General features: G+C 40.7%; 4 protein-coding genes and 1 long non-coding RNA gene across 5 annotated transcripts; all 5 read right to left on the bottom strand.

The window, feature by feature from the left end:
* Positions 1-3,644: 3,644 nt before the first annotated feature.
* On the bottom strand, positions 3,645-13,777 carry LOC308304856 (uncharacterized protein; the record flags this gene model as incomplete). Its single annotated transcript, XM_080749484.1, has 6 exons — positions 13,696-13,777; positions 12,000-12,281; positions 11,367-11,600; positions 10,347-10,589; positions 7,664-8,040; positions 3,645-3,761 (listed from the first exon to the last, which is right to left on the bottom strand). The coding sequence occupies exons 2-6, from the start codon at positions 12,268-12,270 to the stop codon at positions 3,645-3,647; spliced, it is 1,242 nt and encodes a 413-aa protein (XP_080605610.1). The 5' UTR covers positions 12,271-12,281; positions 13,696-13,777.
* A 2,906-nt stretch (positions 13,778-16,683) lies between these two features.
* On the bottom strand, positions 16,684-22,435 carry LOC308304446 (uncharacterized protein). The gene is made up of 4 exons (XM_080749045.1): positions 22,373-22,435; positions 21,185-21,466; positions 20,209-20,472; positions 16,684-17,456 (listed from the first exon to the last, which is right to left on the bottom strand). The coding sequence occupies exons 2-4, from the start codon at positions 21,453-21,455 to the stop codon at positions 16,696-16,698; spliced, it is 1,296 nt and encodes a 431-aa protein (XP_080605171.1). The 5' UTR covers positions 21,456-21,466; positions 22,373-22,435; the 3' UTR covers positions 16,684-16,695.
* A 12,077-nt stretch (positions 22,436-34,512) lies between these two features.
* On the bottom strand, positions 34,513-40,745 carry LOC308305037. The gene is made up of 3 exons (XR_013963080.1): positions 40,610-40,745; positions 37,653-37,749; positions 34,513-35,819 (listed from the first exon to the last, which is right to left on the bottom strand). It is a non-coding gene; the product is annotated as an uncharacterized lncRNA (long non-coding RNA).
* A 2,180-nt stretch (positions 40,746-42,925) lies between these two features.
* Positions 42,926-47,934, bottom strand: LOC308305038 (uncharacterized protein). Its single transcript, XM_080749677.1, has 4 exons — positions 47,846-47,934; positions 46,969-47,256; positions 45,339-45,605; positions 42,926-43,683 (listed from the first exon to the last, which is right to left on the bottom strand). The coding sequence occupies exons 2-4, from the start codon at positions 47,243-47,245 to the stop codon at positions 43,187-43,189; spliced, it is 1,041 nt and encodes a 346-aa protein (XP_080605803.1). The 5' UTR covers positions 47,246-47,256; positions 47,846-47,934; the 3' UTR covers positions 42,926-43,186.
* A 1,942-nt stretch (positions 47,935-49,876) lies between these two features.
* Positions 49,877-57,094, bottom strand: LOC308304855 (uncharacterized protein; the record flags this gene model as incomplete). Its single annotated transcript, XM_080749483.1, has 4 exons — positions 56,955-57,094; positions 54,332-54,619; positions 51,789-52,052; positions 49,877-50,712 (listed from the first exon to the last, which is right to left on the bottom strand). The coding sequence occupies exons 2-4, from the start codon at positions 54,606-54,608 to the stop codon at positions 49,877-49,879; spliced, it is 1,377 nt and encodes a 458-aa protein (XP_080605609.1). The 5' UTR covers positions 54,609-54,619; positions 56,955-57,094.
* Between the last annotated feature and the right edge of the window lie 14,995 nt (positions 57,095-72,089).

Raw genomic sequence — 72,089 nt, 5'->3', positions numbered from 1 at the left:
GTGCAGGATGTCTAGGAGCAGAACAATAACATAATAACACTGGAATCCTAAAATGTTAATACGTTTGTTCTACAATGTTCCATGTACAAAATAAGCTATCACCTAAGATTGACTAAACAGTTACAGTACAGTACAACACATTACAGTACAGTACTATCTACAGGTTATTATTAGTGTTGCCCGATCCCGATCACGTGATCGGATCGGCCGCCGATATGGCCGTTTTTATAAGATCGGAGATCGGGAAAAAAATATCGAAAAAAAAAAAAGTTTTTTTTTTTTTTTTTTTTTTTTTTTCAAAAAAATATTTTCGGGGAGTACTGAAAGTTACAGGTAAGGTGAATGCGATATGAAATGTAAGCTTACCATAATCACAGTAATCCTTAATCATTTTCAATCATATTCAAGGGCTTTTGGAGAAATGAGACAGACAGAGCACTGCAGAGGGAAGGTGATTGTGTCAGACTCTGTGTCCAGCTGGCAGCTGATGCCATTAAGTAGTAATTGGCCCCTTGTTAATGGATCAAAGGAAGGCAATTATGTCTCTCTGTACTGTCAACTAGCTGCTACAGATGCATACTTTTCAAGCAGACTGGTTAATTGGTTCTTAACTTATTTTGTTTCAACTTTAAAAATGGCCAATGTTTTACCAGTTTTATATAGTTTGTTGATTATTTTTGATGCTGTAATGGTCTATTTTATTTTATTTTTTGAGATATTAAACAGGTTTTAAAAGTCCTTAAATCGTGACTTCACTGCCAAATTTCAAAGGCCACACCAAAGGTCCGCTGCACAATGATTGAGAAACACTGCACTAGTAGGCCTATATCACTATACACTACTCATAAGCTTTGTTTTTAATTTGTTGATTCAGTGCTGCACTAAGTGATAGAATGAATAGATTTTTTTTTCTTAATGCCTTGCCAAAAGATCGGATCGGGAAAGATCGGGATCGAATCGGAAGCAATAATATTTGATCGGTATCGGATCGGGAGCAAAAAAACCCTGATCGGGGCATCCCTAGTTATTATAGGTGTTTCTGGAAGTCTTGAAAAATCAGGCTTCAAAGTTTTACCAAGATATTAGCAAAATACTTTACGCAACAAATGAAATGAGCATCAAATATTTGAATGATGCAATTATGAAACAATATTGAAACGGGCGCCCGCTGGCCTACTGGTGCAGGCGCATACCACTTAGGCATTGCCACATAGGCATGGATGGCTATCAGTGTCGCCGGTTTGATTCCCGATCCGGAGGACCTTTGCCTCGTGTCACTCCCCATCTCTCCACCAAGTTCCTGTCAGTCTACTGTTCTATCAATAAAGGCACATCTTAAAAAAAAGAAAACAAATCCGGTCGGGAGGGGAAACCACTTTACCTCATGTTCAAGTCCTCAAAGGACTACAATTGGGCCGGAAAGATCAAACCAGATTCAGTTTTAACCCCGAAGAATTCCCCTGCGCATAAGGACCCCTAACCCTAAACCTAACCCTACCTAATAAACCCCTTGATGCGTTGTAGTGTTGCTTTTGGAAAATTGGTTTGGTATAGTCCAACTTATACCGACTGGCAAGACTACAATAGGCTACTCAAGCATTTTAATAGGGGTTGGGGAAACAAACGGGGGGAAACCAAAACAAAGCAACGCCGCTTCTTCTGCTTGTGGTTTCCGCCTAGACCGGATCAAACGGCCCGTTGTAAACGAATATTAGGCTTTTCTCAGGAAAGACTGGTGACTTGAGGTTAGGGAACAAGACTGTCATAGATCCATCTGTGTTATCTCACACAGATCCCACTCACAGACCCATTTTAGATGTCTCACCTACTAAGGAGCCACGCCATAAAAAACTAAAAGTCAATATTGTGACGGACAAATATGAACAAAAGGTAGAGCATATGTAACTTACTGAGGTGTGGGTCTTCAGGTTCCTCCTGTTTAATAGAAATGTCCCTGGCTGAGTCTGGAGAGTTCATCTTCACCTGCAATCTGGACTCCACACTGGTCTGAAATGAAGAAATTGAATAAGGTCTTTTATATACATATCTTTTTTAATTAAGTGCAAAATTTATATTTTTATGTGGACAGGGCACATCCACCAGTTCAAGTATACCAATTCCAATGCATTTTAATGAAAATGTTAATGTAAATGGTGAAATAAACTTGAAACTTGAAACCTCATTGGCACCTTAGCAATTAGCACCACCCACCTGACCCAGTCCCTCCCTACGCCTCCTCCTACAAGACCACCCACTTATCCTATGCCCAGATGTCTCCACCCCTAAGTGCCCACGCGTTCAGGTGCCCAGATTTCCAGAGGTCCAGTCATTCCAAACATATGGTGGACAGAATTCCTAGTGCCCACCTGACTTGTATTCCCAGGGGGTCCCCCCAGTGTATCAGTGTAACCAGTTTAAACATATACTGTACTTGTACAGTATATATATAGGTGATGTGAAAATAGCAGCACATTTTACAACTTTTACATTGAACTGAAAGATAATGGGATGAACCAGTACAACATGGGTTATTGAAGTATTATCCTTCAGGTTGTTGAGTACAATATTTCTGGTTAATGTAAACAAACAGTTAATGCCAACATTGTCTGTTTTCTTGTGCACGATATTATCTTTATTGTACAAAACAATTTCACCCATTCATGTAATGCTGCAGTAAAACATTGAATTTATTGATTGCTTGAAGAATTTATTAGAAGTTTGTACAGTTTCATGACAGTACAAATCACTGGTACAAGGTAATCTAAAAGGAGATCCTAGAAAGCCGAGGCTTATTTCCACAGGAACCACACTTTAAGTATCTCATATAACATTGAAAGACAGACGGATAGAACATAGTACTTTATCTAAGATAATATCAATTTCAAAAGCAGAAAAAGCACAACATCAAAATACAACAGTCTGGCCACGTGAGACTACAACGGGGGAAAACACGGGTAAACACAGAGCCGGCTGGTCTTTCGAGCGATATAAAGTCTTCATTTCACCCCAGTGCTTCGAGGTTGTTCCACGCTTAAAAGGTAAAACGATTATACTTTCACATAGGCTGGTTACTTTTTGGATAGAGTGTTCAACAAAGGTAAGAAGTGATGGCTAACGGCAGATCGTGGATCCAACAACAGGATTTCGGCAGCCGACCAGTTAGGCCATGGGCTAGTGGGGTTGATAGCAATAGATTCTGGTGGCAAATTCTAATGATGATTTTTATGTTCCCACATGCCCATGGTATCATTTAAGCCCTGGTAGCATTACCAACCTCGTAGCTTTCTACCTGTTACCACCACTTTTATATGAGAAATAACCGAAATTCTCGTTTTTTATTAATTTCCATATAGTATCCTAATAATGCAACTGAATATGTCAAATCATGCCTGAAATTGATTGGTACTGAATTATAAAACATTGTAATGCAGAAGAATATTATTTGCAACATGCAAAAAGGTAGTATACAGAGGAAAAATTCAAAAGAATAGGTCAAATTTGATTAATTTTCGTTTTTTTGAAGGTCACAAAATGTGCTATATTTTCTTAAATATTTAACATAGAGACTTGCATTTGGTTCAGGATGCTGCTGTCTCTGTTCATGGGGACGCTGCTGCCTCTGAGGCCTGACCTGCTTTCACACTTCACAGTCTCAGGGGACCCTGTGGCACCCGGGCTCCGATCGCCTCCAGCTCCAGCTGAGAGGCGCAGGTGGTCAGATCTAGTTCCAGAGCCCCTTCTACTATTGTGCCGTACAGGGACTGTTCCACACATGGTGCGAGATCCACAGTGCTGATCCGGAACACTGTGATGTTCAGACTGTGATGCACTTTCTGCAGTCACTGCTGGATAAGGGCTGGGCGGCTAACACACTGAAGGTGTATGTTGCTGCTATCTCTGCATGCCATTCTGGTGGAGCTGAGGTACAGCTGGGTAAGACCCCGTTGCTGTCACGCGTTATGAAAGGAGTAAGGTGCCTCCAACCAGACTCTTCAGGGTCTCATTTGAGACCTTGGCTTGGTGTTCTCACTTCTCAGCACTCGGGAGCTCCATGCGCTCTCAGTGAGAGAGGAGTGTCAGATGGGACACGACAAGTCGAGTGTCACCTTGCAAACCATTTCCTCATTTCTGCCAAAAGGTTCTCTCCGTAGGACATGTGAACTGGCCTCTGTATCCGTCAGCTTATGTCCCTTCCATGAGTGTTGACTGCTCGGGTGATGCTCTGCACGTCCTCTGCCCGGTGAGAGCTTTGGACACTTACAGTACGTCATATGGACAAAGGCTGACTGATCAGCTCGTTGTATGCTATGGTGATAGAGTCCTGGGCTGAAGGATTTCAAAACAGAGACTCTCACATTGGCTTGTTGGTACCATTGCTTGTGCGTATCGCTTGGCCGGACAGACTCTGCCATCCGCTGTAGTGGCACATTCCATTCAGGGTATGGCCACCTCTTGGGAATATAGTTCAGGGGGGTTCCCCTTTTTGACATCTGTGCATCGGCCAGCTGGACATCGCCTAGTACCTGTACCAGGTTCTACTGTGTCAACGTGGTCCCTGAGAATCGGGTGGAACAAGCTGTTCTGCATGGGGGTTGCTTCTGCTCCTTCGGAGACAGTGGGCTTGTCTCTGTGAGCTGGAGCTGTCCGTTTACCAAAGGGAGGACTTGTAGTTCTTATTGATAGATCACCGACTGATCTGGTAGTGTACTATCATATATTGGAGCGATCCAATATAGCGATATGTTTGTAACCACGGTTATGTGAGCGATTGGATCACTCCAATCTAGTCACAGAGATCTACTGAAACCATGCTAAATCTGCGCTTGCATTGTAAATGGACTGAAGTGCACCCAAATGTGTTGGTTAAAGGACTGACAGAATGTCCATGATGATTGATGATTTTTGGCTACAGTACCCCCTTACACTGATTTCCGAAGCCAAGTACCCCCTTTCCCTGACTACAGCAAAATGTACAACACAAGTCCAGTTCCAATACCTTTACATTCAAAATAAAATAGCATAATGGCAAATAAACATTGCTTTCTATTCAATAACAGTCACCACTAGTCAAGTAATTGATGTAATTTGGTTTAGAAATGTACAGATGAGCAGCTTCACACCATCTCTGTCAATGTTTTATCATTAACCATAAAATACATATTCTCATTTTCTAGTTTTTCCTCACGTACCCCCTGCAGTACCCCCGCATACCACTAGGGTTACACGTACCCCCTTTTGAGAACCACTGATCTAGGTGACTGAACACATAGATTCACTTGCAAGTGATGATGATAACTTTGATTAATTATCTCTGAATATGGCACATGAAAATGAATCATTTTCAGAAAGGTAATAATGATAGTAATGTAACGAGGCATGGTCTTTCGATGTCATAATTACCTAAGCTCAAACTCTTCTGTTTAATAGTTATATTTCACAACATCACAGAGTCTTATGTGCACATTTTAATGCTAAATGCAAGTCTCTATGTTAAATATTTGGGAAAATATAGCACATTTTGTGACCTTCAAAAAACGAAAATGTATCAAATTTGACCCTTTTTTAAAATAATTTCTCTGTATACTAACTTTTTGCATTTCTAAGTAATATTCTTCTGCATTACAATGTTTTATAATTCAGTCACAATCAATTCCAGGCATGATTTGACATATTCAATTGCATTATAAGGATACTATATGGAAGTTAATAAAAAACGAGAATTTCGGTTATTTCTCATATAAAAGTGGTGGTAACATGTAGAAAGCTACGAGGTTGGTGATGCTACCAGGGCTTAAATGATACCATGGGCATGTGGGAACATAAAAATCATCATTAGAATTTGCCACCAGAATCTATTGCTTTTCATGAAATTCTGGCCTCTGTCCCATGAACTAGGAACCCCATCTCGGAGCTGCGTAGCAGTGGAGTGAGGGGTTCCGAAAGGAGCTAGTCTATTTACAAGCCACGCGTAGCAGCCGCCTGAAGGTGACTTTTCATACCGATTTTGAAGGAGGCTAGGGATTTGCTCTCCTTTTAGGCTTGTGGAAGGGCACTAGATTTATTTTAATTTGCGGCTAGCCTGCTATGGAGCTATTGTTTGTGTTAACGATCACTTTATAACAAGCTAGCAGTTAAGAGTAATTCGATTTATGTTCCAACTCAAATGATGACTTAATTAAAACAAAAACACTAAACAAGACATTAATCTTCAATGATAAAATAGATGAAACAAGTAAACAACGTGAATTAGTTCATCTTTACCAGCTGTGTTTCAGTGGTTGAACGTCCTCCTGCTGCTTAACGACGACACTGTTTTGAAACGACACGTTTTAGTTTTCTTTCTATTTAACTTTTATTAGTTTTCATATAAATCTATGGTTCTTTAAAATGTCAACAACAGTGAGCCACCATGTTGTTTTCACAACTGCATTGTGGGTAATGCATTGTGTGTTCTATTTGCCTGTCATTCAATGTTATATGAGATACTTCAAAGGTTTCCAGTGGAAATAAGCTTAGTCTTTTCATGGGTCTCCTTTTAGTAGACCTTGTACCAGTGAACTGTACCATCATGAAACTGTACCTTTTCCTATGCAAACTTCTAATAAAGTCTTCAATCAATCAATCAAAACCAGTTTGTCTAGACGCCAGTTGGTGTCTTGCTGCCCCCTGCTGTCGGATAGTAACACTACTATATACAGCGTTTACAACCCCTTTCATATCAAGGTCCATTATTTATTCAGCATTTGAGCCACGGACCACCAGTCATAATTTGATGAGATTTAACTCTCAGGGTTAGGTATTTCAACTATGTGCTAATAAATAAATACAAATAATACCAACTCTCCAGACCACCGTTTGAAAACCGCTGCTATAATGTGATGTTCCAGTAACCTGGAATCCATACTGATTTGCTACATTGTTGTCTTATTCTCACTTTGACTGCTATGAAGTCCGCCTGGATCCCAGGCTAATCTCCCAGACCTGTAGAGAAGACAACATCCATCTTGTAGTGCAACAGTTAATCCAACAAACCAGCTACTTTCACTAGTGATTAGTCTTGCGTGACACTATTGGGCATCAAAGTATGAAATACATTATATATTTCAGACTGTGGCAGAGTGAGAACATCACAAGTTATTTTGTAGAAGAAATGTTGTTTATACGAGTCATTGTAAGGAGAAGAGAATGATGGCATACATGTTCCAAACAGTTTGGTTATTGTACCAGAATGTTCTGGGAAACAGGAAAACAGTTCTTACATCATATAATAGCTCATGTTTAATATAACCTCCCTGACAATAAACCTTTAGACTCATAATCTCATAATCAAACAGTGAAATACTGTGTGCGTATGTGTATAATGTAATAATTAGGGTTAGTGTCATAATTCACACCTGTCGACCTCCGGCTACATCACTGATGGTACGTCCCAGTTGCATCCCCGTGATATTTTTTTTCATTAACATTCTAGGAAAGAAAATGTAACCTCCCAGTAAGCTCATTTGTAGTGAACATTTTTTATTTCTTTATCTATTTCACTTGGTGTGAAACTTTTCTTATTGTGGACATGCTGGTGTTTATTCAGGTTGGATGCCTGACTGAAACTCTTGTCGCAATGTTTACATTGGAAAGGTTTTTCTCCAGTGTGGACACGCTGGTGTGCCTTCAGGTAACATAACCGATTAAAACCCATGTCACAATGTTCACAGTTGTAAAGTTTTTCTCCAGTGTGGACACGCAGGTGTGCCTTCAGGGCGGCTGGATGATTGAAACTCTTGTCACAATGTTCACAGCGGTGGGTGTGGACACTCTGGTGTCTCTTCAGGTCAGATAACTGAAAGAAACTCTTGTCACAATGTTCACAGCGGTGAGGTTTTTCTCCAGTGTGGATACTCTGGTGTCTTTTCAGTTGGTAAGACAATTTGAAACTCTTGTCACAATGTTCACAGTTGTAAGGTCTTTCTCCAGCATGGATGTTGTGGCTCCTCTCTACGTGTTTATGGAGGAAGGCCTGAACCTGGGAAGACTGGGAAATCACTCCTGAGAGAGAGAGAAAGATATGAGAGAGAGAGAGAGAGAGAGAGAGAGAGAGAGAGAGAGAGAGAGAGAGAGAGAGAGAGAGAGAGAGAGAGCAATTATGATGAACAGAGGAACATAAGACTGGCTGAAAAAAGACAGTCATCATCACATCAAGAAGAATGTAACATCTTTCCATCAAACAGGGAGAGAACTGAGAACCACCGTTTTTAAAGCCTGCAACAACCCAAGGCATCTTGCAGAGCTGCATTAATACTGACCCACACTCCATATTCTGTTCAATAAGCCAATCCAGAGAATCCACAGATCTTTGGGGTCTTAGGAGCTAAACAGATTAAACAGTGATGCAGTAGACCTAGCTACCAGAAAACATCACATTTCACAATACAATACTGAACATCCTATTCTCAAAATAACCTCACTGTATAATCGGGGGATATCTTTAGAAATAGTGTCAAATCCTGGAATAAATTCCTTACCAAAAAAAATCTTCACCAATGTGTTTGTAAAGGTGTCTAGTAACACATCTCACAAAGACTGAAATTCAGTTTCCCTAGGAAAATCTTTGACAGCTAGGGTAATTCTGGGTCTCATTCACTCACACTATAGGGGAAAAAAAATCACTCCCAAAAAATATGCTTTAAGTGGGATGTGAGTTGTCTAACTAGGTGTTTTTAATTATTCTGAATCCATTACAAGCATTTGTTTTGCACCAAAAACATTCCTTGGGCTAGAAATGGACCCCCATACTACTGTGAAAAGTGATGACTCATCACTAAACCATCATTTTATGGTCTGTTTTTAGCCCAATGAATGTTTTTTTGTGCAAAACAAATGCTTGTAATGGATTCAGAATAATTAAAAATACCTAGTTAGACGCCTCACATCCCACTTAAAGCATATTTTTTGGGAGTGATTTTTCCCCCTATAGTATAGTGTATAGTGAGTGAATGAGACCCATAATTACCCTAGCTGTCAAAGATTTTCCTAGGGAAACTGAATTTCAGTCTTTGTGAGATGTGTTACTAGACACCTTTACAAACACATTGGTGAAGAAATGTTTTGGTAAGGAATTTATTCCAGGACTTTTTAAGATATCCCCCGATTAGTAGCTGTCCCAGCAAAGGGGGGGCTAGGCCATTATTATTTTATTGTTGGTTTTGATGTAAATTATCTGTATTTCTGTTCTGGTGACATGGTGTCTTTGTATGTGATTTGGCACCCTCTAAGGTTCAGGTAGCATAATGTATGCCACAGGTAGGTGTCGTCACCTGATGCCAATCAGTTAAATAGAGGCCACTTCTGAGCTGCAGCAGAAGATGAGAACAGAGGCACACTGGGTGCTGCAGAGAAGAGTTCTCTGTGTCTCAACAAAAAGTAAAAGACAGAGTCAAAAGGTGGTCTCTACAAGAAGAACATAACTCTCCTAAATGTTTTGGGTACAGAAGGCGCACACGGTATGTCAGTTTTATTGGTTATTGTTTTGTCTTATTGTTGGTTTTCTGTTATAGTATAGGTTTATAGTACTCATTGCATTGCCTTTTATTGTTTGTTGCATTGTTTGTTGGAATTATCTTGAATATTGTGTAATTTGTGTAATTCATTATGGCTAAAAATATGTATATTTGTCTTTGCAGTTTTTCACAGTGTTTTCACCTGGTACAAAATAAAAAAAGTCCTTGTTACGCTACGCTCCAACAGCAGTTGGAGCGTCTGTTCTGTACCTGAAGAAGACGGTTTGGGGAAGTTACACTCACTCACCTCTTGAATTAATAGGAGGGAGCTCCAAATATGATCAGTAGTATATCAGTCAGACAATATCAATATCACAGACAAATTGTTGAAGGAAGAGAAAAAAGGCGGCACCTGTTAACCATGGTAACAGTTAACTCGTCTCTGGACGAGATAACGGGCCGTGGCAAAGCACACCCCTAACCCCTTATCATGTTCCTGGACAAGATTGGCTTAGGAAGTGTTAATAGCAAGCGATTGTTTAGCATAGTCTAGCAACAGCACCATTAGGTGTCCAAACGCCTGATGGAAACATGCCCCTCAAATGCACACTATTTTGGATGCAGCTTTTTTTATTTATTTGATCTGCTTTCCAAATTCAATTCAATTAAAATCATTAATTGAATAAATCAGATAATTTGGATTGGCCATCGATCGCTAGGAGCATCCCTAGCAGAAGTATTAATGAATAAATATCTGACAGTCGATGTGTCAATATGTTTTGTAAAATGTTCTGTTTTTCCACCTTTTAGTCATTATGCCAAATCCCATTTTTCACATCCATAACACTGACTGACCTCCACTGGTCTCCTCCTGTTGTGTCCAATCCGTGTCTCCTAGCTTCTGGCTGGTTACAGAGTTGGTGATTTGCAGCAGAGAGGCTGCTGAGGTGATCTGTCCATTCCTCATCATTTGGTGGAATAGTTCAGCGTGACTGAACTTGATGTGAACATGGAGGAGGTCATAAGAAGTGAGGCTGAACATACAATCAGGATGGGGACAGCGAAAGGACTGACTCAGGGAAGACTGGGACCTCACTCCTGAGAGAGAAAGACAAAGAAAACAGACAGACAGACAAAGATGGTGGGTGAGAGAGGGCAAAAGTTTTTTAGTTTTTTTTTTAGTTTTTCTTTTCTTGTTATAGCGCCGCCAGGAGGCAGATTTGCAAAACTATACATTACTCCAACAGATTTTGTCCAAACATCACGCATATCAGTATTAGGGCTGTCAAGGTTAACAGAGTTGGGTTAAGAGAGTTGAGGCATTACATTTTGTATAACACGGTTCTATTGTGAAAACGTTGTGAGCATGTAGATTTGCTATTTTGACAATTTCTGCCTTCCCGACCCACAGGTTGAGAACCACTGGTCTGGGGAACGAGGAAGCCACTGATGTCAATGCCTAAATGAACAAACCTCAGTGATCAGTAAAACGCTCTCTCACTCACTTGCACACAGACTCTCAATCCCTCACACACTCCCTCCCTCCTCCAAGTCCCCATTATGTGCAAATTATTTCACACAGACCCTCATCCTCCACAATGTTACCCCATTTGGAGACCTCGGTTGAAAGTTTGCAGCTTGTTGAGTTGTCGTGATGTCAAACTACTCGACAAACTATCCAGCATGGCTTGCATTTAGCGAGGAGGGGGCTTTCACAGTTTGTAGGAGTGGCCCAGGTTCCTAAAATAAGCTAACTGGCCTGGTGGAGACCTGTGCTCAGAGTAGTACATTCTTCTAGTTCAATTTAGTCGTTATGACAACTCCCCATTTTCCCAACACATGTACGTCCTGTCCCTGTGTTTAACACTGACTGACCTTCACTGGTCTCCTCCAAATCATCACCGTCTTCAGTTACTTCAGTGTCAGATTCAAGCTCAACTTCAGAGTAGTGTGAAGAGATGTCTTCATCACCATCTTCACTTTCCACGGGCTCCTCTGGTCTTTGAAGTAGCTCCTCTTTAAGCTCTTCTTGTTCCTCTTTAATGTGTGGAGGCTCTGGTTCCTCCTGGAGCAGATCCTCCTCTTTACACACAACCATGTTCAGGATGGCTAGGAGCAGACAAATCACACGGTGGTCAACACTGCATTGCAAAAAATGTCAATGTCATTTTGTTCTACCATGTTTAACTCGCCTGAGAAACCTTATGTTTAATTTTAAATGTAAAGTTGATGGGTCTCATGATGAGGTGATTGTGTTGATAGATCAGTGGTATAGCTTGGTAAGATACCGATCTAACATGTGGAAACATTGGTGCAAGTGCCTTATATAGATGTTTTATTATTAGAAATGTATATTGTATTTTTTGCATCTGGCAGTCAATGTGTTATTATATAGGTACTTTTATTTTTATTTTGTTTCATTTTTTCCCCCACCTAATTTAGTCGCTATGCCAAATCCCAGTTTTTCCACATACATTGTCCCTGTCCTTGCATTTAACACTGACTGACCTCCACTGGTCTCCTCACAATCATCACTGTCTTCATTGACTTCAGGGTCAGATTCAAGTTCAACTTCAACTTCACAGCAGTGGGAAGAGATGTCTTCAGCACCATCTTCACTTTTCACTGCTGGTAATGTCAACATTGACCCATCAGGCTCCTCTGGTCTTTGAAGTTGCTCCTCCTGTTCCTCTTTAATGTGTGGAGGCTCTGGTTCCTCCTGGAGCAGACTGAAGCTCCTCTCCTGTTCAGGAGAAACCTCCTCTTTACACACAGCCATGTGCAGGATGTCTAGGAGCAGAACAATAACATAATAACACTGGATTCCTAAAATGTTAATATGTTTGTTCTACAATGTTCCATGTACAAAATGAGCTATCACCTAAGATTGACAAAACAGTTACAGTACAGTAAAACACATTACAGTACAATCTACAGGCTATTATAGGTGTTTCTGGAAGTCCTGAAAAATCAGTCCAGGCGCATACCACATAGGCATGGATGGCTGTCGGCGTCGCCGGTTTGATTCCCGATCCAAAGGACCTTTGCCTCATGTCACTCCCCATCTCTCCCCCAATTTCCTGTCAGTCTACTGTTCTATAAATAAAGGCATAAAAGCCCTCCCAAAAAAATCTTAAAAAAGATTAACCCCACATCTTTGGGTTTGATCTTGTCAGGAGCGGAAACCACTTTACGTCATGTTGTAGTCCTCAAAGGACTACAATTTGGCCGGAGTGATCAAACCAGATTCAGTTTTAACCCAAAATAATTACCTGCGCTCAAGGACACACTTTTAGGGCCTATGTAATAAACCCCTTGATGCGGTGTAGTGTTGCCTTTGGAAAATTGGTTTGGTATATGCATCTTTTAGTTCAACTCATAGCGCAAGTGCAAAATGTATATTTTTATTTTGACAGGGCACATCCACCAGTTCATTAAGTATACCTCGTTGGCACCTTAGCACCACCCACCTGACCCAGTCCCTCCCTACGCCTCCTCCTACAAGACCACCCACCTATCCTGCCGATGTCTCCACCCCTAGTGCCCCCACATTCAGGTGCCAGGATGTCCAGAGGCCCAGTCATCCCAAACATATAATTAATAAAAAAGGGGATAAAAAAAATAAAATATATATATATATATAGACTATATATATATAATGACAGCAGAAAGTTGAGTTTGAAGCTAAAGGATCAATTTGCAGCCCATGAACAAGACAGGGGAAACTATTTCCAATGCAATGCATTATCTGGACGGATCATTCTAGGCCTGACACATTAAAGCATGACAAATGTTTGGTTGGTAAAGGATTCAATGTCTGTTGTCTGGAGCATGAACACATTAACCTCGCCTCACCAGGCTACACATGGAGCTCTAACTTCACTTGACGACCACATTAACATTACAGTGGACACTGGACAGAGTGAAGATCCTATAAGTTTGCACCTCCAGTTGCTCAATATAAAAAAATATCTTACTGCCCGGCTGCTTAGCTGCAAATTGCAACACTATTTATTTAATTTTTTGCGGCTAGCTGCTGCTATTGTGGTAATGATCACTTTATAACAAGCTAGCAGTTAAGAGTAATTCGACTTATATTCCAACTTAAATGATGAGTTAATAAAGACACAGACACTAAACAAGACATTAATCTTCAGTGATAAACACAGATTAACACAACGTCAATTACGTAGTTCATCTTTACCCGCTGTGTTTCAGTGGTTGAACGTCCTCCTGCTGCTTAACGACGACACTGTTTTGAAACGACACGATTTAGTTTTCTTTTTATTTAACTTTTATTAGTTTTCATATAAATCTATGGTTCTTCAAAATGTCAACAACAGTCAGCCACCATGTTGTTTTCACAACTGCATTGTGGGTAATGTTGTTCTTCTTCTGACCAGTTTGTCTTAACCTCGCCTGCCAGGCTTTCTCGTTTGTCTAGACGCCAGTTGATGTCTTGCTGCCCCCTATTGTCGGCTAGTAACACTAACATATAGGCTACAGCGGTTTCCAACCCTTTTCATATCAAGGTCCATTATTTATTCATCATTTGAGCTGGCTCAAATGATGAATAAATAATTTGATGATATTTAACTCTCCAAAACTTGGATATGTTGTCCACAATTCCATGCTGTATTGATCTTAATTGGTACCATAACAGTATAACAGTCAAACATTTATCAAAATAACAATTCTACAACATTCTCTAATTGTGTAGACTTAATGTAAATTAAGTAATGCGGATGTTTAACAATAATTCAACCCTTGAGAGCGCAAAATGAAACCATTTTACTCTCTCAAGAGTTAAAGATCTATAAGGTCCATTTGGTTACCAACTCCACAGACCACCGTTTGAAAACCACGGATGTGATGTTCCAGTAACCTGGAATCCAAACTGTTTGTCTACGTTTTTGGTCTTTTTCTCACTTTGACTGCTACAAAGTCAGTCTGGAATTATTTCTTCCTATCGCCAAAATAAAAGTCTGGGTTTCCGAGGCTAGTCTGGAATGGATCCCAGGCTAATCTTCCAGACCTGTAGAGAAGACAACATCCATCTAGTAGTGCAACAAATCAATGTAATTCATTATAACACAAATCATTTAAAATCTACATATCTCTACATTAATCAATCAACAATCAATCCCCATCTTGAGCATGTCATTGGCAACAAAAACAAAACAAACTTCCAAACCTTAAAGAATGGTGAAAACAGCTGATCTTGTAGACCAGCTACTTTCACTAGTCACTAGTCTTGCACGACGCTATTGTGCGCCAAAGTATGAAATAGCGCTAAAGTCATTAATCAGAAAAGTAATCTATTGAATAATCATGATTCGTGAAGACAATCATGGGTAGTTGCAGCCCAACATCCATCACAGCTTTCATCAGTGAACACAATCATACATTGATGCTGCACATGTCTGATTAGGTCTCATAAAAATGCAGGATACAACGTATACCAACATACCATGTTACATGATAACAGAAACACACACACACACACACACACACACACACACACACACACACACACACACACACACACACACACACACACACACACACACACACACACACACACACACACACACACACACACACACACACACACACACACACACACACACACACGAACAACCACTAGTAATTATACATCTGTTCTTGGAACTCATCTGTTCTTGAAAGATTACTATGATGAATTCAAACTGTGAAATATAATAGACTGTGACAGAGTAAGAACATCACACGTTATTTTGTAGAATAAATGTTGTTTATATGAGTCATTGTAAGGAGAAGAGAATGATGGCATACATGTTCCAAACAGTTGAGAGTTTGGTTATTGTACCAGAATGTTCTGGGAAACAGGAAAACAGTTCGGACATTATAGTAGCCTGCTTCCAGACCATAGACCCCGCCCACTCTCAGAGTGGACTCTTTCTCTGGTCTGGAGCTGAGTACATGAATCGGCATTTATTTTCCGCCCGTCCAGTGAGCGCTGGGGGTGGGTCTAACGAATATCCAATCCGCGCAGCAGTTGAAACGATTCAAACGAAGTTCACACACACAGGCAGACTGAGGAGGGCACACACACACGCACGCTCGTGCTGATTTCACCAAGCTGTTAATGTTGATGATTACGTTTCTGGTCGCAGTTCTGTGTGGAAGCAGTCACTGGCACTGACAGAGACACACCACCTGCTTCTAATGATATCAACGCACTTAATGCGAAATATTCACGTGCTTTCAGACTCTTCAATGCAGAAAGTATCCAGGATACTTGGATATTCAGTATCCAATAACTCACCAATGCAGAGATATTAGTAGTAAAATGTCGACATCTAGTGGTCAACCTCAGAGGAGCGCAAAAATAAAACCTGAGGTGACTCCCAGCCTCGAACCAGATGCCAAGTGTGCTCTGTTCCCCAGTGTAATGCTCCACGCCACTGACCCCGACGGAGCGGCGCGGTATTGGGCGCCGATGAGCCCCGTGAGTCGCCACCGAGGCGAGCGCTAGCGAGCCGAGTTGCCGCGACGAGCGGTGCGAACGGCGCCCAATCCCACTCAGCCGCGTTACCGAGTTATGTGCCGTTATGGACAGAATAGTAAATATTCAGTCCCTCACTATCAACATCTACCCCACTATCCACGTCATAGATATCCACGTCATAGATAAATGCACAAAAAAGGAGTCACTTCATCCGTTCATTAGCTCAGTCAGTAGAGCACGGATGCAACAAACCCACGGTTTGGGTTCGATTCCCCTGAGGGGACTAATATTCAAGGCGAGAGATATCGGCGCATGCGTACTTCAAAGTATCCACGGAGGATACTCCTCCGTGGATACCCAGTGCATATTCTCTGCATTCAAACGTCTGAGAAATGGTGAAAAAGTCGGATTGAATGCGAAGAGAGCAGTCGAAGCCGGTGGACACACACACAATCACACTCCGCGAGCGTGCGTCGCGTCCACCGCGCGTCTCGATCACCGTGCGTCGCGATCAGAATAGGGCACAGTTTCAGACTACTGCGTGAGCTGAGTCTGAGATCAGGCTAATATTATAGCTCATGTTTAATATAACCTCCCTGACAATAAACCATTAGACTTAGAGTATATCATAATTAAACATCTTGCAATTGATCCTCCCAGTAAGCTCATTTGTAGTGAATGTTTTTTTCACTTGTTGTGAATACGCTGGTGTCTTTAAAAGAAACCTGAGTGACTGAAACTTTTCTCATTGTGGATATGCTGGTGTCTCTTTAGACTACCTGACTGACTGTAACTCTTGTCACAATGTTTACAGTGGAAAGGTTTTTCTCCAGTGTGGATACGCTGGTGTCTCTTCAGGTCACATGACTGATTGAAACTCTTGTTACAATTTTTACATGGGAAAGGTTTTTCTCCAGTGTGGATACGCTGGTGTGACTTCAGGTGAGCTGACTGATTGAAACTCTTGTCACAATATTCACAGTTGTAAGGTTTTTCTCCAGTGTGAATACGCTGGTGTCTTTTTATCTCAGCAGATGAATAGAAACTCTTGTCACAGTATTCACAGTTGTAAGGTGTTTCTCCACTGTGGATACGCTGGTGTCTTTTTATCTCAGCAGATGAATTGAAACTCTTGTCACAATGTTCACAGTTGAAATGTTTTATGTGGACACGCAGGTGTCTTTTTATGTCAGCAGAGTAAATGAAAGTCTCGTCACAATGTTCACAGTTGTAAGGTTTTTCTCCAGTGTGGATACGCTGGTGTACCTTCAGGGAGGCTGGATGATTGAAACTCTTGCCACAATGTTCACAGCGGTGAGAGTGAACACTCTGGTGTTTCGTCATCTCAGATGGATGATTGAAACTCTTGTCACAATGTTCACAGTTGTAAGGTCTTTCTCCAGCGTGGGTGTTGTGGCTCCTCTCTACGTGTTTATGGAGGAAGGCCTGAGCCTGGGAAGACTGGGAAATCACTCCTGAGAGAGAGAGAGAGAGAGAGAGAGAGAGAGAGAGGGTGAAAGGGAGGAGGGAGGAGAGAAAGGTTAACAATGGCGACTAGTACATATTGATCATATTCCTGGCCTTCTCCATAGCCTTTTACAGAGGGCGCCATTACGTTTTGCTGCTTCACTAAACATCTTTTCATGTCCTCCCTACTCAGTAAGTGAACACTGAATCGGTGTGTTCCAGATTTTGCCAAAGAAAGCAGCTAGGTTTATGAAAATAATTCCAAAAGAAGCAACTAGGCTCTGTTTTACTACTTTACATTGGCTATAGTAAAATAGCAGATCAGCACATCACATGTGTCACGTCACATCACGTCAAGTCATGTCATTCAATGTTATATGAGAAGGATCTCAAAGTAAACAAGCCGCTGCTTTCCTGAGCTTATCCTTTCAGTTGACCTTGTATCAGTAAACTGTACTGTCATGAAACTGTACCTTTTCCTATGCAACCTTCTAATAAATACTTCAATAAATCAATCAAACCAATTTCCTGGGTGTGGCCAGGAATATAGGTGAATATACCGTTGTAAATATTTGGGCTCTTCAATTCAACTCTAAATTCAACATTTCAAATGTAAGCCTCTATGGGGTATATCAATTATCAATTGAGATACCTCATAGACAAGGCCCAGTGTAGTGGTGAAAAAGAGCAGCTCTTGGCCTTCTCGGCGTTTGTGGAAGTATATTCTGAGATAAAGCTGTTTCTTTGCATAAGCAATGGATAGGAGCCTATAGACCAATTATTTGTTTACAAATATTGAGACTGAATGCACAGGTGACTGTATCATGTAATCAATTCCCAACAGATCCCCAAACCTGTTGCTTTGGGGTGCACTGGTTATTCAACCTCCTCTTGTGTGCTAGTGAGGTGCTCCCATGGGAGCGCCCTTATCGAGACATATATACTTCATTGCGCAACGGTGTTCCACGTCAAGAGTAGCTGATATACAAGCTCACATCGCGTCACCAATGCAACCCTTCTGAGCTTGGAGGTCTGCGGCTCTGCGCGCGACACCGTCGCAGGACGGAGCATAATTAGGCTTCATGGACTGCAGCTGGGCGAGCAGTAGACGCTCTGGTGATCCAGTGGATCGGGTGGGTGATCATGAGCGCTCCCTCTGTTCTGATGACGGTGAATAGAGGTGGGGTTTGAAGGACAACTGTTTTTAATCGCTATTATTGTTTACAATCAACAGAAACTAAGGATTATATATTTCAAGAGTGAGAATTTACAGTAAAAATCCTAAGCATTCTTCCTCCACACTGGGAGAAAAACGGCATCTGAAAGTTTGATGGAATGCATTTTTAAACACGAGTGCCATCCATTGCATCCTATGAACGGTGGGGTTCATTTGGTGCCGACCGGCGTGCGCATACTGGTTTATATCAGTGTGACGTGGACCATTAAGGCGTCTATGGAGAATAGACGCTCCATGATGCTGGCGGCCGAGTTGCATCATGGGATATGAAGTGTTTTCGATCACCAGCTGCTACCGCGGCACCTGTTAACCATTGTAACAGTTAACTCGTCTCTGGACGACATAACGGGGCCGTGGCCCGCCCCCCTCATCGTGTTAATGGCGCGCGATTGTTTAGCATAGTCTAGCAACAGCGCCATCCAGCGGCCAAACACTAAATTCTCTCATTTGCAAATCCCGCCCCATTCTGCCCTGTTACTATGGTGGTACAAATGACCCTGGGCAGATTGTTTTTATAGTGGCAGTGAATGGGGGGAGAGGGTATTTTCATTGCCTCATTATTGCAATTTAAAGTACCAAAGGAAAAACATCTAGGTGATATTAATAAAAAGGGAAGACAAAGGTACAGTAGTTACATTGCAAAACAGGGGGTTTCCCCCGAAAATATATGTTTTAATTAGTTTAATCCCAGTGGGACAGAATCACCATTGCAGATTATTTTATAGTGGAAGTGGATGGGGGAAAAAAGATTTTTCATAGCCTCATTACAGCTATATAAAGTACCAAAAAAAACACATCTACGTGATATTAATAAAAAGGGAAGAAAAAAGTACAGTAGTTACATAGCAAAACAGTAGTTTAGTAGGAGATAAATAGAAAGAGAAAGCGCAGTGCATCTTGGGTAGGAAGATGACATACAGATTATAGTTCTACTCACATAATAGGCTGGCTTTCATAATTCTGCCCATTTAAAATATATGTACCCAATCGTAACTCTTAGTTACATTGATAAGGTCCATGTGAACTAGTCTGTTGAAGCTTATTCATTATGAGCGAAATCGCTATCACCTCGCGGGGCCGTACTGCACGAACGCCGTGTCGCGCAGTGCCCACGGTGATGAAAGCCTAAAGCAACATTCTCCACTGCACAAACTCCACCCCCGATAGCAAAAAGTGAATGATTTTTTTCTTGTTGGCCAGTCAGGGAGTCTCAGGGACCAATCAGAAGGCTGACAAACGGTGGATTGAACCATGCTCCTCAAATACTTTTTTGGATGCAGCTTTTTTATTTATTTGATATGTTTTCTGAATCTGTGAATTTTCGGCGACAGCCGATCACGTCATTAATTGAATAAATCAGCTAATTTAAACCGCCCACCGATTATTCGGAGCATCCCTAGCAGAAGTATTAATTAAATATCTGACAGTCCATGTGTCAATGTTTGGTAAAATGTTCAGTTTTTTCCACCTTTTAGTCCTTATGCCAAATTCAATTTTTTTTCATAAACATAACACTGACTGACCTCCACTGGTCTCCTCCTGTTGTGTCCAATACTCCCAATCATCACTTGGGTCATCTGTGTCTCCTAGCTTCTGGCTGGTTACAGAGTTGGTGATTTGCAGAGAGGCTGCTGAGGTGATCTGTCCATTCCTCAGCATTTGGTGGAATAGTTCAGGATGTCTGAACCTGATGTGATCATGGAGGAAGTCATAAGAAGTGAAGCTGAACATACAATCAGGATGGGGACAGCGAAAGAACGGAGTCTGGGAAGACTGGGACCTCACTCCTGAGAGAGAAAGACAGAGACAAAGAAAACAGACAGATAGACAATGATGGTGGGTGAGAGAGGGTGAGTGTTTTAAATCGTCTTGTTATAGTGCCACCAAGAGGCAAAATTGCAAAACTATATATCACTCCAACAGAGTTTGTCCAAACATCACGCAGATCAGTACTAGGGCTGTCAAGGTTAACACAATAACGAATTCACGCAAAATTATTTTAGCGGCGCTATTTGTTTTGAGGGGCGATTAACACCCTGTGACTCTGCAGTCCGGGGAAGTGGTTCTCAACCTTTTCAGGCCACGACCCCAATAATAATCATATTTGAACTGGGGACTTCCCACCCTGACATTCCTAAAATGTCAATATATATATATATTTTTTTTCACCATGTTTAACTCGCCTGAGAAATCTCATGTTTAGTTTTGAATGTAGACGTGATGGGTCTCATGATGAGGTGATTAATGAGTTGATAAATCCAAGGTATAGCTTGGTAAGATACCGATCACAAACGTGGAAACATTGGTGCAAGTGCCTTTTATAGATGTTTTATTATGAGTGCATTTTAGAAATTTATATAGTATTTTTTGCATCTGGCAGTCGATGTGTTATTATATATTTTTTATTTTGTTCGTTTTTTCCACCCAATTTAGTCGTTATGCCAAATCCCAGTTTTTCCACATACATTGTCCCTGTCCTTGCGTTTAACACTGACTGACCTCCACTGGTCTCCTCACAATCATCACTGTCTTCATTGACTTCAGGGTCAGATTCAAGTTCAACTTCAACTTCACAGCAGTGTGAAGAGATGTCTTCAACACCATCTTCACTTTTCACTGCTGGTAATGTCAACATTGACCCATCAGGCTCCTCTGGTCTTTGAAGTTGCTCCTCCTGTTCCTCTTTAATGTGTGGAGGCTCTGGTTCCTCCTGGAGCAGACTGGAGCTCCTCTCCTGTTCAGGAGAAACCTTCTCTTTACACACAGCCATGTGCAGGATGTCTAGGAGCAGAACAATAACATAATAACACTGGATTCCTAAAATGTTAATACGTTTGTTCTACAATGTTCCATGTACAAAATGAGCTATCACTTAAGATTGACAAAACAGTTACAGTACAGTACAACACATTACAGTACAGTACAATCTACAGGCTATAATAGGTGTTTCTGGAAGTCCTGAAAAATCAGTCCAGGCGCATACCACTTGCATTGCCACCTAGGCATGGATGGCTGTCGGCGTTGCCGGTTCGATTCCCGATCCAAAGGACCGTTGCCTCATGTCACTCCCCATCTCTCCCCCAAATTCCTGTCTGTCTACTGTTCTATCAATAAAGGCATAAAAGCCCCCCCAAAAAAATCGTAAAAAAGATTAACCTTAACACATCTTTGGGTTTGATCTTGTCGGGAGCGGAAACCACAGTCCTCAAAGGACTACAATTTGGCCGGAGTGATCAAACCAGATTCAGTTTTAACCCAAAATAATTACCCTGCGCTCAAGGACACACTTTTAGGGCCTACCTAATAAACCCCTTGATGCGGTGTAGTGTTGCTTTTGGAAAATTGGTTTGGTATATGCATCTTTTAGTTCAACTCATAGCGACTGGCAAGACTACGATAGGCTACTCAACTCAAGCATTTTAATAGGGATTGGGGAAACAAACGGGGGGAACCAAAACAAAATGCTGCTTCTTCTGCTTGTGGTTTCCGCCTAGACTGGATCAAACGGCCCGTTGTAAACGAATACAAGACTGTCATAGATCCATCTGTGTTATTAACCTCACACAGATCCCACTCACAGACCCATTTTTGTCTCACCTACTACAGAGCCACGCCATAACAAACTGCAAGTCAAATATAATATGTGACAGAAAAATATGAACAAAAGGTAAAGCACATGAAACTTACTGAGGTGTGGGTGGTCTTCAGGTTCCTCCTGTTTAATAGAAATGTCCCTGGCAGAGTCTTCACCTGCAGTCTGGACACCACACTGGTCTGAAATGAAGAAATTGAATAAGGTATATATATATATATATTTAATTAAGTGCAAGTTCTATTTATAGTGGCTCATAGGAATAGACTATGTGACAACCAGGAATAGTTTGGTGACCACCGGAGACTCGGTTGACGGCCGGAATTTAGACGTCACCCGGGAGCAGGTTGGGTTAGCGCCCCAGCCTGTGTCTTCCGTGAGGAAGAAGCCCAACAAATCCACGGTCAGGCCTTTAGGAGGGCCATTCAACTGCAGCAGCTGAATGGAATGTTTGGATTGGGGTCTGGTGCAACGCACAGGTTCTGAACCTGGTGAGAGCAGGAGAGGACCTGGTGAGACGTAGGAGGAGCCCGGCCAGGAGTCAACCCATAGAGCCTAGTTCTTCCACGCGCCAGAATAGTACCCCCAATCCCGGCAGAGTAGTTCCGGTGCAGCACATTGAGTGACCCTGTCTTTCCCTAATAGGACTGATCGTGGATAGCTACTGGGACGTAAGTCGGGACTTGATCAACCCCGGCTGGGTCACCTGGGCGAGGGTGTATGATGTTGCGAGACCCGAAACACCCGTCGACCCCAGGCTACATCACTGATGATATGTCTCAGTTGCATCCTTGTGATGTTTTTTTTCATCAAAATGTATGTTTTTATTTGGACAGGGCACATCCACCAGTTCATTAAGTATACCTCCTTGGCACCTTCGCATCTCCATTCCGACATGTCGCCACTCCGAAATTGACTTCTTATTGTCGGAGTGGCGACACTCCCATGGGGGTTCGGTTTAAGGTTAGGGTTAGAGATAGGGTTAGTGTCGGAATGGAGACATGTCGGAGTGGAGAGATGCACCCCTTAGCACCACCCACCTGACCCAGTCCTTCCCAAGCCTCCTCCTACAAGACCACCCACCTATCCTATGCGATGTCTCCAGCCCTAAGTGCCCACACATTCAGGTGCCCAGATGTCCAGAGGCCCAGTCATCCCAAACATAATTAATTTTAAAATAAATAAATAAACAAACAAATAAAAAAATAAGAATATAAGAATAATGACAGCAGAAAGGTGAGTTTGAAGCTAAAATATCAATTTGCAGCCCATGAACAAGACAGGGGAAACTATTTACAATGCCATGCGTTATCTGGAATTCTGGATGGATCATTCTAGGCCTGACACATTAAAGCATGAGCATGACAAATGTTTAGTTGGAAAGGATTCAATGTCTGTTGTCTTGAGCATGAACAGTTTGAACACACATGGAGCTCTTAACTTCACTTGATGATCACATTAACATTACAGTGGACAGAGTAAAGATCCTATAAGTTTGCACCTCCAGTTGCTTAATATAACAAATATATTACTGCTGCTGCTTAGCTGCAAATTGCAACACTATTTATTTTATTTTTTGCGGCTAGCTGCTGCTATTGTGGTAATAATCACTTTATTTTTTAACAAGCTAGCAGTTAAGAGTAATTCGACTTATATTCCAACATAAATGATGAGTTAATAAAGACAAAGACACTAAACAAGACATTAATCGTCAGTGATAAAATAGATGAAAACACAACGTGAATTAGTTCATCTTTACCTGCTTTGTTTCAGTGGTTGAACGTGTTCTCGCTGCTTAACGACGACACTGTTTTGAAACGACACGTTTTAGTTTTCTTTGTATTTTACTTTTATTAGTTTTCATATAAATCTATGGTTCTTTAAAATGTCAACAACAGTCAGCCACCATGTTGTTTTCACAACTGCATTGTGGGTAATGTTGTTCTTTTTCTGACCTGATCTGATATCTTTATATCTGTGCCAGACGGTGTCTTGCTGCCCCCTACTGTCGGCTAGTAAGACTACTATATAGAGCGGTTTACAAACCTTTTCATATCGAGGTCCATTATTATATAATTTGATGAGATTTAACTCACAGACCCAAAATGTGGATAATGTCCACAATTCCATGCTGTATTGATCTTAATTGGTAGTCTACCATAACAGAGATAACAGTCAAACATTTATCAAAATAACAATTCTACAACATTCTCTAATTGTGTAGACTTAAGGTAAATTAAGTAATGCAGATGTTTAACAATAATTAAACTCTTGAGAGCGTAAAATGAACCCATTTTACTCTCTCACGAGTTAAAGATCTATAGGGTCCATTTGGTTACCAACTCTCCAGACCACCGTTTGAAAATCACTGCTATAATGTGATGTTCCAGTAACCTGGAATCCAAACTGATTTGCTACGTTTGTCGTCTTATTCTCACTCCGAGAAGTCGGTCTGGATCCCAGGCTAATCTTCTAGACCTGTAGAACAACATCCATCTAGTAGTGCAACAGTGAATCCAAGAAAACAATGTAATTCATTATAACACAAGTAATTTAGAATCTACATAGGCCTACTGTACATTAATCAATCAAAAATCAATCCCTATTTTGGGCATGTCATTAAACTTCCAAACCATAAAGCAGTGGTTCTCAACCTGTGGTTCTGCACATTTCTAAAGTGACATTTATGGACTTTATAATACCTCTAAAATGACAAATTAAACATTGGTCAAATTGTCAAATATTAGAGGCCTGAAAACGTTGAGAACCACTGCCTTAAAGAATAGTGAAAGTAGCGGATCTCAGCTTGTAGACTAGCTACTTTCATTAGTCTTGCACAACACTATTGTGCGTCAAAGTATAAAATAGGACTAAAGTCATGATTCGTGAAGACAGTTGCAGCCCTACATCCATCACAGCTTTCATCAGTGAACACAATCACACATTGATGCTGCACATGTCTGATCAGGTCTAATAAAAAAGCAAGATATACAACGTATAGTCGTATACCAACATACCATGTTACATGATAACATAAATAAATAAAAAGCACGCACACACACACACACACACACACACACACACACACACACACACACACACACACACACACACACACACACACACACACACACACACACACACACACACACACACACACACACACACACACAATCTGGGAACTCATCTGTTCTTGAAAGATTACTTTTTATATGATGAATTCAAACTGTATGGTATATTTCAGATTGTGACAGAGTTAGAACATCACACGTTATTTTGTAGAATAAATGTTGTTTATATGAGTCATTGTAAGGAGAAGAGAATGATGGCATACATGTTCCAAACAGTTGAGAGTTTGGTTATTGTACCAAAATGTTCTGGGAAACAGGAAAACAGTTCTTACATCATATAATAGCTCATGTTTAATATAACCTCCTTGACAATAAACCATTAGACTTTAGTATACAGTATCATAATTGTGGGCTTGCTGAAAGCGAGCACACATATCAAGTTCTCCTCAAAACTTTGGCACCTTTCTACTCCTACATACTTACACCGAAAATCGATATTCAAACATCAATGTGTTCAGCTTACTGTGGCAACGTGTGCTATTACTTTTTACAGCAATTGGCCAAAGGGTGGCGCTGTAGGAAGCCTTTGAAAGTGCAAACTTTGAACAGGTATAGCTCATGCTGTTTGACATACAGTCATGAAACCTGGACACACATATGCGTCTCCTCATGACGAACAACTTTGACACTCTGACTTTTGACAGACAATAATGTCAAAGAGAGCACTGCCTGCGATCTTGACATTTTGTACTTTTATAGACATTGTTTTTTGGCTTGAAGCGAGCCCACAATTGTTTCGAAGGAACAATATTTTCTAGTTAAACATCTTGCAATTGATCCTCCCATTAAGCTCGTTTGTAGTGAATGTTTTTTCTTTTTCTTTTTTTTCCCACTTGTTGTGAATACGCTGGTGTCTTTAAAAGAAACCTGAGTGATTGAAACTTTTCTCATTGTGGACATGCTGGTGTTTCTTCAGGTTGCTTGACTGACTGAAACTCTTGTCACAATGTTTACAGTGGAAAGGTTTTTCTCCAGTGTGGATACGTTGGTGTGCCTTCAGGTTGGCTGACTCACTGAAACTCTTGTCACAATGTTCGCAGTTGTAAGGTTTTTCTCCAGTGTGGATACGCTGGTGTCTTTTTATCTGAGCAGATGAATTGAAACTCTTGTCACAGTGTTCACAGTTGTAAGGTTTTTCTCCAGTGTGGACAAGCAGGTGTGTTTTTAGGTCAGAGGGGTAAATGAAAGTCTTGTCACAATGTTCACAGTTGTAACGTTTTTCTCCAGTGTGGATACGCTGGTGTGCCTTCAGGGAGGCTGCATGATTGAAACTCTTGCCACAATGTTCACAGTGGTGGGTGTGGATACGCTGGTGTTTCTTCAGGTTGTATGACTGAGTGAAACTCTTGTCACAATGTTCACAGTGGTATGGTTTTTCTCCAGTATGGATAAGCTGGTGTCTCTTCAGGAAGGATGGATGAATGAAACTCATGTCACAATGTTCACAGTGGTATGGTTTTTCTCCAGTATGGATAAGCTGGTGTCTCTTCAGGTCAGATGGATGATTGAAACTCTTGTCACAACGTTCACAGTTGTAAGGTCTTTCTCCAGCGTGGGTGCTGTGGCTCCTATCTACGTGTTTATGGAGGAAGGCCTGAGCCTGGGAAGACTGGGAAATCACTCCTGAGAGAGAGAGAAAGAAATGAGAGCGAGAGAGAGAGAGAGAGAGAGAGAGAGAGAGAGAGAGAGAGAGAGAGGATGAAAGGGAAGAGGGAGGAGAGGTTAACAGTGGCGACTAGTACATATTGATCATATTACTGGCCTTGTCCATTGCCTTTTAAAGAGGGAGCCATTACGTTTTTCTCTGTGTGCTGCTTCACTAAACATCTTTTCACGTCCTTTTCCTTTTCACTGAATCGGTGTGTTCCAGATTTTGCCAAAGAAAGCAGCTAGGTTTATGAAAATAATTCCAAAAGAAGCAACTAGGCTCTGTTTTACTACTTTACATTGGCTATAGTAAAATAGCATATCAGCAAGCTCACAATGTGTCACATCACATCAAGTCATGCCATTCAATGTTATATGAGAAGGATCTCAAAGTAATCAAGCCGCTGCTTTCCTGAGCTTATCCTTTTAGTTGACCTTGAATCGGTAAACTGTACTGTCATGATACTGTACCTTTTCCTATGCAACCTTCTAATAGATACTTCAATAAATCAATCAAACCTACTTCCTGGGCGTGGCCAGGAATATGGTGAATATACCGTTATTAAATATTTGGGCATATCATTATGTTTAAATGACGTTGAAACAACATCTGGTTTATGTCTAGACATTGAAAACAAATGTATTTTTAGCCCTCTCAAAGACCGTTTTTAGCCTAAAAACTGCTGAGCTTAGACCTCAAATTGCTCAGTGGGATAAGACTGGCTGAAAAAAAAAAAAAATCACACCCGTGTGAAGTGGAGCTGTGTGTGTGTGTGTGTGTGTGTGTGTGTGTGTGTGTGTGTGTGTGTGTGGATCATGTGTACCGATTTTTGTGACATTTGAAGAAAATATGTAGGAAAAGGAGCAAAAAGTGTGTTTTGGAGAAAATTCAAGATGGCGGAAAATCTATCATGGCGCAAATGGGCGTGGGGGAAAAATATTTTTAATTTTCCGACCTACGGTTCAAGAGTTACAGGCCAAAACGTAAAGTGGGGTGTTATGGCGCCACCATGCGGCCAAATGACACAATTATTTTTTATTTAATCCTTGAAAGCATTATGAACTTCCTCTCCAAGTCTTGAAACTCTAGCCCCTATGGTTTGCGAGAGACAAATAATTGAATGTGAGTTTTTGCAATTCCCATTATAAGTCAATGGGGAAAATTAATTCACTAATAAATTAATATCAATTAAACTATAGAACCTTTCTCTTAGAAAAGTAATAGCCCACGATTCCTGAGTAAGCCGGTCGATTTGACATATGGCGCGAGTGTGTGGTGGCAAAACTGTGGGACTAGTGGCGTGCCGAAGTTTAGGAAGTTCAGGCTACATACACACAGACAGACAGACAGACACACACACACACACACACACACACACACACACACACAGACCCACACGGCCACGTATAGGGAGCCTGTGTTTCACACAGCTCCAAAAACCCCAAGGCATCTTACAGAGCTGCATTAATACTGACCCACACTCCATATTCTGTTCAATAAGCCAATCCAGAGAATCCACAGATGTTTGGGGTCTTAGGAGCTAAACAGATTAAACAGTGATGCAGTAGACCTAGCTACCAGAAAACATCACATTTCACAATACAATACTGAACATCCTATTCTCAAATTAACCTCACTCACCTCTTGAATTAATAGGAGGGAGCTCCAAATATGATCAGTAGTAAATCAGTCAGACAATGTCAATATCACAGACAAATTGCTGAAGGAAGAGAGGGTTGAATACAACAGTAACTATTAACTAAACAAAACTAACTGAGGTAGTAAACAAATAAATTGGGACGTTCCATGTTATCTATGATAACGGCAGGCCTCATACGGCTACATGTTATTATATCTGAACCTCAGTCCCACTCTCAATATGAATTAAAACTTCAACCTTCATTGTATTGTATTCAAAAAATACAAATAAAATGACCTTAAAAAAATACAAAATAAAATGTCTGACTGTGATCTGAATTACATCATACATAATCATACGTCTTATGAATTCAATTCATTTCAAATGTAAGCCTCTATACCTCATAGCCAATGCCCAGTGTAGTGGTGAAAAAGAGCAGCTCTTGGCCTTCTCGGCGTTTGTGGAAGTAGATTCTGAGATAAAGCTGTTTCTTTGCATAAGCAATGGATAGGAGCCTATGGAGAATAGACGCTCCATGATGCTGGCGGCCGAGTTGCATCATGGGATATGTAGTGTTTTCGATCACCAGCCGCTACCGCGGCACCTGTTAACCATGGTAACAGTTAACTCGTCCCCATAACGGCTTAGGAAGTGTTAATGGCCAGGGATTGTTTTGCATAGTCTAGCAACAGCGCCATCCAGCGTCCAAACACTAAATTGAAACATGCCCCTCAAATATTATTTTGGATGCAGCTTTTTTATTTATTTGATCTGCTTTCTGAATCTGTGAATTTGGCGACGGCCGATCGGGTAATTCATTTAAAGGACCTACACCATGAATTTTCACTTTTTCTATTTTAAAACCTTTTTTTGGGGTCCCACTGGCACCTTCTATCCTCACAAAGTCCTATTTCTGTACATTGTGTCTTTCTCTGGTTTTGGGAAGACAGAGATGAAAAGCTTTCCACGGGTTCTCAGAACAGTGCTGTTCTGAGAGTTGACGCATATGTGACGTCACACGCGTTTCCCGTTTTTTTTTCAGTCAAAAATTTTTTTTTTTCAAAAGTAAAAAAATTATTTTTTTTTTCAAAACTTTTTTCAAAAAACTTTTTTTTTCAAAAACTTTTTTTTTCAAAAACTTTTTTTCAAAAAACTTTTTTTTCAAAAAATTTTTTTTTCAAAACTTTTTTTTTCAAATTTTATTATTTTTTTTTCAAAAACTGTCAAAAAGTTAAAAAATATATATTATTTTTTTTTCAAAACTTTTTTTCAAAAAACTTTTTTTTTCAAAAACTTTTTTTCTCAAAAATGTTTTTTTCAAAAAACTTTTTTTTTTTTCAAAAACTTTTTTTTTTCAAAAAACTTATTTTTTTCAAAAAACTTATTTTTTTTCTGGAAAAACCCCACTAGATGCGCCCCTGAGCAAACAGAGGCCGTTTTGGTATTGCAGCTGGAGAGCCTCATTATAGTTAACCTCGCCTACCAGGCTTTCTCCCGAGAGAGAGCCTGGTCTGCGTTTACTAAACAGGTCGTTTGATCCGGTCTAGACAGGAAGACCTCTTACGTTTTTCTGTAGTCCAAAACGGACTACACTTTGGCCGGAAACAACGACCGGAAACAGTTTCAACCCAGTTAGCGCATGCGCAAGTCGTTAGCCATGTAGTTAGCGCATGCGCAAGTACGGGTTAAAACTGTTTCCGGTCGTTGTTTCCGGCCAAAGTGTAGTCCGTTTTGGACTACAGAAAAACGTAGGAGATCTTCCGCTCCCGACCGGATCAAAAGCCCGAAATTGGAAGCCAGCCCAGGCTACATTATAGTAGAGCTAGAACAAACAAAAAGAATGGTCAGAGTGTTTGTTGAGGGTTAAAACCTGTCTAAGACTCAATTTTGAGCATATATTTATACAAAAAATATAGTTTTAAAAGCATGGTGTAGGCCCTTTAACAAATCAGCTAATTTAAATCGGCCACCGATTGATCGGAGCATCCCTAGCAGAAGTATTAATTAATAAATATCTGACCGTCCATGTGTCAATGTTTGGTCAAATGTTCTGTTTTTTACACCTTTTAGTCATTATGCCAAATCCAGCACTCGACATTATAAATGGCCCGCTGGCCCGTTTGTACTTTTAAAGCCGTCAGGGCCACCAGAATGCATCAACAACTTGCCCGTTGGGGCCAGTGAACATAATGCCTTGAAAATGAAATAATAATAATAAGTAAAAACGTTTATATCTAATTTCACATGAATTCCATGTGGTACTGTGTTTTGTAATTATTTCTGTAATTATCGCTAAAACATAGCGTTACGTGATCGCGATCAAAGACGCAGCCAATTTTCCTTCTGCGCGCAGCAAGCACTGTGCCCATAGTAGCAGGAGGACAGCAGCTGCAGTTCTTCACACACAACATGAGCGGAACGCTCGCTCACGTTCAGTCAGTCAGTGCTGTTGATGCTCAGGAGAAGAGCACACGTTTCTCTGTCTCACCGACCATTTCTGTCATGTCCGATCTTTTAGATTAAATAAATGTTTCTAAAACCCCCTAATCCCGACCAAACGCCAGGCAAAAAAACACAATGAAAAGAAAAAGTCACCGGAGGAGTTTTAGAGAGATTTAGAGGGAGTTTGAGAATAGAAAAGACACGTTTAGTGTCACCGCACGCCGGGTGATTTAACAAAGAGATGAGCCAATATCAATATGCATATCAATACACCATTGTCTGAACCTGTTAACGCCTGCAATGTAGGTGTTAAAACCGCGGACGCCCAAACATTGAATCACACATGCAACACTGTGTGAGTCCCTGCTCAAAGTGCTTTTCCAATGTTTCACTGCACTGCTGTATTTATTTTGACGTGGCAGCCAAAAACATATCCACAGGTTGTTGGACCGAAAATTGCGCTAGATAATTCATTTAATTGTGACAGCAACATGTGTGCACTGTGCAGCCCATGGTGGTGCAGCCAGCTAGCGTTCATGCTAACTTCCAAACAAAACAACGATGTATCTACCCAGCGTTGCCATGTTCTCTTTCTGAGAGAGAAACAAGCAACCAGGACTATGAAAATAATAAGTCCAAATTAGGCAACTGAGGCAGTTCAGTCAAACTTTATTGTCGAATATTGTCAAGAGTAGTGGTTCTCAAGCATTTTCTTGTAAAGGACCTCCAATATCTTAAAGCAACTTCAGATTTAAAAAGAACAAGCCCAAAGTAGCTTGTAATAAGCAGACATGGCAACACTCTATAGGCTTTTAAAGGGACAGTACACACATTGCCTTCTGTCAGCTTGACAAACATTTGGAAATTCTAATGCCTAATTTTATTAATTAGTTTATTAATAGCCTAAAATGTACATTTCAACACAAATCTTTGCCAAATTAGCCAACAACTACCAACAACAGAAAAGGATTTAAAGTGGGACTTGTTAAACATGGGTACAACATTTCCCCTAAATCTATCTGAGATATTGTGCCTTTTTGTTAATGATAAATTGGTCTTAAATCTGTCTTGCCTCGACCTGCATATATCCTGTTACATGTATTTTTCAGAATGGACAACATTATTATTTTTTTAAATCCAATGAGATCATATTGACATCAGTTATTTCGGCTAATAATAATCTAATAAACACTTAATGGAAAAAAAAAAAAAGACGGTGGTATCGAGGATGAACAAGGGCTCGCGATCTGCGAGTGCGCACGTGTCAGGGCCAGTGATCATCAAAATCCACTGGCCCTGAGGGCCACTAGTAAATTTCCCTTAATGTCTACCCCTGAAATCCCATTTTTTTCATATACATAACACTGACTGACCTCCACTGGTCTCCTCCTGTTGTGTCCAATCCGTGTCTCCTAGCTTCTGGCTGGTTACAGAGTTGGTGATTTGCCGCCGAGAGGCTGCTGAGGTGATCTGTCCATTCCTCAGCATTTGGTGGAATAGTTCAGCGTGTCTGAACTTGATGTGATCATGGAGGAGGTCATAAGAAGTGAGGCTGAACATACAATCAGGATGGGGACAGCGAAAGGACTGACTCAGGGAAGACTGGGACCTCACTCCTGAGAGAGAAAGACAAAGAAAACAGACAGACAGACAGACAATAATGGTGGGTGAGAGAGGGCGAGAGTTTTTTCAAATTGTCTTGTTATAGCGCCGCCAAGAGGCAGAAATGTAAAACTATATATCACTCCAACAGATTTTGTCCAAACATCACGCATATCAGTACTAGGGCTGTCAAGGTTAACACAATAACGAATTCACGCAAAATTATTTTAGCGGCGCTATTTGTTTTGAGGGGCGATTAACACCCTGTGACTCTGTAGTCCGGGGCAGTAGTTCTCAACCTTTTCAGGCCGCGACCTCCATAATAATCATATTTTAACTGGGGACCCCCCACCCTGACAAGCACTAAGAGTTGAGCCATTACATTTTGTATAACACGGTTCTATTGTGAAAACGTTGTGAGCATGTAGATCTGCTATTTTGACAATTTCTGCCTCTAATATTTGACAATTTGGACGATGTTTAATAGGTATTAAAAAGTCCTTAAATTGTCACTTTAGAAACGTGCATATACCGCCTATACACTTAAACTTTACGTTTGTTTGTTTACTGTTGAGTGAGAAAACAACGTTTCACCTTAAGTTAATCATTTGGGAACCCGGGGGTCCCGACCCACAGGTTGAGCACCACTGGTCTGGGGAACGAGGAAGCCACTGATGTCGATGCCGCAAATGAACAAACCTCAGTGACCAGTAAAACGCTCTCTCACTCGCTTGCACACAGACTCTCACTCCCTCACACATTCCCTCCCTCCAAGTCCCCTTTATGTCCAGTCGTTGAATGTGATGCAAATTATTTCACACAGACCCTCATCCTCCACAATGTTACCCCATTTGGAGACCGCGGTTGAAAGTTTACCGCTTGCAGAGTTGTCAAGATGTCTCCTCGACAAACTAGTGTGGCTTGCATTTAGGGAGGAGGGGGCTTTCACACTTTGAAGGAGTGGCCCGTTCTAAACAAAAAGCCAGGTTCCTACAATAAGCTAACTGACCTGGTGGAGACCTGTGCTCAGGGAAGTACATTCTTCTACTTCTACTTCTTCTACATGTACGCCCTGTCCCTGTAATTAACACTGACTGACCTTCACTGGTCTCCTCCCAATCATCGCCGTCTTCAGTGACTTCAGTGTCAGATTCTAGTGTTGTAGTCGAGTCCACCTAAAGCGAGTCCAAGTCAAGTCCAAGTCATATGGGGTTCGAGTCCGAGTCGAGTCCGAGTCAAGAGCCCCTGGGAGGGGGTCGAGTCCGAGTCGAGTCCGAGACCAATGGGAGGCGAGTCCGAGTCGAGTCCGAGACCAATGGTAGGCGAGACCAAGCCGAGTCCAGTTTTCTTTTTCTTTTTTTCTTTTTGATAGGTAGGCTGCAGAAAACAATATATATATTTTTTCGGACACACACACACACACACACACACACACACACACACACACACACACACACACACACACACACACACACACACACACACACACACACACACACAACAATGCAAGAACCCCCCCGTTCATGTGCATTCACCTGTCTGGTGTTTCCTACCAATACCTTTCAAATTAATGGCTTGTCTTCAAATTAAATCAATAGGTCTCCCCAAATTACCTTTGGTTGCTGTCAATGCTGTGGTTTAGGTTTGAGGGAGTTTTATGGAGAGGTAGTTTTTTTCCCATAGGCCCTACCAATATTCTGTCTAAGATCTAGACATTTGAGTTGCTACAATTACATTTTCTCCCAGGCAGAGAACAGAAGGACCCATGCACCAAAAGGCCAAGTGATAACAAAAATAATATTATTTAAAAAGAATTATGTCTACTACTGCAATCTATAACATTTTTAAACATTGCTGTTATAGTTGCATTGAAATAGAGCATGCATGATTTTAGCAAAACGTTTTTCAAACAAACTCTTATCTTAATATTTTATTTTGACTAAAAGCTAAAATAAATAAATAAGGTTTTCCCATTCAAACACATAGCAGTACGTGCCTGTCTGCATTTCATTGTTTAAGGTGAGAAATGTAGGCTACCCTATGTCATTAGTCTGATGCCTTTCAAGTAAATACAAGGCAAAACAATACCCCATGTCACTGCTTCAAGTTGTTTTGATTCGTTTTAACCTCTCTACAGGGACTTACAATGTTACACTTCTCTCTGTTGATCAGTGCACTTTAAAACTTTCAGACGAGGCTTGCTTAACGAGTAATAGACTACACCTGGAAATACAAAAAGACGTAAATTCTTAATCCAGCTGTGCAGGTGGATTAAACTACACATGATCACAAAGGCTTGTGTTTGGAAGCTGTTAGGACTTATTTATTTGGGGACACAAGGATATCCTGCAGGTAAGAGGAAAGTGAACTGTTGTGCTGTTGTCTGTTTGGCGAAAAAAATAACTTCTGGGAAGATTAGATGCTTGCTGCTGTGCTGAGCGGGGGGCTCTACGTGTGTGTGCCTGTGTGTGTGCGTGTGTGCTACTACTGTGTGCCGATCAGATGCGCGTCAGAATGCTCCGTTACTTAACAAGGCAGCTCTCTCAATGTTAACGTGAATGCGCTCCTCATATGGATATAACATTAATTCCATTGCATTGTAGTGACTTGACTCGAGTGGACTCGGTGGGGGGCGAGTCCAAGTCCAATTAGACCGAGACCGAGACGAGTCCAAGTCAAATTAAGGGCGAGACCGAGACGAGACCGAGTCAGTGAAAATTTGGACTCGAGTCCTGACTCGAGACGAGTCATTGACTCGAGTACTACAACACTATCAGATTCAAGTTCAACTTCAACTTCACAGCAGTGTGAAGAGATGTCTTCAGGACCATCTTCACTTTTCACTGCTGGTAAGGTCAACATTGATCCACCAGGCTCCTCTGGTCTTTGAAGTTGCTCCTCCTGTTCCTCTATAATGTGTGGAGGCTCTGGTTCCTCCTGTTCCTCTTTAATGTGTGGAGGCTCTGGTTCCTCCTGTTCCTCTTTAATGTGTGGAGGCTCTGGTTCCTCCTGGAGCAGACTGGGGCTCCTCTCCTGTTCAGGAGAAACCTCCTCTTTACACACAGCCATGTGCAGGATGTCTAGGAGTAGAACAATAACATAATAGTCAACACTGGATTCCTAAAATGTTAATATGTTTTTTCTACCATGTTCCATGTACAAAATGAGCTATCACCTAAGATTGACTAAACAGTTACAGTACAGTACAGTACAGTACAGTACTATCTACAGGTTATTATAGGTGTTTCTGGAAGTCCTGAAAAATCAGGCTTCAACGTTTTACCAAGAAATTAGCAAAATACTTTACGCAACAAATGAAATGAGCATCAAATATTTAATTTGAATGATGCAATTATGAAACAATATTTAAACGGGGCGCCCGCTGGCCTACTGGTCCAGGCATTGATGCCTGGCGGCGTCATGGCATCTGGTGAAATTCAGGTCAGTTTAAAATCTTTTTTAACTTATCTTTACAACGTGGCTCTGTAGGAGGCAAGATGTCTAGAGATGGGTCTGTGAAGTTTCGGAGAGACTATGGACACTGACAGGCCTTATGCCAATTATGCCAAGTATTTGTTTTTCTGATGTATTTCTTTCCCCCATATTTAGATTGTGACACAATTCATGGCATTTTATTTCCTCCAGATCTTCAGAGTGCACACAATTCATGGCATTTTATTTCCTCCAGTAATCTCCTGTCATAATTATAATGTGTGTCTGTGTCATGCACTGAAATTTGAAAATATACATTTTAACCACTTACACCCTCTATACATAGCAGTACACTAACCCTCTATATTTAGTGAAATGATACTTAGTTGACTGGGTTTGACACAGTATTTATTTCCTCCTCTACACCAAATGTCTTTACAAAATAAAACAGACTACTGTCTCTGCAAGCTCACATTGCGTCAACACACTTTGAGCTTCAAGTTGTTAAACGTCAGATCACGAAGCTAGGAACAGGTAGCCTGGGATCGCTTCACATTTGATCCGGTTCACATTTGGGTTTGATCCGGTCGGGAGTGGAAACCACGTCATGTTGTAGTCCTCAAAGGACTACAATTTGTCCGGAAAGATCAAACCAGATTCAGTTTTAACCAAAAAGAATTCCCCTGCGCTCAAGGACACACTTTTAGGGCCTACCTAATAAACCCCTTGATGCGGTGTAGTGTTATTTTTGGAAAATTGGTTTGGTATTTGCATCTTTTAGCCCAACTCATAGCGACTGGCAAGACTACAATATGCTACTCAAGCATTTTAATAGGGATTGGGGAAACAAACGGGGGGAACCAAAACAAAGCGACGCTGCTTCTTCTGCTTGTGGTTTCCACAGACATAAAAAGTAGACGCCTCTTCCGGCTCTCTGGTAGCCGTCTCGCATTGATAGGTAATTTTGATTGACAGGCTTGGAATTCTTCTGTGTGTCTAACAGACACGGAAGGTCGGTAGGCAAATCAGAGGCAGGTGGGGGTTGGTCTTTTCGTACGCAGCTCTTAAAAACGGCTGCGTCGCGCAACAGCTGGGACGCGTTGTGATTGGCCAGTAGTTTTTTTGAGTGGCAGCCTGCCCTCGACACTTCCGCTTTTCTGCCTATCAAGTTGGACGGGCCGCTCCAATCAACTGCAGCTGTGGACGAGGTATCTAGCTTTTTATATCTGTGGTGGTTTCCACCTAGACCGGATCAAACGGCCCGTTGTAAACGAATACCAGGCTTTCCCCAGGAAAGATTGGTGACGCGAGGTTAGGGAACAAGACTGTCATAGATCCATCTGTGTTATCTCACACAGATCCCACTCACAGACCCATTTTAGATGTCTCACCTACTAAGGAGCCACGCCATAAAAAACTAAAAGTCAAATATAATATGTAGCAGACAAATATGAACAAAAGGTAGAGCACATGAAACTTACTGAGGTGTGGGTCTTCAGGTGCCTCCATTTTAATAGAAATGTCCCTGGCTGAGTCTGGAGAGTACATCTTCACCTGCAGTCTGGACACCACACTGGTCTGAAATGAAGAAATTGAAAAAAAAAAAAAAAAAAAAAAAAAATATATATATATATATATATATATATATATATATATATATGTTACAGGGTAAATGGGTAACTCAGGGAGACCTCGGTAAGAGCGCTCGTTTTGTAGTTCACCACACACTAATCACCACCAGATGGCGACGTCAGCCACTGGATAAGAGAGTTACGTCACGCTTTGAACTCGCCGCAGACCGGAAGTGTTTACTCTTTATTTACTAGCCTAGCCTAGCCTAGCCTAGCCTAGCCTAGCCTAGCCTAGCCTAGCCTAGCCATTAGCTCCATTGTAGTCACTTGGACAGGGCGTTTAACGTGCGCTTGCCCAGGCCTTACGGCCTGGGCATAAATATAACGATTGCATTCACCACGGCTTCGTAACTCGCGCGGCGCTCCGCCGGCCGCGCGGCCCTGGCCCGCTCTTCGCGGCCACTCGCGCCTGCGGCGCTCGGGGGCGAAGAGCAGGACCAAGGTCCGCTGGCCTTCGCGCCGCTTGGGGCTTCGTGGACCCAGGGGGGCCTCGTAACTCGTTTGGGCTTCGTGGATACAGGGGGGCTTCGGTAGCCGCTCGCAGTGTCGTGGACAATAGAGCGGCGCACCGCCTGGAGTACGTTGTATTGGCGACCGCTTGCTCCGCCCCGTGCCGCACCACGAGTGCTCCGCGTCTCGAATGCCCTGGTTCTCTTTAAAACCGTGACATATATACATATACTTTTTTTTTTTTTTTTTTGCAAAATGTATATTTTTATGCGGACAGGGTACATCCACCAGTTCATTAAGCAGGGGTTGACACTAAGGTCTCAGAGGCACTTGCTGTCGGGCAAGTACAGGTCATATTCTACTTGCCCAAAAGTCATGACCACTTGCCCGAAATGTAAATTGTCCATTATAAAATGATTTTAATTGCCGCTCAATTTAACACTTAATTCTTTACTTTCTGGGGCTGTGCGATAGAAATGTCATACTGTACCTCAATACTTACAAATCCAAAAACCAAATGCCTACATGCTTTGATTGAATATGTCTATGGTTTCCACGTTCAGGTGTTTAGATAGATATCTCGTGTTGTGTTTATAGACGGTTGCGTCCCCTCTCAAATGAGCACTTGACCCTAACCCCGGGCAACCTGAAAGCGAACTTCACCTGCCCGAAGGTTTTATTTACCTGACGGGGGCAGGTGGGCAAGCCTTAGTGTCAATGCCTGATTAAGTATACCTCGTTGGCACCTTAGCAGTTAGCAGCACCCACCTGACCCAGTCCCTACACCTCCTCCTTCAAGACCACCCACCTATGCCCAGATGTCCAGAGGCCCAGTCATCCCAAAGTTATGGTGCCCAGATGTTCCTAGTGCCCACCTAACTTGTGTTCCTGGGGGGTCCCCCCACTGTATCAGTGTAACCAGTTTAAACATATATACTGTACTTAGGTGATGTGAAAATAGCAGCACATTTCACAACTTTTACATAACATTGGTTCATGTTATTGTAGTATTATCCTTCAGGTTGTTGACTACAGTATTTCTGGTTAAACAAAGCTAATGCCAACATTGTCTGTTTTCTTGTGCAAGATATTATCTTTGCTGTACAAAACAATGTCACCCATTCATTTAACACTGCTGTTGAACAAGAATTCATGAGGTATACGCAATATATATATATATATATATATATATATATATATATATATATATATATATATATATATATATATATATATTGCGTATACCGTATTGCGTATATATATATATATATATATATATATATATATATATATATATATATATATATATATATATATATATAGACCTATATATATATATATAATGACAGCAGAAATGTGAGTTTGAAGCTAAAAGATCAATTTGCAGCCCATGAACAAGACAGGGGAAACTATTTCCAATGCCATGCATTATCTGGATGGATCATTCTAGGCCTGACACATTAAAGCATGACAAATGCTTAGTTGGTAAAGGATTCAATGTCTGTTGTCTTGTCTGGACTCATGAGCATGAACGGTTCGACATGCTGCCATTCCGACACTAACCCTCATGCTCCCGTCCAGACAACAGAAATAGAATCCTTCCATTCCGACATGTCTCCTTTCCGACAGTAACCCTATCCCTAACTTTAAACCTAACCTCTATGGAAGTGTTGCCACAGACAATAATAAGAAGTCAATGTCGGAATGGCAGCATGTCGGTCGGAATGGAGAGTGGTGGTTAAATGTCTCCATTCCGACATGAAAGAGTTTATTAACTCATTTAAATTGGAACATAAATCGAATTACTCTTAACTGCTAGCTTGTTATAAAGTGAACGTTAACACGGTGACAAAGACACTAAACAAGACATTAATCAGACAGTACCTGAGACGAATAACAGTCTATTAGTCCGTATTTTAACATTTTGGATGAAGACGTTTTTTTAATTTACCAGACTGTAAACCACAAACTAGAAGTTTTTAATTTCTTAAAGTCTTAATGTACTCCCCCCTCATTTTGTTGAGTTAGATTTTTTTTTACTTAACTCATATATATTGGGAATTATAAGACATAATACTTATGGAAAGTGGGAAAAAAACAGTATATCTCCAGCAGTTTGTGGAACAACAGTCTAAGTCCATACAAGCATCAGCAGACAAAGGGAGCAGTTAAGAGATAACATTAAAACAGACAATTAAACAAAATGAGGGGGGATTGCATTAACAATTTAACATATTAAAAATGACTAGTTTGTGGTTTATAGTCTGGTAAATCCAAAAATATATATATTCAAAAAAATTCAAATATGGACTTACACTGTTATTCGTCTCAGGTAGCCTACATTAGTTCATCTTTACCTGCTGTGTTTCAGTGGAACGCCTCCTGCTGCTTAACGACGACACTGTTTTGAAACGACACGTTTTAGTTTTCTTTTATTTGTATTAGTTTTTTTCATATAAATCTATGGTTCTTTAAAATGTCAACAACAGTCGGCCACCATGTTGTTTTCACAACTGCATTGTGGGTAATGCTGTTCTTTTTCAGACCAGTTTGTCTCTAGACGCCAGTTGGTGTCTTGCTGCCCCCTACTGTCGGCTAGTAACACTACAATATACAGCGGTGGTCCATTATTTATTCAGCATTTGACTTGATCCACAGACTGGTGGTCCGTGGCTCAAATGATGAATTTATAATTTGATGAGATTTAACTCTCAGCAGACCCAAAACTTGGATAAGATGTCCACAATTGCATGCTGTATTGATCTTAATTGGTAGTCTACCATAACAGAGATAAGTCAAACAAGCATTTATCAAAATAACAATTCTACAACATTCTCGAATTGTGTAGACTTAAAGTAAATTAAGTAATGCAGATGTTTAACAATAATTCAACTCTTGAGAGCGTAAAATGAACCCATTTTACTCTCTCCAGAGATATAGATCTATAACGGTCCATTTGGTTTCAAGAATTAAAGATCTATAAGGGTCCATTTGGTTACCAACTCTCCAGACCACCGTTTGAAAATCACTGCTATAATGTGATGTTCCAGTAACCTGGAATCCAAACTGATTTGCTATGTTTGTAGTCTTTTTCTCACTTCGAGAAGTCTGTCTGGATCCCAGGCTAATCTTCCAGACCTGTAGAGAACAGAGAGGACAGCATCCATAGTAGTGCTGTGCAACAGGTAATCCAAGAAAACAATGTAATTCATTATAACAAAAATAAATTTAAATCTACATATCTATACATTAATCAATCAAAAATCAATCCCTATTTTGGGCATGTCATTAAACTTCCAAACCTTAAAGCAGTGGTTCTCAACCTGTGGGTCGGGACCCCCCAGGACCCCCAAATTGTTTTGGGGGTTCCCTTAGCAGCAAACAAACCAACATACAGTTTGAGTGTATAGAGGATGTCTGCACACTTCTAAAGCGGGACTTTATAATACCTCTAAAATGACAAATTAAACATTGGCCAAATTGTCAAATATTAGAGGCAGAAATACATGCTCACAACGGCTCGCAATCTGCTATTTTCACAATAGAATCGTGTTGTACTAAATGTAATGCCTCAACTCTTAGTGCTAGTCAGGGAGGGGGGGGGGGGGGGGGGGGGGGTCCCCAGTTGAAAAAAAGCAAAGTAAAATGTTATTCTTCACTGCATGACCCTGTCAACAAAAACATTGTGTAGGGTTTTTCAGCAGAAGAAAGTAGAAAATCTCATTAAAAATGTATTGCCTGAATATTTTAGGCATGCAATGCTGCCACGCAACAGAGTATAAATCAGGCTTAAAAGAGACAATGTAAACAGATGCCTTAAAAAATTGTGAAATAGCTGATCTGAGCTTGTAGACCAGCTACTTTCACTAGTAGTCACTATAGTCTTGCACAACACTATTGTGCGTCAAAGTATAAAATAGGACTAAAGTCATTAATCAGGAAAGAAATCTATTGATTAGGCTAATCATGATTCGTGAAGACAGTTGCAGCCCTACATCACAGGCACAGCTTTCATCAGTGAACACAATCACACATTGATGCTGCACATGTCTGATCAGGTCTCATAATGCAGGATACAACATATACCAACATACCATGTTACATGATAACAGAAATGAATAAAAAGCGTGCGCGCACACACACACCCGCATACACAGATACAGACAGACACACAGGAAAATCACTTATCACTTCAGGACCCCAGGAAGACTAGAGGCTCATTTGTGAGTCTCTAATGGGGATCCTTTAATAAACATAAACGTATACAATATGGGAACTCATCTGTTCTTGAAAGATTACTATTTATATGATGAATTCAAACTGTATGGTATATTTCAGATTGTGAGTGAGTGAGAACATCACAAGTTATTTTGTAGAATACATGTTGTTTATATGAGTCATTGTAAGGAGAAGAGAATGATGGCATACATGTTCCAAACAGTTGAGAGTTTGGTTATTGTACCAGAATGTTCTGGGAAACAGGAAAACAGTTCAGACATCATATAATAGCTCATGTTTAATATAACCTCCCTGACAATAAACCATTAGACTTATATCATAACTAAACAGCTTGCACAGCCCTGTGGAATACTGTGTGTGTGTGTGTGTGTGTGTGTGTGTGTGTGTGTGTGTGTGTAAAATGCAATTTTGCTTATTAGTGAAATAGCCATTACCATGAATGTAATAATTAGGGTTAGTGTCGTGAAAATTCATGAAAATAAACATGCTTCCCATTGGACATGTACTGTAATAGAGAACAGAAAGATTACATGATTAAAACATAACATAACGATAACATTCTAGAAAATTGATCCTCCCAGTAAGCTCATTTTTAGTGAATGTTTTTCTTTTTGTTTATTTTTTATTTAAAAGAAACCTGAGTGACTGAAACTTTTCAGGTCACCTTCAGGTGATTTGACTGATTGAAACTCTTGTCACAATGTTTCAAGAGGGAAGGTTTTTCTCCAATGTTTGTGGATACGCTGGTGTCTATTCCGACTACTTCTCTGACTGTAACTCTTGCCACAATGTTCACAGTTGAAAGGTTTTTCTCTAGTGTGGACACGCACGTGTCTTTTTGCGTCTTCAGAGGAAAGGAAAGTCTTGTCACAATGTTCACAGTTGTAAGGTGTTTCTCCAGTGTGGATACGCTGGTGTACCTTCAGGGTGGCTGGATGATGGAAACTCTTGCCACAATGTTCACAGCGGTGAGAGTGGACAACCTGGTGTTTCTTCAGGTCAGATGGCAGATAGAAACTCCTGTCACAATGGTCACAGCGGTATGGTTTTACTCCAGTATGGGTACGCTTGTGTTTCGTCAGGTCACATGACCGAATGAAACTCTTGTCACAAAGTTCACAGTAGTGCTTTCTAGTGCTTTCTACGTGTTTATGGAGGAAGGCCTGAGCCTGGGAAGACTGGGAAATCACTCCTGAGAGAGAGAGAGAGAGAGAGAGAGAGAGGGGGGGGGGGGGGGGGTGAAAGGGAGGAGAGAAAGGTTAACATTGGCGACTAGTACATATTGATCATATTCCTGTCCTTCTCCAGGGCACCATTGAGTTTTTCTCTGTGTGCTGCTTCACTCAACATCTTTTCACGTCCTCCCTAGTAAGAAAGTGAACACCTGAATCGGTGTGTTCCAGATATTGCCAAAGAAAGTGGCCAGGTTCAGGGAAACAATTCCAAAAGAAGTAACTAGGCTCAGTTTTACTACTTTACATTGGCTCTATGAAAATAGCAGATCAGCAAGCTCACAATGTGTCACATCACAAGTTGTGAGCTTGTAGATCAGTTATTTCCCCCAAAAATATTGGGGGAAATATTTTGAATACATTTTAAACACATGGGGTCCCTGGCACCACATATGTTCACATGGGCCAGTGACTCTACGGACAAATACAGGGCCAGTGACTCTACGGACAAATACAAATGAATGTGGGATCCTTGACCTGAAGAAAAATGTGTGAACCACTGGTTTAAAAAAAAAAAAAAAAAAAAAAAAAAAGACTAGAAAAGAATGTTCAGTGAACATATCAGTGATGTACTGTCATGAAACTGCACCTTTTCCTATGCAACCTTCTAATAGATACTTCAATAAATCAATCAAACCTACTTCCTGGGTGTGGCCAGGAATAAGGTGAATATACCATTGTAAATATTTGGGCACATCCTTAAAGGGGAAGACCACCCATTTTCAATATTGAACTATGTCATTAATATACCTTAGAGGAGTTGTGTGGAAATAAAAAAAAAGTTCCCCCTCTTCTGTGTTGCCTAGAAATGGAGGATTGATTTTGGGGTTTGTATTGCAAATTACAACTTGATGACATCACACATTGTACTTTACAATACAAACCCCAAAATCAATCCTCCAGTTCTAGGCAACACAGAAGGGGGGGAACTTTTTTTTTAATTTCCACACAACTCCTCTAAGGTATATTAATGACATAGTTCAATATTGAAAATGGGTGGTCTTCCCCTTTAATGACATGAAAGATGATTCTGACATGCACAGACAAGGGTCATAGCCATGTTGGCTTGTGGTGGACATTTTTGTCAAAATGGTATTTTTGCCACAGACTTAGTAAATGTGTGGACAACAATATTACCAGAAGATCACCCTGAATGACCACAACAGGTCTGTAACTCTGAGAGTGTTCAAACAGAACCAAAATGGACCTGCACTTGTCCATTTGCACCCATGAGTGATCCAAATCCAAGAATACAACAGGAAATTATGTAATCACAAAATGTTTGGCTCCGCTCAGCTCCATGTTAAAAGTAATAATAATAATCTTAGATTCAGATGCATTTTTTGGCCAAATAAGATTTTTTTTTTCTACAGACCCTAACTAAAGTGCTTATTTTTTACATCTTGTCCACATCGTGCGTTCCAATTGCCGGTGAAGTTAATGTAAAAACAGTGAAAAACCCTGCCAGAGGCGATAAGACGTACTCATTAATAAATACCTGACAGTCGATGTGTCAATATGTTTTATTTTATTTTTGTTAATGGTTCTGTTTTTTGCCCACCCAATTTAGTCCTTATGCCAAATCCCATTTTCCACATCCATAACACTGACTGACCTCCACTGGTCTCCTCTTGTTGTGTCCAATACTCCCAATCATCACTTGGTTCATCTGTGTCTCCTAGCTTTTGGCTGGTTACAGAGTTGGTGATTTGCTGTGAGGCTGCTGAGGTGATGTGATGTCCATTCCTCAGCATTTGGAGGTAGAGGTCAGGGTGTCTGAACCTGATGTGTTCATGGAGGAATTCGTAAGATGTGCAGCTGAACAGACACTCAAGATGGGGACAGTAAAAGAAATGAGTCTGGGGAGACTGGGACCTCACTCCTGAGAGAGAAAGACAGAGACAAAGAAAACAGACACAGACAAAGATGGTGGGTGAGAGAGGGCAAGAGTTTTTCAAATCGTCTTCTTATAGCGCCGCCAGGAGGCAGATTTGCAAAACTCACATTACTCCAACAGATTTAGTTTAACGCAATAACAAATTCAAGCAAAACTATTTTAACTGCGCTATTAGTTTTGAGGGGCGATTAACACCCTGTGACTCCGTGGGGCAGTGGTTCTCAACCTTTTCAGGCCGCGACCCCCAAAAGAATCATATTTTAACTGTGGACCCCCCACTCTGACAAGCACTAAGAGTTCAGGCATTATTTTTTAGAGGTATTAAAAAGTCCTTAAATTGTCACGTGCAGTGTTGGGTATCCTTACTTTTTATAGTAACTCGTTAGGTTACATTGTTACTGCCTTTAAAAACTAATCCGTTACGTTTCCCACTGAGAAAAGTAGCTTAGGTTAGGTTACTTTTTCCGTTACCGACCATTAAAACCCACCTGTGAGGAAGTTTGGTAAACATAAAATAGTGCAGCCTACCAGTGTTGTGGAGCTGTCAGCAGTGCGTGGCTGCCAGCAGCTTCAACTTGGATAATGCAATGACGTTGATTTATCCTTTTACCAGTAAATCCAAAAATATGTGTGAATCCTTCCACAGGGCTTCTCTCAAGCCCTGCCATGTCATGCGAACAAATAAGTTCTCCTTATGTCGCCAATAGATGACCGTGTAACCAGGCCGGTGTTACACCAAATTTCTGAATGACTACGCAACCACCACAGACAGCAACACATTTCTGGTCAGTCACCCTGTTCCGTGTAAAAATGCAGGCCATGCATGCAAACTAGCCAGGTTCCTCTGACAGAGAAGAGCTCATTCATTCAGGAAACAGCGCAAATGTGTTTGTGGATTATGGATTATTTTTCTCCCATGCACACCTTTTGTTTCTTATTTAGGATTCTGGAGACTATTTGTCATTCATTGTTCCATGTTGATAAGAGTATTTAAAAGTTGAAAGAAATCTGTCTGTCTATTTAGAACGGATACAAAAGCGGTGTGATTAATCATGATTAAATATTTTTTATTGATTGACAGCCCTAATCAGTACACATTATCTCTAGTCATGTCATCAAGATAGATCCGTCTAATCTTTTATTTTCTATCCTGGCTAAGATTGGCTTTCACAGTTTCACAGTAGGAGTGGCCTGTTCTAAACAAAAGCCAGGTTCCTACAATAAGCTAGCTGGCCTGGTGAAGACCTGTGCTCAGAGTAGTGCATTTTTCTAGTTGAATTTGTCTCTTTCTTTTTCTCCCAATTTAGTCGCCCCCATTTTCCCAACACTGTGTTTAACATTGACTGACCTCCACTGGTCTCCTCACAATCATCACTGTCTTCATTGACCTCAGTGTCAGATTCAAGTTCGACTTCAACTTCACAGCAGTGTGAAGAGATGTCTTCATCACCATCTTCACTTTTCACTGCTGGTAATGTCAACATTGGCCCATCAGGCTCCTCTGGTCTTTGAAGTTGCTCCTCCTGTTCCTCTATAATGTGTGGAGAGTGAGACTCTGGTTCCTCCTGGAGCAGACTGGAACTCCACTCCTGTTTAATTGGAACCTCCTCTTTACACACAGCCATGTTCACGATGTCTAGGAGCAGAACGATAACATGATAGTCAACAAATGTTTAGTTAGAAAAGATTCAATGTCTGTTGTTGTCTGGAGCATGAACACATGGAGCTCTATTGCTCTAACTTCACTTGACGATCACATTAATCAAGTTACATTACAGTGGACAGAGTAAAGATCATAGAGTTATAATAAGAAGGTAAAGATCCTATAGGTTTACACCTCCAGTTGCTTATGTGGAGATTAACCACTGCAATGCTGTAAATTAAACGTTGGTGTAACAATAAGAATAGGTTACAATGATAATAGTGACGTCAACGACAATATGTAACAAAACAATAATGTAGGCCTATAATATAACAAATATCTTACAGCTGCTGCTTAGCCGCAAATTGCAACACTTTTTTTTTTCTTTTGCTGCTGTAGCTGCTGCTATGGAGCTTGTTTGTTGACGACCTATTTATAATTAACAAGCTAGCTAGCAGCTAAGAGTAATTCGATATATGTTCCAAATTAAATTAGTTCATAAAGACAAAAGACACTAAGCTAAGCTTTAATCTTCGATTATACAAAAAAAGATGAAACACAACGTGAAATAGTTCATCTTCACCTGCTGTATTTCAGTGTTTGAACGCCTCCTGCTGCTTAACGACGACACTGTTTTGAAACGACACGTTTTAGTTTTCTTTTACTTACAGCCACCATGTTGTTTTCACAACTGCATTGTGGGTAATATTGTTCTTTTTCTAACCAGTTTGTCTAGACGCCAGTTGGTGTCTTGCTGCCCCCTACAGTCGGCTAGTAACACTACAATATACAGCGGTTTCCAAACCTTTTCATATCAAGGTCCATTATTTATTCAGCATTTGACTTGAGTCACAGACTGGTGGTCCGTGGCTCAAATGATGAATTTATAATTTGATGAGATTTAACTCTCAGACCCAAAACTTGGATAAGATGTCCACAATTGCATGCTGTATTGATCTTAATTGGTAGTCTACCATAACAGAGATAAAAGTCAAACAAGCATTTATCAAAATAACAATTCTACAACATCCTCTAATTGTGTAGACTTAAAGTAAATTAAGTAATGCAGATGTTTAACAATAATTCAACTCGAGAGCGTAAAATGAACCCATTTTACTCTCTCCAGAGGTATAGATCTATAACGGTCCATTTGGTTTCATTTTACACTCTCAAGAATTAAAGATCTATAGGGTCCATTTGGTTACCAACTCTCCAGACCACCGTTTGAAAATCACTAATATAATGTGATGTTCCAGTAACCTGGAATCCAAACTGATTTGCTATGTTTGTAGTCTTTTTCTCACTTCGAGAAGTCGGTCTGGATCCCAGGCTAATCTTCCAGGCCTGTAGAACAACATCCATCTAGTAGTGCAACAGTTATTCCACGAAAACAATGTAATTCATTATAACACAAATAATTTAAAATCTAAATAGGCCTACTATACATTAATCAATCAAAAATCAATCCCTATTTTGGGCATGTCATTAAACTTCCAAACCTTAAAGCAGTGGTTCTCAACCTGTGGTTCTGCACATTTCTAAAGTGAAATTTAAGGACTTTATAATACCTCTAAAATGACAAATTAAACATTGGCCAAATTGTCAAATATTAGAGGCCTGAAATTGAAAACGTTGAGAACCACTCCCTTAAAGAATAGTGAAAGTAGCTGATCTGAGCTTGTAGACCAGCTACTTTCACTAGTCTTGCACGACACTATTGTGCGTCAAAGTATAAAATAGGACTAAAGTCATTAATCAGGAAAGTAATCTATTGATTAGGCTAATCATGATTCGTGAAGACAGTTGCAGCCCTACATCCATCACAGCTTTCATCAGTGAACACAGTCACACATTGATGCTGCACATGTCTGATCAGGTCTCATAAAAATGCAGGATACAACGTATACCAACATACCATGTTACATGAGAACAGAAATGAATAAAAAGCACGCGCACGCACGCACACATGCGCACACACACACACTTATCACTTCAGGACCCCAGGAAGACTAGAGGGCCGAGGCTCATTCGTGAGTCTCTAATGGGGATCCTTTGATAAACATAAACATATACAATCTGGGAACTCATCTGTTCTTGAAAGATTACTATTTATATGATTTCAAACTGTATGTATGGTATATTTCAGACTGTGAGAGTGAGAACATCACAAGTTATTTGTTAGAATAAATGTTGTTTATATGAGTCATTGTAAGGAATGAGAGAATGATGGCATACATGTTCCAAACAGTTGAGAGTTTGGTTATTGTACCAAAATGTTCTGGGAAACAGGAAAATAGTTCTGACATCATATAATAGCTCATGTTTAATATAACCTCCCTGACAATAAACCATTAGACTTATATCATAATTAAACATCTTGCCCAGCCCTGTGGAATACTGTGTGTGTGTGTGTATAAAATGCAATGTTGCTTATTAGTGAAATAGCCATTACCATGAATGTAATAATTAGGGTTAGTGTCGAAATTCATTAAAATAAACATGCTTCCCATTGGACATGTACTGTAATAGAGAACAGAAATATTACATGATTAAAACATAACAATAGCATTCTAGGAAAGACATTTTTTAGTGAATGTTTTTCTTTTTTTTTTCTTTAAAAGAAACCTGAGTGATTGAAACTTTTCTCATTGTGGATATGCTGGTGTCTCTTCAGACTAGCTGACTGACTGTAACTCTTGTCACAATGTTTACAGTGGAAAGGCTTTTCTCCAGTGTGGATACGCTGATGTGACTTCAGGTGAGCTGACTGATAGAAACTCTTGTCACAATTTTTACATGGGAAAGGTTTTTCTCCAGTGTGGATACGCTGATGTGACTTCAGGTGAGCTGACTGTTTGAAACTCTTGTCACAATGTTCACAGTTGTAAGGTTTTTCTCCAGTGTGAATACGCTGGTGTGCCTTCAGGTGATTTGACTGATTGAAACTCTTGTCACAATATTTCTCTCCAATGTGGATACGCTGGTGTCTCCTACGACTACTTGACTGACTGAAACTCTTGCCACAGTGTTCACAGCTGTAAGGTTTTTCTCCAGTGTGGACACGCAGGTGTCTTCTTTTGTCTTCAGAGTTAATGAAAGTCTTGTCACAATATTCACAGTTGTAAGGTTTTTCTCCAGTGTGGATACGCTGGTGTACCTTCAGGGAGGCTGGATGATAGAAACTCTTGCCACAAAGTTCACAGCAGTGAGAGTGGACAACCTGGTGTTTCTTCAGGTCAGATGGCTGAAAGAAACTCTTGTCACAATGTTCACAGTGGTAAGGTTTTTCTCCAGTATGGATACGCTTGTGCCTCGTCAGGTCACATGACCGAATGAAACTCTTGTCACAATGTTCACAGTTGTAAGGTCTTTCTCCAGCGTGGATGTTGTGGCTTCTCTCTACGTGTTTATGGAGGAAGGCCTGAGCCTGGGAAGATTGGGAAATCACTCCTGAGAGAGAGAGAGAGAGAGAGAGAGAGAGAGAGAGGGGGGGGGGGGGGGGGGGGGGTGAAAGGGAGGAGAGAAAGTTTAACAATGGTGACTAGTACATATTGATCATATTCCTGGCCTTCTCCAGGGCGCCACCATTGCCTTTTACAGAGGGCACCATTGAGTTTTTCTCTGTGTGCTGCTTCACTCCACTAACTCTAACCCTAACCCTAACCTTAACCTCAGTAACCCTAACTAAATTCGGACTAATGAACCTTCGGACTAATGAACCTTCGGACTTATGGGCAGTCCCCGCTTCACTCAACATCTTTTCACGTCCTCTCTAGTAACAAAGTGAACACTGAATCGGTGTGTTCCAGATATTGCCAAAGAAAGTGGCCAGGTTCAGGAAAACAATTCCAAAAGAAGCAACTAGGCTCAGTTTTACTACTTTACATTGGCTCTATGAAAATAGCAGATCAGCAAGCTCACAATGTGTCACATCACGACAAGTTGCGAGCTTGTAGATCAGTTATTTCCCCCCAAAATATTGGGGGAAATATTTTGAATACATTAAAACACATGGGTTCCCTGGCACCACATATGTTCAGATGGGCCAGTGACTCTACGGACAAATACAAATGAATGTGGGATCCTTGACCTGAAGAAAAATGTGTGAACCACTGGTTAAAAAAAAAAAAAAAAAGACTAAAAAAGATTGGCTGTCTAAGTACACGCACCATGTTTTGAGACGATATGTACGTGTCCATTTGCACCCATGAGTGATCCCAGGACTACAACTCCAAGAATACAACAGGAAATGATGTAATCCCAAAATGTTTGGCTCCGCTCAGCTCCATGTTAAAAGTAATAATAATAATCTTAGATTCAGATGCATTTTTTGGCCAAATAAGTTTTTTTTTCTACAGACCCTAACTAAAGTGCTTCTTTTTTTTTTACATCTTGGCCATATAGTGTGTTCCAATTGCCGGTGAAGTTAATGTAAAAACAGTGAAACTTTTGTTCTTAATGGTTCTCTTTTTTTTTTTTTTTTCACCCAATTTAGTCCTTATGTCAAATCCATAACACTGACTGACCTCCACTGGTCTCCTCCTGTTGTGTCCAATACTCCCAATCATCACTTGGTTCATCTGTGTCTCCTAGCTTTTGGCTGGTTACAGAGTTGGTGATTTGCTGTGAGGCTGCTGAGGTGATATGTCCATTCCTCAGCATTTGGAGGAAGAGGTCAGTGTGTCTGAACCTGATGTGTTCATGGAGAAATTCGTAAGATGTGCAGCTGAACAGACACTCAGGATGGGGACAGTGAAAGAAATGAGTCTGGGGAGACTGGGACCTCACTCCTGAGAGAGAAAGACAGAGACAAAGAAAACAGACACAGACAAAGATGGTGGATGAGAGAGGGCAAGAGTTTTGTTATAGCGCCGCCAGGAGGCAGATTTGTAAAACTCACATTACTCCAACAGATTTTGTCCAATCACCATGCATGCATATCAGTACCAGGGGCTGTCAAGTTTAACGCAATAATAAATTCAAGCAAAACGATTTTAACTGCGCTATTAGTTTTGAGGGGCGATTAACACCCTGTGACTCCGTGGGGCAGTGGTTCTCAACCTTTTCAGGCCGCGACCCCCAAAAGAATCATATTTTAACTGTGGACCCCCCACTCTGACAAGCACTAAGAGTTCAGGCATTACATTTTGTATAACACGTTTCTTATTGAGAAAACTGCTATCTTCACAATTCAGCCTCTAATATTTGACAATTTGGACAATGTTTAATTTGTAATTTTAGAGGTATTAAAAAGTCCTTAAATTGTCACTTTAGAAACGTACATTGTAGGGTATCGTTACTTTTTATAGTAACTCGTTAGGTTACATCGTTACTGCCTTTAAAAACTAATCCGTTACGTTTCCCACTGAGAAAAGTAACTTAGGTTAGGTTACTTTTTCCGTTACCGACCATTAAAACCCACCTGTGAGGAAGTTTGGTAAACATAAAATAGAGTGCAGCCTACCAGTGTTGTGGAGCTGTCAGCAGTGCGTGGCTGCCAGCAGCTTCAACGTGGATAATGTAATGACGTTGATTTATCCTTTTACCAGTAAACCCAAAAATATGTGTGAATCCTTCCACAGCCTTACTAAAGAAGGGCTTCTCTCAAGCCCTTCCATGTCATGCGCACAAATAAGTTCTCCTTATGTCGCCAATAGATGACGATGTAACAAGGACGGTGTTACACCAAATTTCTGAATGACTACGCAACCACCACAGACAGCAACACATTTCTGGTCGGTCACCCTGTTCCGTGTAAAAATGCAGGCCATGCATGCAAACTAGCCTCCTCAACAGGTTCCTCTGACAGAGAAGAGCTCATTCATTCAGGAAACTGCGCAAATGTGTTAGATGGATTATTTTTCTCCCATGCACAACTTTTTTTTACTTATTTAGGATTCTGGAGACTATTTGTCATTCATTGTTCCATGTTGATAAGAGTATTTAAAAGTTGAAAGAAATCTGTCTACGGTAGATTTAGAACGGATACAAAAGCGGTGTGATTAATCATGATTAAATATGTTTAATTGATTGACAGCCCTAATCAGTACACATTATCTCTAGTCATGTCATCAAGATAGATCTGTCTAATCTTTTATTTTCTATCCTGGCTAAGATTGGCTTTCACAGTTTCACAGTAGGAGTGGCCTGTTCTAAACAAAAAGCCAGGTTCCTACAATAAGCTAGCTGGCCTGGTGGAGACCTGTGCGAGAGACAGCCGCTGATACGAACGACCTACGGCCTGGTCGCGACCTAGGCCACGACCTGGAGGTCGTAGGTCCCGGTTCTGGAGGTCGTAGTTCGCGGTACATACTTGTTAGGTCGCGGCCGGTCTAGTTTCGCGACCCCCGGCCGTGGTTGCGCCACCTCGGTCGTCCCCGGGCCGTCTTTTTGCAGAATATTCTAGAGCAGCAGCGCTATTCAACCTTTTGAAGCTTGTGATTGGCTGAACCAGAGGTAGGAAGCGCTCCATTGTAGTCACTTGGACCGCGCGAGGTGCACCAAAACCTATCCTTAACCCTAACCCCAACTCTAACTCTAACCCTAACCTTAACCCTAACCCCAACTCTAACTCTAACCCTAACCCCAACTCTAACCCTAACCCTAACCCTAACCCTAACCCTAACCCTAACCTGCCGACACTGAGTAGCTAACCTGCCGACGCTGTTGAAAACGAGCGCTCCTTCCCTTAGCAAGCGTAGAGTTTCTAAACTCGCGTCCCTTCCCTTAGCAAGCGTAGAGTTTCGATCGCGGCGCTCCTAACCTTAGCAAGCGTAGAGTTTCTAAACTCGCGTCCCTTCCCTTAGCAAGCGTAGAGTTTCGATCGCGGACTTCCCAGGTCGCTGAATTACGACCGAGATCGCGCAAAACCTCCAGAACCGGGACCTACGACCTCCAAGTCGTGGCCTAAGTCGCGACCAGGCCGTAGGTCGTTTGTATCAGCGGCTCTTGCTGACCTGTGCTCAGAGTAGTGCATTTTTCTAATTTAATTTGTCTCTTTCTTTTTCTCCCAATTTAGTCGTTATCACAAGTCCCCATTTTCCCAACACTGTGTTTAACACTGACTGACCTCCACTGGTCTCCTCACAATCATCACTGTCTTCATTGACCTCAGTGTCAGATTCAAGTTCGACTTCAACTTCACAGCAGTGTGAAGAGATGTCTTCATCACCATCTTCACTTTTCACTGCTGGTAATGTCAACATTGATCCATCAGGCTCCTCTGGTCTTTGAAGTTGCTCCTCCTGTTCCTCTTTAATGTGTGGAGAGTGAGACTCTGGTTCCTCCTGGAGCAGACTGGAACTCCACTCCTGTTTAATAGAAACCTCTTCTTTACACACAGCCATGTGCACGATGTCTAGGAGCAGAACGATAACATGATAGTCAACAAATGTTTAGTTGGAAAAGATTCAATGTCTGTTGTTGTCTGGAGCATGAACACATGGAGCTCTAACTGGCCTTGATAAAATTCCAGCTAGATTTCTCAGAGATTCAGCCGCCACCATTGCTCCAATAATTACCCACATAATTAACCTTTCCATCGAACAGGGTCATGTCCCACAGGACTTCAAACTAGCAAAAGTAACCCCCCTGCATAAAAAAGGTAGCAAACTAGACCCTGGAAACTACCGTCCCGTTTCCATTCTTAGCTCCATATCCAAAGTCATGGAGAAAATAGTCTACGAACAGATAGCAAGATATCTCGATGAGAATAATCTGATTTACGAGTTCCAATCTGGATTCAGAAAATCTCATTCCACTGACACATGCCTTCTCTATTTGACTGACCAAATCAAACGCGAAGCGGATGACGGCAAATATAGCGGCATGGTCATGATGGACCTCCAGAAGGCATTTGACACCGTAAATCATTCTATTCTGATTGAGAAACTAAAAGCCATCGGTCTTGACAGCGCAGCAGTGAGGTGGATGCAGTCTTACCTGGTGGGGAGGGAACAGGTGGTGGAGATTAACGGTACCCTGTCCCCCCCCCTCCCGGTAAACTGTGGTGTTCCTCAAGGTAGCATACTGGGACCTCTGTTGTTCCTAATATACGTGAACGACATGGCATCTGCTTGTGACTGCAACCTGTTCCTGTTCGCGGATGACTCGGCTCTCCTAGTCTCGGGCAAGGACCACTTGCAGGTTGAGAAGACACTTAACTCTGAACTAAGTAAGATCTGCACATGGCTTAACGACAACAAATTATCAATTCACCTGGGTAAAACAGAGTCCATCCTCTTTGGATCTAATCATAACCTCAAAAAAGTTGATAACTTCACAATCAAAGTGGGTGACAAGGTCATAACACGAAAAAACGAAATCTCTTACTTAGGATGTATCCTTGAAGCTAATCTTTCCAGTGAAAAGATGACTTCTAAAGTAATAAATAAAATCAACCAACGAACTCGTTTCCTACAGAGGATCGCCCCGATGGTCAATTCCAACACACTGAAGACCATAGCTGGTGCAATAATCCAGCCCCTCTTTGACTACGGAGTCCACGTATGGTATTGTGACGCCCCACAAGCCCTGAAAACTAAACTACAAACAGCCCAAAATAAACTAATTAGGGTCCTGCTTAGACTTCCCTATCAGACTCACCTCACCGCTACTCACCAGTTAAGAGTGGGGTGGCTCAGAGTAGTTGACAGAGTACAGCAACTTGCAATGGGCCTGGTGTACAAGATACACTACACCACTATGATACCCAAGTACCTGTCAAAATACTTTATAAACATTAAGGATGTCCATAATTACAACACCAGAGGCAGCGCCACAGATCACTTTCAACCCAGAGTCAAAACCAACAAAGGGTCAAACTCTTTTTTCTGCTATACCACCAAAATGTGGAAAGCCTTACCGAAGGCCACAAAGGAGTGTGGATCACTAGCATCCTTTAAAATTGCCCTGAAAAACCACTTACAGGCAGCAGCCGTTCGCAACTGGTAAAAAAGAATCTAGCCCAACCCTACCCTCCCCTGCCCCTTCTTTGTATATACTGTTTGTTTTGACTTACTGTCTTCTATTTTGTTTTTCTTTACATATCTACTGCATAGTACTGTGTTCTATTTGTCTGTCATTCAATGTTATATGAGATACTTCAATGGTTTCCAGTGGAAATAAGCTTAGTCTTTTCATGGATCTCCTTTTAGTAGACCTTGTACCAGTGAACTGTACCGTCATGAAACTGTACCTTTTCCTATGCAAACTTCTAATAAAGTCTTCAATCAATCAATCAATCAAACTTCACTTGACGATCACATTAATCTTACATTACAGTGGACACTGGACAGAGTAAAGATCCTATACGTGTACCTCCACCATCCGCAATATGGAGATTAACCACTGCAATGCTGTAAATTAAACGTTGGTGTAACAATAGGAATAGGTTACAATGATAATAGTGACGTCAACGACAACATACACAAAACAATAATGTATACATAATAAATATCTTACAGCTGCTGCTTAGCCGCAAATTGCAACACTTTTTTTTCTTTTGCTGCTGTAGCTGCTGCTATGGAGCTTGTTTGTTGACGACCTATTTATAATTAACAAGCTAGCTAGCAGCTAAGAGTAATTCGATATATGTTCCAAATTAAATTAGTTCATAAAGACAAAAGACACTAAGCTTTAATCTTCGATTATAAAAAAAAGATGAAACACAACGTGAAATAGTTCATCTTCACCTGCTGTGTTTCAGTGGTTGAACGGCTCCTGCTGCTTAACGACGACACTGTTTTGAAACGACACGTTTTAGTTTTCTTTTACTTTTATTAGTTTTCATATAAATCTATGGTTCTTTAAAATGTCAACAACAGTCAGCCACCATGTTGTTTTCACAACTGCATTGTGGGTAATATTGTTCTTTTTCTGACCAGTTTGTCTAGACGCCAGTTGGTGTCTTGCTGCCCCCTACTGTCGGCTAGTAACACTACAATATACAGCGGTTTCCAAACCTTTTCATATCAAGGTCCATTATTTATTCAGCATTTGACTTGAGCCACGGACTGGTGGTCCGTGGCTCAAATGATGAATTTATAATTTGATGAGATTTAACTCTGACCCAAAACTTGGATAAGATGTCCACAATTGCATGCTGTATTGATCTTAATTGGTAGTCTACTACCATAACAGAGATAACAGTATTTATCAAAATAACAATTCTACAACATTCTCTAATTGTGTAGACTTAAAGTAAATTAAGTAATGCAGATGTTTAACAATAATTCAACTCAAGAGCGTAAAATGAACCCATTTTACTCTCTCCAGAGACATAGATCTATAACGGTCCATTTGGTTTCATTTTACACTCTCAAGAGTTAAAGATCTATAACGGTCCATTTGGTTTCATTTTACACTCTCAAGAGTTAAAGATCTATAGGGTCCATTTGGTTACCAACTCTCCAGACTCACCGTTTGAAAATCACTGCTATAATGTGATGTTCCAGTAACCTGGAATCCAAACTGATTTGCTATGTTTGTAGTCTTTTTCTCACTTCGAGAAGTCGGTCTGGATCCCAGGCTAATCTTCCAGACCTGTAGAACAACATCCATCTAGTAGTGCTGTGCAACAGGTAATCCAAGAAAACAATGTGATTCATTATAACAAAAAATATTTAAAATCTAAATAGGCCTACTATACATTAATCAATAAAAAAATCAATCCCTATTTTGGACATGTCATTAAACTTCCAAACCTTAAAGCAGTGGTTCTCAACCTGTGGGTCGGGACCAAATTATTTTGGGGGTTCCCTCAGCAGCAAACAAACCAACATACAGTTTGAGTGTATAGAGGATGTCTGCACACTTCTACATTGACAGTTTAAGGACTTTATAATACCTCTAAAATGACAATTTAAACATTGGCCAAATCGTCAAATATTAGAGGCAGAAATCTACATGCTCACAATGCTTCGCAATCTGCTATTTTCACAATAGAATCGTGTTGTACTAAATGTAATGTCTCAACTCTTAGTGCTAGTCAGGGTGGGGGTCCCCAGTTAAAATATGATTGTTTTGGGGGTCGCGGCCTGAAAAAGTTGAGAACCACTGCCTTAAAGAATAGTGAAAATAGCTGATCTGAGCTTGTAGACTAGCTACTTTCACTAGTCTTGCACGACACTATTGTGCATCAAAGTATAAAATAGGGCTAAAGTCATTAATCAGGAAAGGAATCTATTGATCAGGCTAATCATGATTCGTGAAGACAGTTGAAGACCTACATCCATCACAGCTTTCATCAGTGAATATAATCACACACTGATGCTGCACATGTCTGATCAGGTCTCATACAAATGCAGCATATAATGTATACCAACATACCATGTTACATGATAACAGAAACAAATAAAAAGTGTGCACACGCACAAAAATCACTACTATTTATACAATCTGGGAACTCATCTATCCTTGAAAGATTACTATTTATATGATGAATTCTCTATGTATGATATATTTCAGACTGTGACATCACAAGTTATTTTGTAGAATAAATGTTGTTTATATGAGTCATTGTAAGGAGAAGAGAATGATGGCATACATGTTCCAAACAGTTGAGAGTTTGGTTATTGTACCAGAATGTTCTGGGAAACAGGAAAACAGTTCAGACATCATATAATAGCTCATGTTTAATATAACCTCCCCGACAATAAACCATTAGATTTATATCATAATTAAACATCTTGCACAGCCCTGTGAAATACGGTGTGTGTGTGTGTGTGTGTGTGTGTGTGTGTGTGTGTGTGTGTGTGTGTGTGTGTGTGTGTGTGTGTGTGCGTGTGTGTGTCTGTGTAATGAAATGTAGCTTATTAGTGAAATAGCCATTACCATGTAATTCATTAAAATAAACATGCCTCCCATTGGACATGTACTGTAATAGAGAACAGAAAGATTACATGATTAAAACATAACATAACTACTGTATAACATTCTCGGAAAGAAAACTGAACCCCCCAGTAAGCTCATTTGTAGTGAACATTTTATTTTTTATTATGTTGTTGTGAATAAGCTGGTGAGTGATGGAAACTTTTCTCATTGTGGATATGCTGGTGTCTCTTCAGACTAGCTGACTGACTGTAACTCTTGTCACAATGTTTACAGTGGAAAGGCTTTTCTCCAGTGTGGATACGCTGGTGTCTCTTCAGGTCACCTGGCTGATTGAAACTCTTGTCACAATTTTTACATGGGAAAGGTTTTTCTCCAGTGTGGATACGCTGGTGTGCTGTCAGGTGATATGACTGATTGAAACTCTTGTCACAATGTTCACAGTTGTAAGGTCTTTCTCCAGTGTGGATACGCTGGTGTGCCTTCAGGTAAGATGGCTGGTTGAAACTCTTGTCACAATGTTCACAGTTGTAAGGTTTTTCTCCAGTGTGAATACGCTGGTGTACCTTCAGGGAGGCTGGATGATTGAAACTCTTGCCACAATGTTCACAGCGGTGAGAGTGGACACTCTGATGTCTCTTCAGGTCAGATGCCTGAATGAAACTCTTGTCACAATGTTCACAACGGTAAGGTTTTTCTCCAGTGTGGACACTCTGGTGTCTCTTCAGGTGGTATGACTGAGTGAAACTCTTGTCACAATGTTCACAGTTGTAACGTCTTTCTCCAGCGTGGATGTTGTGGCTCCTCTCTATGTGTTTATGGAGGAAGGCCTGAGCCTGGGAAGACTGGGAAATCACACCTGAGAGAGAGAGAAAGATATGAGAGAGAGAGAGGTCTGTAACTCAGAGAGTTCAAACGGCACCAAAATGGACCATTTGCACCCGTGAACGATCCCAGGAGTACAAATCACAGAATACAACCGGAAATCACAAAATCTTGGATCACATGACCACATGGGGTGGCAGCCTGCATTACAAACCATTGTAAACAATGAAGCAATGGTCCCAAAATATGAGTTCAACCAATTTCTTTGGACCAAATCGACAAATGGGCAGATGACATCAACATCCCCAAAAGAATTACCATAATTGCCGGACTATAAGCCGCACCAGCTAAATTTAAAGGTGTATTCAGTGATAATGAAAGTGGCCGGGGGTCATCTTGTCCCTTACTGGCCTTACAGCGTGGAAATGTTTAGTTTTTTATAGATTTTTTACACCATTATAATGTTCTCGTTTTGATACTGACTTACTACGAGAATGTGTTATTTTATGAGTTCAGTAGTTTACAATCTAGGCATTTAGCAGACGTTCTTATTTCAGAGCGACTATGGTTGTCAAAACTTTTATTTTGACCATAACTAAACATCATAACATAACTACGGCCATACTCTACCCTGATTGGTCGAGGACTTGCTGGCCACCTCTGAAACCCGAATCTAGCTATGCTCGCAACACAGGCCATGGTGGAAGTCCTTATATGGTCAGCACACATTCTAGTGAGGAGAATGAATGGAAAATGTACCAATTATATTTTTATTTGAATGAAATACAATCACTGAATAGACCTTTAAAACGAAAAACAGATGTGGACACATACAGGGTGCACCGGACTATAAGCCACACCGGACTATAAGGCGCAGGTGTCCACGTTAATGGGAGGGGATTCTCGGGACAAAGATCGCTGTTTGGGAAACCTCCCTTTTATTCACATATTAACTGGCCAACAACAACAAGCACAAATAGGCCTACAATAAATGTCCCAGCAGTGATCTGCCGTTAGGTGAATAAAGCAGGGTTGCCAACACTGACTTTATCAAATCAAATTCTGTACACCTACATTATTATCATTTTCCAATGAGTATAAAGTAAGCCTAATAAAATGATCACAATCGGAGTTCCACAACCCCCCCAAAAATCTCCTGAATTCTGACTGTCCAATGTTGGCAACCCTGTCTGCATTCGTTTCACATTCAGAATTGTTATGACAATAACGAATAAAGATTAAGGGCTGTGCCATCATTCTAAATGGGAAGCATTAGCCCACAAGTAAAACAATATAATAATGACTAGACAAAAAGAACGGTCCATAATACTGTACTGTAAAGATGTTCACATATCGATAAAGGAAAGGAAAAAAGAACATTGGCGGCTGTGCCATCAGTCTAAATGGGCCAGCATTAACCCACAAGTAAACCAATATAATAATGACTGGACAAAAAGAATGGTCCATAATACTGTAACAGAGTTGCAATTGTCTTTGGTTGCGCGACCCGCCGCCCCATAACAGCAGGGGTCTCTGATGCGAAAACCCCCCAAGTTCAAACCGCGCCAACGCTTTGTCACAACAGGCTGTTTCAACAAAGAAACAAGCCTATATATGCATATCAATAGACCTGAATAGTAGGCTAGGTGTTAAGTGACGTGTGCGTGACCTCAAACATTGAATCAGCACTCCAACACTAATGTAATGATGTTTACATATCAAAAAAGAAAACACACATACCGTAGGCCTCCAATGGCTCTGCCAAGGGTAGAGAGAACAGGCATATTACCGTAAATCAATCAAAAGTCATTGATCCTCATCTCATAAATCAAATCCTCTCGTAAATCAAATAATGATCCTCTCGTAAATCAAATAATGATATTCTCGTAAAATAATGATCCTCTCGTAAATCAAATGATCCTCTCATAAATCAAATAATGATCCTCTCGTAAATCAATCAAACGTCATTGATCTTCATCTTCATCTTCTTCCTGCGTACTAAATCCACCAAAGTTGTCTTCATCAGTGTCGGAATTGAACAAATCCAGAATGGCTTCATCAACCACTCTCTCAGTCTCTGTTTCGTTGTCGCTCTCAGTGTCACTTTCGTCTCGAGGCGAAGTCACGCTGTCCTCTTCATCACGCAGCAGTCCAGCCTTGAAGAAGACGAGTTTACGGTTAGAAGTTTGCAATAGGAAAAAGTACAGTTTCATGACAGCACAAATCACTGTTACACGGTCAACTAAAAGGAGATCCTAGTAAGCTTTACGGCTTATTTAGCCTACACATGAAGTTCATGTCATGAATCACTTTATGTACTGTATGTCATATACCATTGAAAGACAGACGGATAGAACACAGTGGGTACTTTACATAGGATAACATCAATTACAAAAGCAGAAATTACCTTTCGGAACCCGTTGGTGATCGTGGATTGTTTCACACCGTTCCACGCTGTCAGGATCCACTGGCAGACTTGAGCATAGGTTGCTCTCCGCATGCGACCAGTTTTGGTGAATGATTTCTCGCCGTCCGTCATCCAAGCCTCCCACTGAACTCGTAGTAGCACTTTAAATGCACGATTCACACTGATGTTGAGAGGCTGCAAATGCTTCGTTGTGCCCCCTGGAATCACAGCTGGAATGGAGTTTGCTCTCTTGATGGCTGCTTTCACAGGATCTGTTATATGGGCCCTCATGCTGTCCAAAACGAGCAGTGCTTTTTTTTTGTGAAGAAATCCTCCTGGTCGCTTGCCATAGCACTCCGTCAGCCATTCCTTCATTAAGCTTTCTATCATCCACCCTTTCTGGTTGACTTTCACGACGATGTTTTTCGGGAGTTTTTCTTTTGGCATAGTCATCCTCTTAAAAATCACCATTGGTGGAAGCTTTAGCCCAGACGCTGTGCAGCTCAGAACACAAGTGAAATGCGTTCTTTCATGGCCAGTTGTTTTCAACGTGATGGACGCTTCACCTCTCTTGTTCACACTCCTAGTGAGAGGCAGGTCAAACGTCAGAGGTACTTCATCCATGTTTATGATCTCGTCCGGTCTGATGGAATGTTCGCCTATCTTTCTTTGTGTGTATTCTCGGAAGTTTGTAATTTTTTCCTCGTAGTCGGGAGGGAGTTGCTGACACAGAGTCGTCCGCGCCCTGATGGACAGGCCTTTTCTTCTCAGAAATCTGAGACACCAAGATGGACCACCTCTAAAATCTCCAATGTTCATTTCAGTGGCGATTGTTTTGGCTTTCAGTCGGATCTGCACGGTGGAAATACCTCGGCCGTCGGCTCTCTGTGTGTTCACCCAGTCTTCAAGAACGTTTTCAAGTTCTGGCCATCTGCTTTTATTACCTCTGAAAGCTTTTTTCGTCTTTTTGCATTGAGTCAGTTCCTCACGCTGCCGTCTCCAACGTCTCACCATTGATTCATTGACGCCAAAGGTACGTGCAGCAGCTCTATTTCCTTCTTTGACAGCCACGTCAATTGTCTTTAACTTAAACGCTGCATCATATGCACTTCTCCGTCTGTTTTCCATATTGTGCATGAAACGAAAGTGATAGTTTGCTCCTGAAACGAAAGTGATGGTGTACACATGAAAAGAAAGTGAAAACAACTATGGCACCTGTAGTCTGTCTCGCTATTGCGCTTCCCACTAGAGCGGATAAAAAAACACTACATTTCCCATCAAGCATTTCCTCATTCTGATCGGTGTCTCTGTGCTCCATTCTCTGCATTGCTCAGACCAAAAAAATACATATATAAACCGCACCGGACTTTAAGGTGCAAGGCTGAAAACATGGGAAAAAAGCCGCGGCTTATAGTCCGGCAATTACGGTAAATAGAAGGGTACATCCACAATATTCATGGCAGTAGGTTGCAATGTTACTCCGTACAAAGACTTGCTACAGTAGTGCTTGCTCTGCCATCATATTAACTTACTGTATCGTGATTTTTTAATCAGGAACAATCTAACAACAAATACTTAATATGATGGCGGAGCAAGCACTGCACAGATAGCAAGTCTTTGTACACATTAAGGTTGCAACCTAACTTGAATATCATTACCGTGGATGTAATCAATCCAGTTACTGTAGCCCTTCTATTTAATCCTTTTGGGGATGTTGAAGTTGTTGTTGTTGAAAGTTGAAGTCATCTGCCCATTTGTCAATTTGGTCAAAAGAAATTGGTTGAACAGAACTCATATTCTGGGACCATCTCTCCATTGTTTACAATGCTTTGTAATGCAGGCTGCCACCCCATGTGGTCCTGTGATCCAAGATGGCCCCGGTGTGAATAAGGTCTATAGGCTCTGGTTCATTGCTGATGCAAAGAAATGGCTTCATCTCGGAATCTACTTCCAAAACGCCAAGAAGGCAGAGAGCCACTCTTTTTCACGGCGACACTGGGCCGTGACGGTAGGCCGCAGTACATACAGTAGCATTACAATTAAAACAATGGCAGCCCATGTGTTAATAAATACTTGACAGTCAACGTGTCAATATGTTTTATTTTATTTTTGTTTCTGTTTTATTTCACCCAATTTAGTCCTTATACCAATTCAAATCCATAACACTGACTGACCTCCACTGGTCTCCTCCTGTTGTGTCCAATACTCCCAATCATCACTTGGTTCATCTGTGTCTCCTAGTTTCTGGCTGGTTACAGAGTTGGTGATTGGCTGAGAGGCTGCTGAGGTGATCTCAGTGTGTCTGAACCTGTGGTGTTCATGGAGGAAGTCGTAAGATGTGCAGCTGAACAGACACTCAGGATGGGGACAGTGAAAGAACTGGGAAGACTGGGACCTCACTCCTGAGAGAAAAAGACAGAGACAAAGAAAACAGACAACCAGACAAAGAGTGGGTGAGAGAGGGCAAGAGTTTTTAAAATCATCTTGTTATAGCGCCGCCAAGAGGCAGATTTGCAAAACTCATATTACTCCAACAGATTTTTGTCCAAACATCATGCATATCAGTACTAGGGCTATCAAGGTTAACGCAATAACGAATTCAAGCAAACCGATTTTAACGGTGCTATTTGTTTTGAGGGGCGATTAACATTCTGTGACTCCGTGGGGTAGTGGTTCTCAACCTTTTCAGGCCGTGACCCTCAAAATAATAATATTTTAACTGGGGACCCCCCACCCTGAACACTAAGAGTTGAGGCATTACATTTTGTATAACACGGTTCTATTGTGAAAATATTGTGAGCATGTAGATCTGCTATTTTCACAATGTCTGCCTCTAATATTTGACAATTTGGACAATGTTTAATTTGTCATTTTAGAGGTATTAAATGTCCTTAAATTGTCACTTTAGAAACGTGCATAATATACTCCCTAAACACTTAAGTTTATGTTGGTTTGTTTAGTGTTGAGTGAGAAAACAATGTTTCACATTAAGTTAATCATCTGGGGACCCCTCAAAATAATTTGGGGAACCCCCTGGGGGTCCCGACCCACAGGTCGAGGACCACCGGTCTGGGCAAAGAGGAAGCTATGCACTGATGTCGATGCCGCAAATGAACAAACCTCTGTGAACAGCAAAACGCTCTCTCGCTCGCTTGCACACAGACTCTCACTCCCTCCCTCCAAGTCCCCTTTATGTCCAGTCGTTGAATGTGATACAAAGTATTTCACACAGACCCTCATCCTTCACAATGTTACACCATTTGGAGACCTCGGTTGAAAGTTTGCGGCTTGTTTGCGAGTTGTCGAGCTGTCTCCTCGACAAACTATCCAGCGTGGCTTGCATTTAGCCAGGAGGGTGCGTAGGGTTCTCTGCATCGTCTGTGTGCTTAGCCGACAACTAAGTGGTATTTTAGACTAGACTTGCCATTCAAAATACTATCTTTCTTTTTATCGGGAGAGAAACGGGGCTGTGTGTGTGTGTGTGTGTGTGTGTGTGTGTGGGAAGAGGAACAGAAAATGGGGATGAATAGTTGAAGCGTAAATTCGAACACACCGATTTGTGTTAGTAATCATTAGTATGCAATGCTACAATTAGTACATCAATATGCTCATCTGTTTATGTTGGGTGGTGAGTTTATGATTTCAGCATTTTAATTTTCTCCCATGCACACCTTTTGTTACTTACTTAGGATTCTGGACAGTATTTGTCATTGTTCCATAATAATAAACATACATTTGTATAAAGCAAGCCTACTCCCATGTTGATGAGAGTTTAAAAGTTGAAAATAATCTGTCTAAGGTAGATTTAGAACGGATACAAAAGCGGTGTGATTAATCATGATTAAATATTTTTAATTGATTGACAGCCCTCAGTACACATTATCTCTAGTATTGTCATCAAGACAGACCTGTCTGATTTTAAATTTTCTATCCTTAATGGCTAAGATTGGCTTTCACAGTTTGTAGGAGTGGAGTAAACAAAAAGCCAGGTTCCTACAATAAGCTAGTTGGCCTGGTGGAGAGTGGAGACCTTTGCTCAGAGTAGTACATTTTTATACCGGTAGTTGAATGTGTCTCTTTTTCTTCCAATTTAGTCGTTATGACAAGTCCCCATTTTCCCAACACATGTCAAGTCCTGTCCCTGTGTTTAACACTGACTGACCTTCACTGGTCTCCTCCCAATCATCGCCGTCTTCAGTTACTTCAGTGTCAGATTCAAGCTCAACTTCAGAGTAGTGTGAAGAGACGTCTTCATCACCATCTTCACTTTCCACGGGCTCCTCTGGTCTTTGAAGTAGCTCCTCTTTAAGCTCTTCTTGTTCCTCTTTAATGTGTGGAGGCTCTGGTTCTTCCTGGAGCAGATCCTCCTCTTTACACACAACCATGTTCAGGATGGCTAGGAGCAGAAAAATAACACGTGGTCAACACTGCATTCCTAAAATGTATTTTTTACTTCCTAACATGTTTAACTCGCCTGAGAAACCTTGTGTTTAGTTTTAAATGTAGAATATCATTGGTCTCATGATGAGGTGATTAATGAGTTGAGAAATCCTTTTATAGATGTTTTATTACGAGTGCATTTTAGACATTTATATTGTATTTTTTTGCATCTGGCAGTCGGTGTGTTATTATATCTATTTTATTTTGTTTCATTTTTTCCCCCACCTAATTTAGTCGTTATGCCAAATCCCATACATTGTCCCTGTCCTTGCGTTTAACACTGACTGACCTCCACTGGTCTCCTCACAATCATCACTGTCTTCATTGACTTCAGTGTCAGATTCAAGTTCAACTTCAACTTCACAGCAGTGTGAAGAGATGTCTTCAGGACCATCTTCACTTTTCACTGCTGGTAATGTCAACATTGATCCACCAGGCTCCTCTGGTCTTTGAAGTTGTTCCTCTTTAATGTGTGGAGGCTCTGGTTCCTCCTGTTCCTCTTTAATGTGTGGAGGCTCTGGTTCCTCCTGTTCCTCTTTACTGTGTGGAGGCTCTGGTTCCTCCTGGAGCAGACTGAAGCTCCTCTCCTGTTCAGGAGAAACCTCCTCTTTACACACAGCCAGGATGTCTAGGAGCAGAACAATAACATAATAGTCAACAATGGATTCCTAAAATGTCAATACATTGTTCTACCATGTTCCATGTACAACATTAGCTACCACCTAAGATTGACTAAACAGTTACAGTACAGTACAGTACAGTACAGTACAGTACAGTACAGTAAACAGGTTATTATAGGTGTTTCTGGAAGCCCTGAAAAATCTGTCTTCAAAGTTTTACCAAGATATTAGAAAAATACTTTATGCAACAAATGAAATGAGCATCAAATATTTAATTTGAATGATGCAATTATGAAACAATATTACTACTCTGATTGGTTGTAGGTCTAACCAATAGAGTCTGTTGTAATCCATTGTAACCACCTCAGTCTGTGTGAATTGTTTTATAACCGCCACTTGGGGAAAACAATAACACTGATAAGAACCAGTCTAATATCCACCAGTGATATTGTCTGGCTATGCGAGGCAGTTGACTGGGTTTGATGCAGTATTTATTTCCCCCTCTACACCATAAGTCGTTACAAAATAAAATAGCCTACTGTCTCTGCAAGCTCACATTGCGTCAATACAATTTGAGCTTCAAGTTGTTAAATGCCAGATCAAGAAGCTGGGAACAAGCCTGCCATAGATCTATCTGTGTTATCTCACACAGATCCCATTCACAGACACATTTTAGATGTCTCACCTACTACAGAGCTAGAGTAAAATATTGTGATGGACAAATACAGTATGAACAAAAGGTAGAGCACATGAAACTTACTGAGGTGTGGGTGGTCTTCAGGTTCCTCCAGTTTAATAGAAATGTCCCTGGCTGATTCTGGAGAGTTCATCTTCACCTGCAGGCTGGACTCCACACTGGTTTTAAATGAAGAAATTGAATAAGGACTTTATATATAAATATATGTTTTAATTAAGTGCTACATTTATATTTTTATATGAGGACAGGGTACATCCACCAGTTCATTAAGTATACCTCTTTGGCACCTTAGCAGTTAGCACCACCCACCTGACCCAGTCCCTACGCCTCCACTTACCTATTCTATACCCAGATGTCTCCTAGCCTCGCAAGCCATCCCGAGCTACGTCATCACCAATGTGCTTTCTTTTTCGAGAGTCTGGCTGTTGCGAGGCTAGATGTCTCCACCCCTAAGTGCCCACTCGTTCAGGTGCCCAGAAGCCCAGTCATCCCAAACATATGGTGGACAGATGTTCCTAGTGCCCACCTTTTACATTGAACTGGAAGATAATGGGATGAACAAGTAAAACATGGTTCTTGTTATTGAAGTATTATCCTTCAGGTTGTTAAGTATGATATTTATGGTTTATGTAAACAAACTGTTAACGCCAACGTTGTCTGTTTTCTTGTGCAAGATATTATCTTTATAATGTACATAACAATTTCACCCATTCATTTAAAGCTGCTGTAAAACAATGAACTTATGAATTATACACACTATAATATAATTTGAAAATAAATAAGAAGAATATAAGAATAATGACAGCATCTAACAATAGGCTTATGATTAGTGACGTCAACAACATACAACAAAACAATGTCTAAAAAAATATTTTAGCCTACTGCTGCTGCTATGGAGCTATTGTTTTGTTTACGATCACTTTATAACAAGCTAGCAGCTAAGAGTATTTAGATTTATGTTCCAACTTAAATGATGAGTTAATAAAGACAGAGTCTAAACAAGACTTTTGTTTAAATTACTGTCTTGTTACAAGAGTCTTTGTTGTGACAAGACATTGTCACAACAAAGACAAGGAGTAGTTCACCACCCAAAATGACTTTCTTTCTATTGATTACTCATGCCATGGAGACTTGAGTTCAATAATATTTATTTGTATTTGTTACATTCCTAAGACAAAAACAAATATTATAGTAAATTTAGGGGTCCCCATCCGGAATGAATGGGGTTACATTTATTGTAATCAAATTATTGTCTTAGGAATGTGACAAATACCAACAAAAATATTATTGAACTCAAGTCTCCAATCCATGGCATGAGTAATCAATAGAAAGAAAGTCATTTTGGGGGGTGAACTACTCCTTAAAAAGCAACGTTACGTTCGTGCACGCGCACATAGCCACATACACGCAGGCAGTGAGTGATTGACAAACAGCCTAGCGTTGAATTCAGACATGCAATGAATTTGTAAACCTAACAGTGTAATCTTCATTCATAAAATAGATGAAACACAACGTGAATTAGTTCATCTTTACCTGCTGTGTTTCAGTGGTTGAACGTCCTCCTGCTGCTTAACGACGACACTGTTTTGAAACGACACGTTTTAGTTTTCTTTGTATTTTACTTAGTTTTCATATAAATCTATGGTTCTTTAAAATGTCAACAACAGTCAGCCACCATGTTGTTTTCACAGCTGCATTGTGGGTAATGTTGTTCTTCTTCTGACCAGTTTGTCTAGACGCCAGGTGGTGTATTACTGCCCTCTACTGTCGGCTCGTAACAGTACTATCATGCAGCGGTTTAGCCGCGCTTAGACCGGTTACCGGTAGAACCAAAACTTAGAATATTATGTTATCGTTGGATAAGATGTTGTCCTGTCCACAATTCCATGCTGTATTGATGTTGGTACTACCTAGCAGGCGTGATCAAAATAACGATTCTACTACATCCTCTGTGTAGACTTCACTTCTTAAATAAATACATAATAAAATAAATATCCTATAAATAAATAATTTAAAAAAAGGAAATAATTAGTAAAATAATAAAAAGCGAAATAGGAGATATTTACACATATATAGGCTATAGGTCTATCTATCACATATCACTATGTATAGGCTATCAACGTTTTTATTACAGCACTATTTCCCAAACAGTGGATTGGGACACGTGTGGGTCATAAAAATCCCATTTTCTGTTCCCACATTAATACATTAATATTACAAAAAAGACGAATGTATACACTTTAGACAAACAGAGAAATCAAGAATTCCAATTTACTTGAGTAAAAGTACAAAGGTATTGGTATTAAAATGTACTTAAAGTACCAAAAGTAGAAAGTAGTCATTATGCTAATATCCATAGTCAATCTATAAACTAACTAGTAACTTATGTTTTCAAATAAATGTAGTGGAGTTAAAGTACAATATTGTCCTCAGTCAGAGATGGAGTAAAAGTATTTCAGTAGGCCTACAAATACCTAAAAGTTTTTCTTAAGTGCAGTACTGAAGTAAATGTAGGCCTATACTTAGTTACTTGACACCACTTGTGACACAAATTAAACCATTTGGCAACACAATCTAGAAACACATTCTGGATTCACCCAGAAATGGAGGAATAATGGGCCTACTACAAAGTGATGGTAATGGCAGATGATCTTTGACCATGGAGCAGAGACAAAATACATTTTTTTTGGTTCCCTAAATAATTATAGGTTTTTTTTTATATATTTTTTTTTAAACTTTTGATAAAGAATGAAAATACAAAAGATAGAGAAATATCTGCACTCTACAGTTTTTTGGATCCCTAAATAAATAGGGTTTTTATTTTTTATTTTATAAAGAATGAAAATACAAAAGATAGGAAAGAGAGAAATATCGTCATATCGTCGATTCTAGCAAAAGAAGGGCTCAGCTCATAGGAGTGGCCTCTTCTTAGCAGCCCCGGGCATGGGCATGTATGTGTTCTCAACAGTAATGCATTCTCAAGTAGCATCCTAAATGTCTCTAGAGACATATGATAATAAGGAGAGGGGGTGATTTTAGCTTGTCACTAAATCGGTTAAAGCTGTTTTGACTCAGAAGCTTAAAGGGGAAGACCACCCATTTTCAATATTGAACTGTGTCATTAATATACCTTAGAGGAGTTGTGTGGAAATAGAAAAAAAGTTCCCCCCCTTCTGTGTTGCCTAGAACTGGAGGATTGATTTTGGGGTTTGTATTGTAAAGTACAACTTGATGACATCACACATTGTACTTTACAATACAAACCCCAAAATCAATCCTCCAGTTCTAGGCAACACAGAAGGGGTGGAACTTTTTTTCTATTTCCACACAACTCCTCTAAGGTATATTAATGACATATTTCAATATTGAAAATGGGTGGTCTTCCCCTTTAAGCTTTCAGGAAGAAACCAAAAATACCCAGGGAAGACATATTTGCATATTATAAACACACGCGAGGGTCTGTTAAGAGTAATCTTAACTCATAGACACATGCAAAACAGAAAACGTATAAAACTAACTTTAAATATTTTATCAAGGTATGCACAGTTGTACCATACCTTGCACTGGATAGGTCACACACTTTGAAGACATAATAAATCAATCACAAGACATGCTCTGATAACATGAAACCCGCAAGGCAGGAGCTCAAGAGGAAGGCCTAGACTAGAGCATGCTTGAAGGCGCAAGGGCTGACATGGCAACAACTGGAGGGGAGGACACAAGACATCTGGAGGGGAGGGCACAACTTATTTTAATTTTTTGGACAGAACTTTCAAATTGCCATTCCACTTTGATGGCGGGTATGTCATTCTTCTGACATACAATTATGTTTTGATGTTTGATTTATAGAACAGCATAAAATAAAATACTGATACACATTACTGTTTCTTTCTTTTTCTTTGTTCTTTGTTTAAAAAAATCTATATTGTGATAGTAGTCATTCATTGCTATGGAGTGTTTGTTCAGTAACAAGGGTAAAAGTTTATCGTGTTCCATTTCCAGTTTTGTC

The sequence above is a fragment of the Nannobrachium achirus genome, assembly GCF_963921795.1.
Source record: "Nannobrachium achirus genome assembly, chromosome: 19".
Taxonomy (NCBI): domain Eukaryota; kingdom Metazoa; phylum Chordata; class Actinopteri; order Myctophiformes; family Myctophidae; genus Nannobrachium; species Nannobrachium achirus.
Note: the sequence above shows the minus strand (reverse complement) of the source record. Positions and strands in the feature narration are given on the sequence as shown.

Excerpts from the sequence above, each read along its gene's own strand:
- LOC308304446 (XM_080749045.1), bottom strand. The coding sequence starts at position 21,455 with ATGGCTGTGTGTAAAGAGAAGGTTTCTCCTGAACAGGAGAGGAGCTCC. Across the intron at positions 20,473-21,184 it reads TTGTGAGGAGACCAGTGGAG|GAGTGAGGTCCCAGTCTTCC; the intron begins GTCAGTCAGTGT and ends TTTCTCTCTCAG. Across the intron at positions 17,457-20,208 it reads ACAGGAGGAGACCAGTGGAG|GAGTGATTTCCCAGTCTTCC; the intron begins GTCAGTCAGTGT and ends TCTCTCTCTCAG.
- LOC308305038 (XM_080749677.1), bottom strand. The coding sequence starts at position 47,245 with ATGGCTGTGTGTAAAGAGGAGGTTCCAATTAAACAGGAGTGGAGTTCC. Across the intron at positions 45,606-46,968 it reads TTGTGAGGAGACCAGTGGAG|GAGTGAGGTCCCAGTCTCCC; the intron begins GTCAGTCAATGT and ends TTTCTCTCTCAG. Across the intron at positions 43,684-45,338 it reads ACAAGAGGAGACCAGTGGAG|GAGTGATTTCCCAGTCTTCC; the intron begins GTCAGTCAGTGT and ends TCTCTCTCTCAG.